Source organism: Danio rerio, chromosome 4, assembly GCF_052040795.2.
Source record: "Danio rerio strain M-AB ecotype USA chromosome 4, GRCz13ab, whole genome shotgun sequence".
NCBI lineage: Eukaryota > Metazoa > Chordata > Actinopteri > Cypriniformes > Danionidae > Danio > Danio rerio.
In genome coordinates, this window is record NC_141024.2 from 475,454 (window position 1) to 530,000 (window position 54,547).

Genomic DNA, 54,547 nt, shown 5'->3' on the forward strand with positions numbered 1-54,547 from the left:
ATATTATATTACATTATATTATATTTAATTATATTATATTATATTATAATATATTATATTATTTAATTATATTATAATATATTATATTTAATTATAATATGTTATATTATATTATATTTTATTTAATTATATTATATTATATTATATTATAATATATTATATTTAATTATATTATAATATATTATATTTAATTATATTATATTATATTTTATTATATATTATATTATAATATATTATATTATATTATATTATAATATATTATATTATTTAATTATATTATAATATATTATATTTAATTATAATATGTTATATTATATTTTATTTAATTATATTATATTATATTATATTATATTATATTTAATTATATTATAATATATTATATTTAATTATATTATATTTTATTATATATTATATTATATTATATTATATTATATTATATTATATTATATTATATTATATTATATTATATTATATTATATTATTTAATTATATTATAATATATTATATTTAATTATATTATATTATATTACATTATATTATATTTGATTATATTATATTATATTATATTTAATTATACTATATTATATTACATTAAATTATATTATATTTATTTATATTATATTATATCATATTATATTATTTTATTATATTATATTATATTTAATTATATTATATTATGTTATATTATATTATATTATATTATATTTAATTATATTATATTATATTATATTATATTATATTATATTATATTATTATATTATATTATATTATATTACATTATATTATATTATATTATATTATATTTAATTATATTATATTATATTATATTATATTATATTATATTATATTATATTATATTATATCATATTATATCATATCATATTATATTATATTATATCATATTATATTATATTATATTTAATTATATTATATTATATCATATTATATTATATTATATTATTATATTATATTATATTATATTATATTATATTATTAAATTATATTATTATATTATATTATATTATATTAAATTATATTATATTTAATTATACTATATTATATTATATTATAATATATTTAATTATACTATATTATCTTATATTTAATTATATTATATTACATTATATTATATTTAATTATATTAAGTTATATTATATTATTTAATTATATTATAATATATTATATTTGATTATATTATATTATATTATATTTAATTATACTATATTATATTACATTAAATTATATTATATTTATTTATATTATATTATATCATATTATATTATTTTATTATATTATATTATATTTAATTATATTATATTATGTTATATTATATTATATTATATTTAATTATATTATATTATATTATATTATATTATATTATATTATTATATTATATTATATTATATTATATTATATTATATTATATTATTATATTATATTATATTATATTATATTACATTATATTATATTATATTTAATTATATTATATTATATTATATTATATTATATTATATTATATTATATTATATTATTATATTATATTATATTATATTATTATATTATATTATATTATATTATATTATATTTAATTATATTATATTATATCATATTATATTATATTATTATATTATATTATATTATTAAATTATATTATTATATTATATTATATTATATTAAATTATATTATATTTAATTATACTATATTATATTATATTATAATATATTTAATTATACTATATTATCTTATATTTAATTATATCATATTAAATTATATTATATTTATTTATATTATATTATATTATATTTAATTATATTATATTACATTATATTATATTTAATTATATTATGTTATATTATATTATATTTAATTATATTATAATATATTATATTTAATTATATTATATTATATTATATTTTATTATATATTATATTATAATATATTATTTAATTATATTATAATATATTATATTTAATTATATTATATTATATTATATTTAATTATACTATATTATATTACATTAAATTATATTATATTTAATTATATTAAGTTATATTATATTATATTATTTAATTATATTATAATATATTATATTTGATTATATTATATTATATTATATTTAATTATACTATATTATATTACATTAAATTATATTATATTATATTATATTATATTATATCATATTATATTATTATATTATATTATATTATATTATATTATATTATATTATATTATATTATATTATATTATTATATTATATTATATTATATTATATTATATTATATTATATTATATTATATTTAATTATATTATATTATTATATTATATTATATTATATTATATTATATCATATTATATTATATTATTATATTATATTATATTATATTATTAAATTATATTATTATATTATATTATATTAAATTATATTATATTTAATTATACTATATTATATTATATTATAATATATTTAATTATACTATATTATCTTATATTTAATTATATTATATTACATTATATTATATTTAATTATATTAAGTTATATTATATTATTTAATTATATTATAATATATTATATTTGATTATATTATATTATATTATATTTAATTATACTATATTATATTACATTAAATTATATTATATTTATTTATATTATATTATATCATATTATATTATTTTATTATATTATATTATATTTAATTATATTATATTATGTTATATTATATTATATTATATTTAATTATATTATATTATATTATATTATATTATATTATATTATATTATTATATTATATTATATTATATTATATTATATTATATTACATTATATTATATTATATTTAATTATATTATATTATATTATATTATATTATATTATATCATATTATATCATATCATATTATATTATATTATATTATATCATATTATATTATTATATTATATTATATTATATTATTATATTATATTATATTATATTATATTTAATTATATTATATTATATTATATTATATTATTATATTATATTATATTATATTATTAAATTATATTATTATATTATATTATATTATATTAAATTATATTATATTTAATTATACTATATTATATTATATTATAATATATTTAATTATACTATATTATCTTATATTTAATTATACTATATTATATCATATTAAATTATATTATATTTATTTATATTATATTATATTATATTTAATTATATTATATTACATTATATTATATTTAATTATATTATATTATATTATAATATATTATATTATTTAATTATAATATGTTATATTATATTTTATTTAATTATATTATATTATATTATATTTAATTATATTATAATATATTATATTTAATTATATTATATTATATTATATTTTATTATATATTATATTATATTATATTATTTAATTATATTATAATATATTATATTTAATTATATTATATTATATTATATTTAATTATACTATATTATATTACATTAAATTATATTATATTTAATTATATTAAGTTATATTATATTATATTATTTAATTATATTATAATATATTATATTTGATTATATTATATTATATTATATTTAATTATACTATATTATATTACATTAAATTATATTATATTTATTTATATTATATTATATCATATTATATTATTATATTATATTATGTTATATTATATTATATTATATTATATTATATTATATTATATTATATTATATTATATCATATTATATTATTATATTATATTATATTATTATATTATATTATATTATATTATATTATATTATATTTAATTATATTATATTATTATATTATATTATATTATATTATATTATATTATATTATATCATATTATATCATATCATATTATATTATATTATATCATATTATATTATATTATATTTAATTATATTATATTATATCATATTATATTATATTATTATATTATATTATATTATATTATTAAATTATATTATTATATTATATTATATTATAATAAATTATATTATATTTAATTATACTATATTATATTATATTATAATATATTTAATTATACTATATTATCTTATATTTAATTATATTATATTACATTATATTATATTTAATTATATTAAGTTATATTATATTATTTAATTATATTATAATATATTATATTTGATTATATTATATTATATTATATTTAATTATACTATATTATATTACATTAAATTATATTATATTTATTTATATTATATTATATCATAATATATTATTTTATTATATTATATTATATTTAATTATATTATATTATGTTATGTTATATTATATTATATTATATTTAATTATATTATATTATATTATATTATATTATATTATATTATATTATTATATTATATTTAATTATATTATATTATATTATATTATATTATATTATATTATATTATATTATATTATATTATATTATATTATATCATATTATATCATATCATATTATATTATATTATATTATATTATATCATATTATATTATTATATTATATTATATTATATTATATTATATTATATTATATTATTATATTATATTATTATATTATATTATATTATATTTAATTATATTATATTATATCATATTATATTATATTATTATATTATATTATATTATTAAATTATATTATTATATTATATTATATTATATTAAATTATATTATATTTAATTATACTATATTATATTATATTATAATATATTTAATTATACTATATTATCTTATATTTAATTATACTATATTATATCATATTATATTATATTATATTTATTTATATTATATTATATTATATTTAATTATATTATATTACATTATATTATATTTAATTATATTATGTTATATTATATTATATTATAATATATTATATTATTTAATTATAATATGTTATATTATATTTTATTTAATTATATTATATTATATTATATTTAATTATATTATAATATATTATATTTAATTATATTATATTATATCATATTATATTATATTATATTTAATTATATTATATTATATCATATTATATTATATTATTATATTATATTATATTATATTATTAAATTATATTATTATATTATATTATATTATAATAAATTATATTATATTTAATTATACTATATTATATTATATTATAATATATTTAATTATACTATATTATCTTATATTTAATTATATTATATTACATTATATTATATTTAATTATATTAAGTTATATTATATTATTTAATTATATTATAATATATTATATTTGATTATATTATATTATATTATATTTAATTATACTATATTATATTACATTAAATTATATTATATTTATTTATATTATATTATATTATTTAATTATATTATAATATATTATATTTGATTGTATTATATTATATTATATTTAATTATACTATATTATATTACATTAAATTATATTATATTTATTTCTATTATATTATATCATATTATATTATTATATTATATTATGTTATATTATATTATATTATATTATATTATATTATATTATATTATATCATATTATATTATTATATTATATTATATTATATTATATTATATTATATTATATTATATTATATTATTATATTATATTATATTATATTATATTATATTATATTTAATTATATTATATTATTATATTATATTATATTATATTATATTATATTATATTATATTATATTATATTATATTATATTATATTATATTATATTGAAATCAATGTTTTTCTAACTTGAAGGCATTGTTGAAGAAATGCTCAGAGATGTAGTTCTTTGTGATTGTGCTGCTCTCCAGCGCTGGATAATCAGTCCACACTAAACGAGGACACTAATTAGTGCACTTGTACTAGTGATCACGTTGTAGGTTGTTGGGTCAGAAACTATTGACTGCTTCTGAATGTAATTATCTTGTTCACTGGAGCAGATTCTTCATCTGCACACACACATCTATACACACATGGATATGAAACACTGTCAAAGTGTGTGTGTGTGTGTGTGTGTGTTTGTGAGCGTGAGAGCAAGAGTGTGTGTGAGACTTTTGTGAGTGAGAGAGCAAGTGTGTGTGTGTGTGTGTGTGTGTGTGTGTGTGTGTGTGTGTGTGTGTGTGTGTGTGTGTGTGTGTGTGTGTGTGTGTGCTGGCCATTACACTTAGAATAGCAGCAGTCAAAGCCAGAGTTCCCAGCATGCGCTGCTCTGATTCTCCTCTGCGCCAGAGCAAACAGCAGCCGAGCGCAGGAATGAGTCTCTGGCTCTGTCCCAAATCACCTACTAGTCCAGTATGAACTACATTTGAATGTGAGTTTACTAAAGGACTGTTAGAAAGGTGTGTTCTATGTAGTGTGAATGTAATTCAGACGTTCTACATCCGCTATTAGTCATGATCAAGTGACCTCCCTGCATCAGTTGTGTCGCTTCACTTAGGTGTCAAAGCCAGTTCCAGGAGGGCCGCTGCTCTGCACAGTTTAGTTCAACCCTGCTCCAACACACTGACCTGTGGGTTTCAAACAAGCAATCTAGTTAATCCCTGCATACTGTTTTTACAATACTTTGAATTTGGACTTGCTACTCTACTTGCATACTGTTTAAACTTACTACATAGTAGGGAAGTGTACGATTTGAGACACAGCCTCCGTTTACATTGAAGAGCAGCTCTCCTGATCTCCAATCTACAACACAATCTGGTATGAGTGTGTGTGTGTGTGTGTGTGTGTGTGTGTGTGTGTCCATGTCAGGAGGGTGAGCAGCTGAAGGTGTGTGTATGTTTGTGATGGTTATGAGTTTGTGTGTGTGATGTGTGGCCGTTTTCCCAACAGTCAAGCACAAGTGCAGCTCTGTGCGTCTGCAGCGGCTCATAGAGAGCGCAGTGTGTGAGCCGCTCGTGCCTCTTATAATTAATGAAGTTACACACTGAATCGTTGAGTTTTCCTGAGCGCCGCCAGCCAGACCACAGCACCCGTCTATCTGTGTGCACCACTGCAGATTTACAGCGCCTTTCTGCAAACACACTCCTTTACACTAACACACACACACACTCTGTCTTTGTTTTCCATGCATTGTGGGGACGTTCCATAGGTTACCATTGTTTTTAATCTGTATATTCTATTAACTGGGATGGCACGGTGGCTTAGTGATTAGCTCTGTCACCTCACAGCAAGAAGGTCGCTGGTTTGAGTCCAATCTGGGTCGGTTGGTGTTTCTGTGTGGAGTTTGCATGTTCTCCCCGTGTTGGCGTGGGTTTCCTCCGGGTGCTCCGGTTTCCCCCACAGTCCAAACACATGCACTATAGGGGAACTGATCAAGTAAATTGGCCGTAGTGTATGTGTGAATGAGTGTGTATGGGTGTTTCCCAATACAGGGTTGCATCTGGAAGAGAATCCGCTGCATAAAACATGCTGGAATAGTTGGCGGTTCATTCCACTGTGGTGACCCCTGATGAATAAAGGGATTAAGCTGAGGAAAAATGAATAAATGAATTGTATTGATTTGTATATTCTATTGATTGGATAAAAATCTATTGTGTATGATTTATACGCCTTTTAAAAAAGGGTTTGGGGGCTTTAATCATGAAATAAGGACAGATAATCTGAGAATTACCAGCATAACCCCAACTGGAAGGAATAAATTTAATTTAATTACATTTGTTTTTATTTATTAATACTCACTGAGGACAAATCAATGGAGTTTGAGCATGTTTTTATTATATAAACATATGATATACACATTAATCAACAAAAACCTGTACAAAAATATGTATTAATAAGAAAAAAGATAACTAATATAGCATTTAAAAACCCCAAAAAATAAACAAAAAATATATAAGTTTTATTAAATATATATATATATATATATATATATATATATATATATATATATATATATATATATATATATATATATATATATATATATATATATATATATATATAATATATATATATATATATATATATATAAATATATAATCTATAAATAAATATATCTATTACATCTAATATTAATATAAATATTATAAATAAATAATCTGATTTTTGAGGTCTTAAAGCCTTTAAATCATCTTCCTCTTCTCTAAAGCTAGCTAAAATATATGTCTTTTTAAAATAAATGCTTATTATTTATATTATTGCATTTGTTAATACACAATAGAGCAGCAGATTGACTGCAGAATTCAATATATCTGACACGCACACATCTGCTAGTGGCCTTAATCATGTTTAGCAATTAAATCAAGTGCAGTTTGCTTAATAAGAATTGATTTCTGTCTGTCTTTGTGATTTATATAGGGCAATCAGATATTCACATTTGAGTCACTGTAACAGTAACGAATGCTCGGCTCAGTCGTGAAGGCCTGGAGTAAAGTTAAATGCATAAATAGTCTGGAAGTTCAGATTCAGACATCTCACTTTTAATAGGTTTAGGAAACAGCCGATGGAGGAGGTGAAGCTCGTTCACACCTCATCATGGACACACACATACTAACACACACTATATATGCTAATGAAAGAGACATCAGTCCTTTGTGTCACAAATGAGGCTTACAAACAGCAGCAAACGCCTGCCTGACTTTGACTTAATGTGTGTATTTGATGTATTAAGCCATCAGTTAATGGTCTTTGCTGGTTTTGCTATTAAGCCATCAATTTATTCAATTAAAGACATCAATTTGCTGTTTAATGTTGCAGTGATATATTTTTGTAATATTGATATTTTCTAAATGTGTTTAATGTGTAGTGAGTGGCCAGATGTGTGTTATTTAGTGTTAAACACTAACAGTGAGCTGTATATTACTGTGAGTGTTGTGAAGTATGAACTGTCCACTTTAAACACAAGCTGCTCAGCCTCTTGTTGATCTAAAACAATGAAGATGTATTATATTTATATCTGTCAGAATAGCACAAGATCATCCTGCTTCAATATATGTGACGTCAAACAAGGGTTAGCACAAAAGTAACTTAAATGTAATCCAGAAGTAGTCTAGTGAGTACACATATTGTTATGTGATTTGTATTTATTAACAATTATTAACATGCCCAGCTCTGGTTAAATCTGCATGTAATATGGTAGTGCACTGTATAACATTCAAATTATTTATTTATTCATGTTTATTATGCATTTATAGCAGTTTGAATATTCGGGACAGCCCAAAAAATCCTTCATGCCTTGGGGGAAAATCCCTTGTGAATGTACAGAGACATTATTTGGCTCTTTGTCTTCCCTTTTTGAAAATTAAAAACATGATTTATTATTTCTAGAATTAATATTGACATGTTGCTGTGTGATGTTTTCCACCTCTGATAAGTTAAAAAAATCTTAATCTTAAGTATTATACTTTCAAATAAACACATAAAGAAGCCGGGAGGTCATTTTGGCTGGGATTTGTCCCACCTTGTCAGATTGTCCTGCCATTCAAACAGTGGGTAGCACATTTTCATGACGCAATAGGCTACCCATCCGATTTTGTGTACATTCTACTGAGGGGTGGTGTGATATGAAGCTGTAATATCTCCATAATCCCTAACCCTAACCTCAGAACCATTCAAATGCAGTGTTATAGCATAATCTGATAAAATTTCAAGACACTGGCACGTTGCATTTTCCAAAAATATCCCGGATTTTCATCAGTTTTTTTTGGTATATATATATAAAGGTTACATTAGCATGCAACTATATTAGCAGTTTATGGAGCCATATCGGTCTCAATAATATTACATTTACAAAATATGTGCTCATCACAATTCACAAATAACAATTTGCTAATTTAAAACACTATTCACAAATGCACAAATCCAATTTGTAACTTCCAATTCATAAATGTGTGATGGATTGTGCAAACATTTTAAATGCATTTGGGGAAATATTTCTGCTTTTTTATTGTGAATTTAGGAATTTTGTTTTTAAATGACATAATGGATTTGTGCATTTATGAATTGTTTCAAATTTACGAATCGAATTTTTGTAAACGTGAATTGTATGATTATTATTTTTATAAATGTATTATTATTGAGAGTGATGTTAATCCATAGCAGCTCGCTGTATATGTAAACTACAGTACCCAGAACCAGCGGTGGGGGCCTTCGGCTATCTTCGTGTGTTTCCGCCCACGGGAGCGCGCGCCGCGGAATGTTGCTCTGATTCCAGCGCGGTGGAAAAACTTTCTGAGAGATGGAGCGGTCGCCGAGGCGCTGAGTTCTGCACTTTTATTCGGGAATTTCGCCACGTAAAGGAGGTTTAGTTGGAAAGAAATTCGCTGTTTTCCACTTTTGTGCGGATTTAAACTTTGGAGGCTCGGTTTTTGTAAACTTTCGAAGAGTTTAGTGTCGGAGAGATGCCGCAGCCCGCTCGCGCTGTGAGCTCCGCGCTGCTCCTGCTCCTCCTCATCGGATTTACAGCCGTTACCGGAGACTCGGGCCGAACGGAACCGGAGCCGTGTCCGTCGGTGTGCTCGTGTACTGGGAATCTGGCGGACTGTAGCAGATTAAAGGCCGGTCGGACGGTGGAGCGGCTGCCCGCGAGGATCACGCGTCTGTGAGTGTCTTTGTGTCTCTCTCGCTGGAACTCCATCAAAACACACACACTCAACACACACAGGAGGAAAACACCGCGGATTTAAAGTTTATTATTTTATTTAAAGTGTTTGTATGGAAAACAACTCAAACAAACAAGGCAGAAAGTTTAAATATAAACTTTCCCCACTCTGTAAAGTGATGTTAACTCAGTTTGATCGACTTTGTTGTGCAGTTTTAATTTAAAGGCCCAGATCATTTAATTTAAGACTTTAAAAAATAAAGACGCTGTAAAAGAATGATTATCCCAAAGTAGATTTTATATTCAGACTTTCTATTTAATAATATAACCTACGAAAAGTATTATTTGCGAATTATAATTGGTGAAATCATATTAACAGTCAATTAATAACAATGTAAACATGTTCATAGTGAATTAAATAGTGCTGGTGTTGTTTTAAAGTCAGTCCTGCATGCGATTTCAGACCCAATATTGAAAGTCTAGTGATAAACAATATATAGGGAGAGTGTTACTTGTTTAAAAAAATGCACGATTGTGTAAATATAAAACCCAACATTTTAAATCAAACTCCACACACACACACACACACACACACTGGAGATTAATATAAGGAAAACATGCAGATTTAATCATTATTTTTGAAGTGTTTATATGAAAAAGCAACTGGAATAAGGCGTGAAGTTAAAATATAAAATGTTCTCCCTCTGTAAAGTGATGTAAACTCACTGATCGACATTGTTGTGTGTTTTCAGTTTAAAGGCCCAATTCATTTAAAGCATAGCACTTTGATTAAAAAATAAAATGGAATCATAGCCATATATTTATTTGAGAAGGCCTGGGTCTTCCAGCCAAAATAAATTAGTTTGTGTATTTTTGGGGGGGATCAACAAGTTTAGTTTTGACTACAAAAAATCCTTCTTATCTAATAATGTTGAAATCAAACTCATCTTTTTTTTGTTCTACAACATCAGAATCCTCCATCAAATGTTAAATAAATAAATTAAAATGTTTTATTTACATAACAGCAAGCTTACATGTCAGATGTGGCACAAAGTGTCTCTAAATGCAGCTCAGAGGTGCATGACTGCATTTACACAGCTGTTATAACCTACATACACTATCACTGCAACTGTAGTGGCTCACTATCAAATTCAGCTCTATGAAGTTAATTAATTAAATATAAAAGGAATCATCCATTACACCATACTTTAAAAATGACATAAGCCATGACAGTCTATGTTTTTACATTACTTTAACTTAATTTAGAAAGTTAATCTGTTTATTTTAGTCAAGTAAACAAAGTTGAACTTGTTTTTAGTCAGCTTAATTGATGCAAGGTAAAATGACCTGGTTAAACGTAATTTAAGTGAGAAGCATATCAGTAAGCTATTATGAGTTGTTGTTCTGTGGGTAGCTGCTTTATTTTGATTTGTTTTATTAATGAAGAACAAACACTGTGATCAATCTGACCTCTGCTTTAGATCGAATTCAGCTGAACTGATTACAAAATGTCTATTAAGCATTTATTAATCTACTTGTTGTTCCTTATTAGCAAGCTTTTAACACACGAGTTCTGTCAATATGTGCTTTATTTTGACGGTTTTATTCATGAGGAACAAACATGCATTCGCTGATCCTGGGTCAGTTGCATGCAAAGCTAGATTTCAGCATGGTTTTTGTTGGGGCTCTTCAGGCTTCCAGGGGTTCAGGAGGGGATGCTAATTTACGAGCAGCTCTGCAGCACATGTTAACGCATTAAACTGGCCCGGCTTTTGTTTTCCCCAGGCCCATTATTTCTGCTGAATTAGCAGCTAAACCCAAGCAGAGATGGAAGCCATTAGGAGCCCATGTGCAGAGAAAAAGAGGGAGGGAGGCCTGGAGCTTTTGGCTGTGAAAGCCTCTCGCTGCCAGAATGGAAAAATAGAAGGAAAAAGCTTTTCATGATTTACATCTGGAAAGAGCTGAGGGTTTTTTTTTCTCTTCGTCTTTTTCCAGAGTTTGAGTTTGAGACGACAGCAGCTGTTTTACTCCACTTTCATAGCTCAGCTCTGAACCCACACCTTTAACTGAGCCAGAGTCACTCTGGAACATTGATCAGTCCCGTTGTACAGTCAAAAATGACCATTGCAATTAGATATCAAGGATATTTCACCCAAAATTAGTATAGTAATGCAACCCCCAATCAGAAAATGTTGGGACGATATGGAAAATAATGGAAATATGGAAATAACAATTGGGACGATATAGAAAATAAACAAATAAACATAAAGATTAGTGATTTCTAAATTTACTTTGGCTTGTATTTGATTGCAGACAGTGCAACATACATTATTAATGTGTTCCTTATGATTTTTATTAGATTTTTTTTTCTAAACACACATGCCAATTTTGGCTCTTGCAACACATTTTAAAAAGTTGTATCAGTAAAGCATTTACTACTTTGTAATGTTGGCGTTCCTTTCACAACACCCAGGCCCTGTTTACACTGTCAGGTCTTGATGCCCAATCCCGATTTGTTGCCTATATCTGATTATTCTGCTAGTCTGTTTACACGTTCTTTTAATTCTGACCCATATCTGATTCATGTGTTTACACTTGGCATACTATTTACAATGTCGCGCATGCGTAAAGGTGTGTTCTAGCATCTGCGCCACACTAGCCACGATGAAAGAAATTGCTTTCAGCTCTGTTAAATATGTGAAGTTCTCCCAACTTTAAAATGAGTTTGAGGTGGAGGAGGAGGGAATCCTCCACCATTCAGAGGAATCTATGGGTACGAGAGAGATCTCAGGTCTGGTGGGAGCAGATTGTGGCGACTGACCACTTTCCTCCTTCATGTTTCGTCTGTTGTTGTTGTTGTTTACCGCTTAGGCGTCTCCACACACGCTCTTCCTTCTACATCATTAAACCGTGGAGAAGCACCACATTGTCGCAAGTTTAATGACATACACAACGAAATGCCTAAATAGTCTCAAATACAATACAAAGTAAATTTTAAACATTTAGAAAATCTCAAATACAAGCCAAAGTAAATTTAAAAATCACTCATTTCTGTTTTTATTTGCGTTTTCCGTATCGTCCCAACATTTTCTGATTTGGGGTTGCATTACTATACTAATTTTGGGTGAAATATCCTTGATATCTAATTGCAATGGTCATTTTTGACTACAACTGGACTGATCAATGTTCCAGAGTGACTCTGGCTCAGTTAAAGGTGTGGGTTCAGAGCTGAGCTATGAAGGAGGCCTGAAACCCATCTCTGAATATCTGAATGTTTGCACTTTTTTCGTGTCTACACGGTCATAGAACAGATCCGATCTGCGTCACATATGAGCAAAAAATCTGAATTGGGTCAAATAGCCAGTGTAAATGTTGTTTAGGGACTGGAGACAGCAAGTGATGAAGTGTATCTGGTGTAATTTTGTTCCATTCTTCCTGCTTAAGGTGGGCGACAGTACGGGGTGTTCATTGTCACATTTTGCACTTCCAGATGCTCCACACATTCTTTATTGGAGACAGGTCGGGACTGCAGGCAGGCCAGTCCTGTACCTGTAGGCAGGACTTTGTAATGTGTGCAGAATGTGGTTTTGCATTGTCTTGTTGACATACTTAATCACACATTTCCCAACACTAATTGTTTACAGCCTGTGATAATTTTATTTCATCTAAAAGCTTCACTGCTTGTGATTTAAAAAAAAGAGAAAGTGTAAACAAAATGACTCTCCTGAACCCAAAAATAAGATTTTTCGAAGAATACTTTAGTTTAAATCCTGATAATAACTCATTACCTGCCTATTATTAAAATATTGTCTGTTTAGTATTATTTAAAATAATATATACTTATATTCTACATTTTTAATCCTGCTCAATACCTAAACCCAGCGACTGCACTGTAAAATATATAAAAATTAAGTTTTCTGTATTTTATGATTTCATGCTTTTATTTTTTCCCTGTTTAAAGCTGCTTTTTATTGCATTATAAGATCTTGATCTTTATTTTAAAAAAACGTTTAACCTCTAGAAAAAAAGTGACATGTGTAATAGTGTGCAGTGCTGTATTGTGTGTGTTGGTGTTGTTTATTACGCTACAGAAACCTTGTAATAAACTGCAGCACATTTACTGTTATTTTACACACTCATTTCTCTAGATATTATTTATTTTTCAGTATATTATGATTTTAAACCACTAAAATGTCAGTAAAAGTCACTTTTTTAAACTGTAGTTGAATTTTCAATATCAAAAGTGGACAGAGCAGAGATCAACATCCCATAATGCAGTTCACTACCGCAAATAAACCCACAATGCTGAAGTTGTTCGCTAACAGAGTGTATGATGTTTTGAGTTTTACCCTGTGGTGTTTTTGAACAGGCTTTATTTATTTAGAAATGGCTCAGGTTTCCAGCATCAACAGGACTTTATTCAGTACCGATTGTGTGAAAGCAACCGTGCAGAAATGATCGAGTTAATCATCATCAATGCCGCAAATATGTTAAATAAACACTCTTGCATCCTTTAAAGGGCCATGAAACCCCCTCGTTTCAGCAGGGTGTTTTCACACCTCTACTTTCGAAAAAGTCAGAAAAGTGGGCGTGTCCAGCTCTGTTTAGGGGGGAGTGTCGGAGGAACTAAAGTGGGATGGTGTGGGAGTGTCTATTTGTGCACGCGCGAGTTTCAGAGTCAAAATACACACCAACACAGACAGGAGAAAGCGATGGTGTTTAACCTACATGGACATCTGTAGTCGAATTATTTGCTGAATTAATAAATGTTGGACTTTAACTGCAGTTTGGCTCTTTCATTCAGGGAATTCATTCATGCCCCTCGCGACAAACGAGGTATTTGATTCGAGGAACTGCTCTAAGCATGTATTTTTCATGCAATGTTTGATACCGCACGGCGAATGAGAGAAAAAAAAAACTCCGCATTTCCCGGAAACTTAGATGCCCACGGCAGGTAGCGTCAGAAAGCCGCGTGTGTTATTCCGGTCACTAAATGCGGTGCTAACATTTCTGCACTCAGTGCTATAGTTAACTTAATTCGATACGAGCAAACTGAATAAACAAAGAGCACTGGTCGCTCACTTACCAAATCTGTAGAGACAGGACAATCACCAGCAACTAGAGCCGCGTCTTTATGGAGAGAATACTACAAGCAAATCCAGATTTCAGCGTTTGCAGATGAGAACAGCTCTCAGGTAAACAATAATCCTCCTTAGACACGTAAGTTATTGTTGTCGAGCGTCGCGTACACTGTTAATCCACACGTGAGACTGAGCTCTCACAGAGAGAAAATGAAAACGAAACTTAACTGTAGCAAACTATAAAAGCAACACTTCACGCTTGTTTTGCCAACACAACGTGGCGTCTTTGTGGCGTAAACACGGTGACACAAATGAATATTAATGAAGTTGCACAATAGAGCGCGCTGATTGGTTTGAACCAAGCCTTACTCATGCATTAATGTATCACACTGTAAGACGTAATAAGACTCACTCAGGCACAGACGCCCAGTCTGCACGCTGGAATACACGCTATTATGTCATGACCGTGACGCAGCTTCAAAAATTTGTTTCAAACAGGAAGTACGAATTTGCTTGAAATAACGCAAAAACAACCAATTTACACTTTTTAGTGAAATATAGGTGTCCTAATAGTGTTTTTAGCAGTGTGGGACACATATACGACTGTCAACAGCTCAAAAAATGTGTTTTGGTGTTTCGTGACCCTTTAAGTGACTCATGAATGTGATAAAGTCGAGTGTTAATGAACTGAACAAGAGTCTGAAGCGTTTATCTTATCTGAACCGAGGGGTGTGTGATTGCTCCCTGTTCACACTTCTGTCGCCTGCAGTCAATCCACGACCACAATTCAGCACAAATCGGCATGCGCTGTAGAAAATATCCATAAATGAGCAGATTTATCTATTTTGTGATTCATGTTTTGTTTATTTTTCCACATTTACTTGCTTTTGAATTGCATGATGGGATCTTGATCTTTATTCCAGCAACTTTTAACCTTAAAACATGTGTGTGAAACCTGATTCTTATGAAAACTTTAAAAGTTTATTGTCAGAAATAGTTTTAGTATTTTTATTATGTTCATGTAATTTAGTATTTTTATTAAGTATTTTGTGTAATTTAGTATTTTATTAGCTGCATGTTTATGCATTTTGTTGTATTGTTTTCCCATTAAAATAACCCAAGATAGCATGGCGCTAAATAAAATCAATACTTTGTATTAGGCCTGTCACAATAAACAATATATTGACTCGTTGTGCAACATTTGTACTTGGCCTTAATAATTATTGGTGTTGCAATATACATTTACAAATTCACAAATAACGTTAAAACCATTTTAAAAGCACATTTACATTCATTATTTATTTTATAACTGGATTAATAGGACGTTTAATAGGATATATAATAGGAAATTTTTACAGAAAGTGAAAAACATTAGCCTTGGAAGTGTTTATGGCCATTATTTGCTTTATTATCCTAAATTTATTATATAATCAAAGGCATGAAATGATCTCAAAATGACAATAATATTGATTATCGCAACTATTTTTCTCACAATATATCGCACAACAAATCATCATACATCGATAACACATTTATTAAATCGTTTAGCATTAAATAGTGAATTTGAACTGATCTCAGCTCAACTTTTATTTATAAAACACTTTCAAACTGTTAAAATGAACCAAAGTGCTGTCCGAAAATCACATTTAAACGTTCACTGCGAACTTAAAATAGTGACAACTTAGGATACCTTGAAAGCTTTCAGAGTTTGATTATAGTGAGATTTGTCTTGATCATAAGATTTGTCATTATTTTATGTCTGTAATGAGGTGATGTAATATAGTTAAGCTATATAAAGCTGTTATAGTCGTGTAGTTAAGATCAATAAGGGTGAAGAAGAGCAGATGAAACAGCCAGAATCTCATGAATTGGTCTTGTTTTGTGGACGATTGTGAAGCTCCACCTCTGAGTGTGAGAGATTCCAGTAAAACACTCGCGCAGAGCCAGAAACACACACACTCACACACACTCGATGTGCTGCTGCGAATCAAAGGCGGCGCTCACTTTCCCTGCATTGCGAATAGATTAGCAGTCGTTAGTTTCCCCGCGGCCGCGAGTGTTTGAGCTGATGGAGTCCAGATGCTGGAGAGACGCTTCACACCGCAGCGCACACGCACACACTCGCAAAACACACACCTCACAGTCCCAGCACTCACACTCACATCTCACAGTCTTCAGCTCACACACACACACACTCACAAAACACACACCTCACAGGTTTCAGCACACACAGCTCATCTGGCATTTTAAAGGGTTGTAATATTGTGTGGAGGCTCATACACTGTACAAATGTCTATTAATGAACCTTATTTTGTGTGTTTTGTGTTTACTTGCGGCGGTGAGTTGAGCATTATGGGATGTTGATCTCTGCTCTGTCCACTTTTGATATTGAAAATTCAACTCTACACTTCATCAAAGTGACTTTTATTGACATTTTAGATGTTCGTAATAATATAAAAATAATATCTAGAGAAATGAGTGTGTAAAATAACAGTAAATGTGCTGCAGTTTATTACAGGGTTTCTGATATACAACACCAACACACACAATACAGCACTACAGACCATTATACATGAGCAGCAAACACACTTTATACAACTTTTCAAGGTAAAAGTTGTTGGAAGAAAGATCAAGATCCCATAGTGCAACTTAAAAGCAGGAATAAACCAGGAAAAATATAAACATGATTTACAAAATATTGTTTACAGTGTACAGCAGGTTTAAATGCATCAGAAATCATTGCAACTTTTTCAGCGTGTGCATTTAATATTTGAATCAATCATTTATTCATTCATTCATTTTCTTGTCGGCTTAGTCCCATTGTTAATCCAGAGTCACCACAGCGGAATGAACCGCCAACTCATCCAGCAAGTTTTTATGCAGCTGATGCCCTTCCAGCCCAACCCATCTCTGAAAAAATATTTGAATAATTTTGCATCGATTTCCAAAATGACGCATTTGAATCAGTTTAATGTCTGTAAACTCCTCCCCCTTCCATAGGCCAACTCTGCTCTGATTGGTCAGCTGTCAAAGTCTGTTTTGATTAGCGATACACTGATATGGAGTTTTTAACCGATAACTTTTCAGATTTGGAGGCCGATATATTAGCTGATGAATAATGATCACCACCAAATTATTTTGTTTTTACATTCAGAACCAATTAAATACTCAATTAGTGGCTCAATAAATTATATTTAATTTATAATTATTATCATTTATAATATTTATTATATTATTAATTTATAATATGTATTTTATAAAATGTAGAATGCTATGCTTTTCTTTGTTGACCTTACCATCATTGTAGATTTACCACTCCCTTCCCCTTTTTATTTTATCTATCTGTCTGACCGTCCGTCCGTCTATGTGTTTGTACGTCTGTTCATCCGTCCGTCCATGTGTCTGTCCATCCGTTTGTCTGTCTATCTGTTCATGCATACATCTATCCGTCTATTTATTCCATACCAGCCTACACTCCCATTTTTCCCAGGAGTCTCCCTTTATTTTTCCTGGGAAACTCTGTTCGTCCATCCGTCCATCCATCCATCTATCCATCCATCCATCCATCCATCCATCCATCCATCCATCCATCCATCCATCCATCCATCCATCCATCCATCCATCCATCCATCCATCCATCCATCCATCCATCCATCCATCCATCCATCCATCCATCCATCTATCTATCTATCTATCTATCTATCTATCTATCTATCTATCCGTCTATACTGTCTATATAAATACAGTCTCAGCTATAGACAATAGGATAAAATGGGAAATAGGGCTCGGCGCTAAAACATACACCATAGAATAGAAAATCAGGAGAAATGATCAGTGTATTGCCAAAAAGGTGTTCTTAGCTGCCAAAAGTCATTGAATTTTTTGATGTTTGTCATAGGCGAGTTACTCTAGAAATAGCGTACATTCTTGAGACAACCACATTTTTAAAGGAGCGTACCTGAGGAGATGACCACAATAAAAGTGTGCATTTCTTCCAGATAAACCAAGATTGAAAACAAATGCTTGGCATAGAAAGTCCAACACATTTCAACTTTATATTAATCAACTATTCCTCTGTGTTTCCCAGTGATGGGTTGCGGCTGGAAGGGCATCCGCTGTGTAAAAACATGCTGCATATGTTGGCGGTTATTCCGCTGTGGCGACCCCGGATTAATAAAGGGACTAAGCCGACAAGAAAATGAATGAATGAATGTAATCTTTTCTATGACCAACTTTCTTTTATATCAATAAAATCTGCTGTCGGACAAAAACAGTAGTGCTTAAGTAAAGCAACCAAATAAAAATAGCAGTAAAACATTAATAAATTGGCAGACAGTGAGCTTGTGAAGTGGTTCAACCAGCGGAAATAATACAGAATTTATCGGCTTAAAGATATCAGATAATGAAAACATTTAAAATAGCATTTAATATCCATACAGCCGCTGATATATCCCTGGTTTTGGTTTAAAAGTCAAATCTCCACTTTGTTTACTAAATTAAATGTCCATGAATGAATAATTGTGGCTCTTTTGAAAGCTGTATTTCTGTAAGTGCACTATTAAGTCGTAATAATAGTGATGTATGTATTATTGAGGTTTGTCTGATTGGTTGTGTTTGTATAAACTCTCTGTGCTAATATCTGAGCGTGTTTCTGCTGTTTAACGCTGTTTTTCCTCTTCGCAGGGATTTGAGCCATAATAAGTTGCGTGTGTTTCCTGAAGCGCTGTTCTCCAGCCTGCCGCAGCTCAGCGAAATGTGAGAGCTCTTTCTGGGTTTTGCCTCTTTTATTTTCCTCTTCAAATGTCTCAGATGATGAAATCTGTATGTTTGCTTTTGCAGAAAGCTGAGCAACAATGAGTTCGAGTCCATCCCGGATTTGGGCCCGAACGCTGGTAACCTGAGCAGTCTGATTCTGTGAGTATAAGCTTTGGATGATGTGTGTCTTTATTATTATTTTCAATTAACTCCTGTTGTGGGAGAATCTGACCAATGGAATGAGTTAGGAGGCGGGGTTGTGTTTCTGGCTGTCCAATGGAATGAGTTTAGGGGCAGGGCTGTGTGTTTGACTGATCATTAGAACGAGTTTGGGAATGGGACTGTGTGTCTGGCCGACCAATGGAACAACTTTGGGGGTGGAGCTTTGTCTGGCTGACTAATAGAATGAGTTTGAGGGTGGAGCTTTATGCCTTGCTGACTAATAAAATGAGTTTGGGGGTGGAGCTTTGTGTCTGGCTGACTAATAGAATGAGTTTGGGGGTGGAGCTTCATGCCTGGCTGACTAATAGAAGGAGTTTGGGGGTGGAGCTTTGTGTCTGGCTGACTAATAAAATGAGTTTGGGGGTGGAGCTTTGTGTCTGGCTGACTAATAGAATGAGTTTGGGGGTGGAGCTTTATGCCTGGCTGACTAATTGAATGACTTTGGGGGTGGAGCTTTATGCCTGGCTGACTAATAGAATGAGTTTGGGGGTGGAGCTTTATGCCTGGCTGACTAATAGAATGAGTTTGGGGGTGGAGCTTTGTGTCTGGCTGACTAATAGAAGGAGTTTGGGGGTGGAGCTTTGTGCCTGGCTGACTAATAGAATGAGTTTGGGGGTGGAGCTTTGTGTCGGGCTGACTAATAGAATGAGTTTGGGGGTGGAGCTTTGTGTCGGGCTCACCAAAAGATTTAAATGTGAGTGATTATAATTCTTTTGCGTGAGTGTGTGAGAGTGTGATTGATCTTGCATGTGTGTGAATGAAGAAAACGTCCTGTGGAGTCTCCCGTTCAGGGATTTTGCAGGCTGGTTTGTGTTGGATGTGCTCGAGCTGAGTTTGGGAATGTTTTTACTGCGCTCAGAACAGTTTGAGTCTGCTTTTAATCTGGATGTGAAATCCTCCTCATTGTCTGTTCATTACTGCTTCATTACTGACTGTTATTTACTGCAGATTCCATCTTTCTGACGCATCAGATCACAACACAATGACATATTCATCTCTGCTGAAGAGTGTGTGAGCGTATATGCTGATGTGTGTTAGGTGTGTGTGACAGTGTGTGTGTTTAAGAATGCATGTGTTTTTGTGTGTGAATGCCAATGTGTGTGTGGTGACTGTGTGTGTTGAGAGAGTGTGTTTGAGTGGATACATGTATTTGGGAATATGTGTGAGTGTATGTGCCAATGTGTGTGTGTGTGTGTGTGTATGGTGTGTATATGTGTGGTTGTGTCTTCTGTGTTTCAGTGTGGGTCTGAATTTGTGTGTTTGAGACTAGGATGAGTCTGTGAGAGTGTGTGCTTGTTGTTGTGTCTGTATGAGGAGTGTGTTTGTGTGTGTGTGTGGTATTTCCTCTTGGACGCAGCAGTGTTGTTGGCCTGTTCTCTTGTGTGTGTGACGGCGCCTGTGTGGAGTGTCATCTGAGTTTGAGCGCTGTGTGTTAAATACAACACCATCTAGAAACATCCGACCCTCAAACACACACGCGTTGATAATCCAGAGCGGCTCCGTTTGCAGGAACACACACTCTGACGGTGGGTTTAAAAAGAGCCGCTGTCATTTTGGGAAGAGATTTGCCGTCTGGACCAAGTTGTGAAAGACTTTATTCTGATATTTTTCTCATATGAAGTTTAATCGTACACTTTGCAAAGCGTTTAGTGTAGTTTGATGTTTCCTCATTCAAGCAGAATGCGAGAACATACCGACGAGAGGGGTTTTAAAGATGGCCGCCGAGTGAAAAGACGTGCCCTAGAGGGACATTGGTCACGCATACATTAGCAAAGTTCAGTCCTTCAGTCTGATGGTCTAATTTTCCAGCTAATTACTGGCGAGCGGCGGCTTCATACGGCTCTTTAATTGCAGAAGGCTGTAAATTCCTGTGAAATGGCTGAATGAGTTGAGGTGATGGCGAGGGAATTACTCCCAGCTGTGGAGCTGATGGCGTTTGTTTTTGGAGGACTGAAGGGTCAGCGCTGAGAGACGCTCAGTCTGAGAGAGTGTTTAAAGAAGAGGCTCCAGCTATTCGATACCCAGACCCGTACAGCTCTCTCTCTCTCTCTCTCTCTCTCTCTCTCTCTCGCTCGCTCTCTCTGTGGATTGTCCTTTGTTCTTAATGACGACTTGAAGCTTGCAAATTAATTGATTTAATTTTGAAAATGAATTGTTATTTTTTAATAAATGTAATTGTAAAATCAAATCTCATACACTAGTCTGAAAGTTCTTAAACTAGTCTTAAATTTCTTAAAGCTGGTTTAAAAGATGATAAGCTAGTTTAAAATAACTTTAACAAGTCTCAAAGATCTTAAACTAGTCTAAGAGGTCTTAAACCTAGTCTAAGAGGTCTTAAACCTAGTCTAAAAGATCTGAAACTAGTTTAAAAGTTCTTAAAGCTAGTCTAAAAGGTCTTAAAGCTAATCTAAAATATCCATAAACTAGTTTAAAATACCTTAAACCTGTCTAAAAGATTTTAAACTGTTCTAAAAGACCTTAAACTAGTCTAAAAATTCCTAAACTGGTTTTAAAGATCACAAACTAGTCTAAAAGATCTTAAACTAGTCTAAAAATCTTAAAGCTAGTCTAAAAGATCATAAACCAGTGTCAAAGATCTTAAACTAGTCTTAAATATCTTAATTTAGTCTAAAAGTTCTTAAACTGGTTAAAAAGATCACAAACTAGTCTAAAAGATCGCAGACAAGTCTAAAAGACCTTAAACTAGACTCAGAGATCTTAATTTAGTCTAAAAGATCTTAAACTAGGTTTAAAAGATCATAAATTAGTTTAAAAGACCTTAAACTAGTCAGAAATATTTTAAACTAGTCTTAAAGATCTTAAACTGGTCTAAAAGACCTTAATTTTGTGTAAAAGTTTGAAACTAGTCAAAAATTTCTTAAAGCTAGTTTAAAAGATCACAAACTAGTCTAAAAGATTTTAAACCACTATAAAAGTCTTAGTTAGTCTGAAAGATCATAAACTAGTTTAAAAGACCTTAAACTAGTGTTAAAGGTCTTAAACTAGTCTGAAAGATCTTAATTTAGTGTAAAAGATCCTAATTTAGTCTAAAAGTTCTTTAACTGGTCTTAAAGACCTTCATTTAGTCTAAAAGTTTTTTTAAACTAGTCTAAAAATTCTTGAACGACTCTAAAAGATCACAGACTACTTGAAAAAATCTTAAACTAGTCTAAAAAACAAACTTGTCTAAAAGATCTAAGATCTAAACTAAGATCTAAACTAAGATCTAAAGTAAACTAGTCTAAAAGATTAGTTTAGATTAGCTTAAGATCTTTTAGATTGGCTTAAGATCTTTTAGACTAGTTTAAGAGCTTTCAGAATATTGTATATATTCTTAGACTGCTGTTGTTTAATGGTGGTTATGGTTTTTTTTTACAGTTCAAGCTTTTTTAACTAGTTTCATCAAGAGGTTTTCAGTTATTTCTATACTGGTTAACCTGGTAATAGTCATGATCTCAAGGTGATCTAAAATCCCAGTGGTTTTTTGATTGTCTGTCCTGCAGTGATGATGTGAAATGATCTGGAGGATGAAGACGCTGCGTTCGCTCATTAACGATCTTTACTGCATGAGGAAAATATGCTGAAAGTGAGCTGCAGTTAATGTGTTTCAGACCGTCTGTGTGTCTGCGTTTGCTCATCTCAGAGCCAAGATCACTCATCTGCCAGAAACACACACACACACACACACACACTCTCTCTCTGGCGGTGTGGAAAGTGTCTGCATTGTGAAATTGTGCGAGTGTCTAATAACTCTCCTCACGCGCTGATGAGCCAAACACCGCTTTCACAATCCTCTTTATGTGGAAACAATCCGAGCGCGAGTGTGTTCTTCACATAATGTGTGGTGTTTTAACTCCTGTAGGTGTTTGTCATCAGGATTTGGCGTTTGGCTTGCGGCGCTATAAATATCTCCAGCGCTGGGGAAGCTAACGGCGTGTAACAGCCTTATTTGCTGAAAATTGCTTGAACAAATTTGAGGTGTGCGGCAGAAACACACAATGAGGCTCTTGTTTGTCTGATGGTGGAGGAGGAGGAGGAGGAGGAGGAGGAGGGGTCATAAAACACACACACACACACACACACACACACACACACACACACACACACACACACCTGAACACATACAGACTAGGGTTGTAACAATATACCGGTATGACGGTTTACCACGATTTGAACGTGCACGATTATCATACCATGAACAATTGCATATCAACGGTTTTAACCCTTAAAGACCGAGACAGCCGCCCGCGGCTAAAAATAAGTATTGCTCTTAAATGTTTAATAACTTTTGATCCGCTGATCTGATTCATACAATTCAAAGATTGGCATAAAGAAGAGAATCTCAGCTTTCCAGTGCTGTATCACATAACATTCGCGGACTTTCAGAGGCTCCGGAATCAGTGCGGTTACGTCATCAACATTTGACAACGCTGATTTGACAAAGAAACGCTCGTCACTGTGTCTCCGGACAAATCAGACACGATACATTGATGCATTGTCCCTCCTCCATGCCCAGATTGGTTCAAACTCGCTATATCACAACCAATAAGCATAGGTTTCGCTTTTGTTTGTGGACCAAGCTTTTTGAACAACACGGAATGAGAGATAGGCATACATTTATGCGCGGCTAAATAAAACGCAAAAAAAAAAAGTTTTTCATTAAATAATTCTCATACTAAGTACTTTTGCATGCACAGCAGCACAGAAACATGACAAAACAGTGACACAGCAAAGACGAACTGCTGCTCTTGCTGTATTCAAAAGACGCAAATGAAGGTGCAGCTGTTTGTCTGCATTGCAGACAACCATATCCAAATCCATATCGATAGACAACCATATCCATGCTGGCACATAAAACCTAAGGATGTTCCATATTGAATCTAGTTTCGTTATGTAACTATTTATAGTATAGTAAATATTTATATCTATTTTTTACTGAGGATTTGCACCATGTTTATTTGGACTTTATTTGGACTTTGACACATTATTTATTATTTTCTTATTTTTATTTGTTCATTGTAAGTGGTGTTGTTTATAGTAACTAAAAATATATTATTTGGAAAAAGTCAAATTTGCTTCACTGTTCTATTATTTTGTAACATTTGTAACATACCGTATACCGCGAAACCGTCAAACCGTGGTATTGTTTTAGACGATTATCATACCGTGAAAAATTCATACCGTTACAACCCTAATACAGACTTATATTCACACTCACACACACACCTGAACCCATACACACACACATTCCTGATCTCATACGCACAAACCTGAACACACACCTTAATACAAACACACATACTCACTCATATTCACACACCTGAACACACACACATTCTCACACGCATACACGCATCTAAACTTATTCACACAAACCTGCGTGCGTACACACACACACATACACACACACACATACACACACACGCATAAACTCTCATACAAAAACCTGAACACACACACACGCATATCTGAACTCATATGTACAAACCTGAACAAACACACACACACACCCACATAGCTGAACTCGTACGCACAAATCTGAACACACACTCACACACCTGAACTCAAATACAAAGACTTGAACACACACATGCATCTTAACGTACACACACACATACACACATCTGAACTAATACGCACAAACCTGAGCACAAACACACACACACCTGACCTCATATGCACAAAACCGAACACACAGCTGAACTTATACGCACAAATCTGAACACACACTCACACACCTGAACTCAAATACAAAAACTTTAACACACACGCATCAGAACGTACACGCGCGCACACACACACAAACACGCGCACACATATCTGAACTAATATGCACAAACCTGAACACACACACACCTGAATTCAAATGCACAAAACCAAACAACACACACACACACACACAGCTGAACTCATAGGCACAAACCTGAACACACACCTGAAATCAAACACAGTTCAAAAATCTGAACACACACACCTGAACACATACACGCACAAACCTGAACTGACACACACCTGAACACATAAAAGCACCAACCGGAGCTGACACACACACCTGAACTCATATAAACACACACACACACACACACACACACACACACACACTGTTAGATGTGTCTGCTTTCTCTATAGCTGTTCAGGAGTAATTATGCACCAATAATAAACAGTATTTAATGCAATATTAATAATAAACACTAGCAAGTGTGTGTGTGTGTGTGTGTGTGTGTGTGTGTGTGTGTGTGTGTGAACATTCCTCTCTTCCTGGTTTTCACACTTAAGTCTGTCTGAAGGATCTGCTCCGGCACGTCCCGCTCTTATCTCTCTCAACACCTCCACTTCACAAGAGCACAGATTTCCCAGCATGCATCTGTCCGCTGGGGCTTTTCGAAAAGAAAAATGTGTTTTTCCATCACGAGCCTCTTCTGAAACGAGAACCCGGAATATTAGATGTTTAATGTTCATAATAATATCAGAAATTGTTGGATAGATCTGAACAGGAGAAGATGAATCAGTGTTGTGTGAGCCGCAGGCTGTATTTATGGTTACTTCAGGTTTGGTTTTACGGCGCATTTTATTTATATTTTGAATATATAAAATGAATAATGGTCCATTTCCACTGAGTGCTACGGTACGGTTCGGTTCGGTACGCTTTTATGGCCGTTTCCACTGTCAATAAGCATACCGAACCAAACCGTACCACTTTTTCAGCACCCTTTCGAAAGGGTACCAAAAACGAGAAAGGGTACCAGAAGGTGGAGCTACACGCGCAGCCGAACGCTGATTGGTTACAGAGACACGTCACGAGCTTGTGGAGCTACACAGAACATAAACAAAGCATCCGCCATGTTCTAATACACAGCCGAGAGATTGCATGGATATACTCTATGCATATAATAACCAGCCATGGATGACCCGGGCTCAAACAAACCGTGTCGTCGTCTTGATGAACAGACACAAAGCCAAGAAGAAAAATCTGCCGTGTGCTGCTGTTGCTTTACGAGCCCGTCTAAAAGTGCGAGCGGTATTCGCTTTCTTCTGGGAGCTCGCGATCGCATCTATATTTGATAAAACGAACTTCTTGAGCTGATGATAATAACATGTGCGTGATAATTAAAGTGTCTCTGTCATCTGATCCATTAATAGCTCGTTTCCACTGACTGGTACAGTACGGTACGGGTCACCTTTATCAGGCTTGCGTTTGCACCACACAGGGTACCCTTTTGGTGGGCGTGGTGTATGACATAAAGTTTAAGTCGACGTCATGCTCGCTCGAATAAATGTCTACAGTAAAGCTGTACGGGTTGAGAAACAGATGCTTTATCCACATAAATACTTGTTTATAAATGTTTATTACTAACTTTTCTATGAACATGAATTGTTTATAACTGCAGATAAATGAAATAGGCGAAATAGGCTACTCTGACGTCTGCAGTTATATTAAATACATAGAAAAATTCCACATATATGAACACATACAGCCCCTTACAGTCTCTGATATATTATTAATTCAACCCGGGCTCATTGTGGAAACGTAGCCCCGGGGACGTTTCTGCGGACCGCGATTTACGTCCCGGGAGGTACGTATTCGAGCGTTTTTTTGTTTTCGCGGATCCGCGAGAGGCCGCTGTGCGCGCTTTTTCGCGTCTCGGGCGGGCGCCTCTTGGGAGCGCGCGGCGTTCACGCCAGCGCCGTTCTTGCGCGAAAAGCCGCCGGATCGAAAAAAAAAAAAAGCAAAAGCCCCCGTCTTCGATTTCGACCGCATTTTCGGATCCCGCCGCTTTCTCGCCCTTATTTTTCGGATTCCGTTTTTCGTCTTACCTGATTTCCATAACCCGCTGTTCCCCGGACTCGATCCCGGTCGTCGTCCACCGCGGCCGGCTCCGGCTCCTCCTCCTCGTCCGGGGCCTCCGCTCCGCCAACGCAACGCTGTGAGCTAGGCGGACAAACTGATTGCGTCGGGAAAGCCCTCCACTCGGAGGCGAGCCGTCGGCCGGCGAGCGCGAAGAGGAGGGGCGGAGCGGCGCCACACTGCCCCGCAGCGTTCGCTCGAAAAAAACCAAACGCAGCCTTTACGTACCTCTGGCCACGTAAATCGCGGTCTCCAGAAACGTCCGCGGGGCTACGTTTCCAGAATGAGCTTGGGTTGTATTAATTACAGAAACACAACACACAGCAGACATTTAGTCCTTATTTGAGTTCAAAAACACACGCAATATAGCCCACAGTCAGCGCAGACCTCTCATCTGTGTCTGTAATCTTCAGCAGCACGTCAGCTCTGTTAGAGTCATTCTGTCATTCCCAGTTCATAATAATCCAAAAGACGAAGATAAACACGGCAGTTTGTTCATGATTCAGGCTGCTAAAACAATTTGGCTCCTGTGTTTCTCTTTTTTTTCGCGTTAATAACCAATTTCTTTTGTCTTTTCTATGATGACAGTGATTACATGTTAGTAATTACCTCTGCTCATATTAGTATTCACATGTAAAATACAGACACATGTAAAAAAGTGCAATGTAAAAATTTTCTTGGGTTAACTAAGTCAGAGGTTCTCAAAGTGGGGGTCGGGACCCCCCGAGGGGTCGCGGGACAATGAAGGGGGGTCGCCTGGTGATTTTCAAAAATCAATTAATTTTTATTAAACCTTAAAACTTACTGTATTTTATCAATAACCTACTAAAGAGAAAAAAATAGTCGTTTATAGTTACTATAAACTATATAGTTACTGTAGTATCTTATAGTTAATAGTTCTATTGGATTGCGACTTCTCTGGTAATTACATTATACTGAAGGCACAGCAATACTTTCAGATGCAGCAGATTGATTTTATAACACCAGGTTAAACTTTCTTGCCCATTTACAGCACTGACATACATAAAAAAACACAAAGAATAGACTTGGGTCTATTGGTGTGTGTGTGTCATTGCATACAAGGTTTCTGTATTCATAACCACCACCGCAGAGAATATTGGGGGTCACGAGTCACTGGCATTGTCATTTTGGGGGTCGCGGGCTGAAAAGTTTGGGAACCCCTGAACTAAGTCACTGTGTGTTTTTTTTTTTTTTTTATAGCTAATCAAAATGTATCATTTCTTAAGGGGGCTAATAATATTGACCACAGTGGTTTTGCAATGTTTTTTGGTAACACTTTAGTTAGCAATAGGCTTATTACCTGCCTATTATTAAAATATATAATGTTTATTAGCACTTATATAAGTATGATCTTATTTAAAATCCCTAATTCTAAGTAAAACCTAAACCTAGCTACTACATTACTATTAATAAGCTGCTAATTAGTAGTTTATTTTGCTAAATGCACATGAATTGCACATTAAAATAGTTTAAATTCCAGATAAAGGGGATACTATAAAGAAAGTCCTTGCTCTGTTGACTCTTTAAGGTGCACTCCGTGAAAAAAATGTTGGTTTTTGATTGAGTTATGCATAGACTGACGTCACTCTACGCTGTTAAAATATGGTATTAATAATAACCTATGCACAAAAGATCAACCAGGAAGGTATTTAAATAAGAGTTTAAATGTCAAAAGTAGTGCATTAGTGCTTAAATGAAGAGTGTTGGGATTGCGTAACTGTAGTTGTGTGTGCTGCTGGACCCCCAGTGCTGTCTGTGGTCTGCGGCTCGCTGTGATTCAGGGAATGTTTTCTGCGTGTTCGACACACAAAGACTGCTCTGTGCCGGCCGCGTCCCAACACAAGCTGCTCCTGCTCTGCAATTTAGGAGGCGTGCAGCTCGGGAAACTGCGGCGCTTTCACTGAGCCAGTGGCCTTCATCAGCCGCGTAATTGCCAGGGTTTCTTTGCGTTTAAATACCTTGTTGGTAATTACCTTATAAACCAAATAACACACTTCTGCTGTGAGGAGGAGCGCTCCACCTGTGCTCAACTCTGGCCTCTGTTCTTCATACCTCCTCGCTTTAACCCTCGTGTGTTATTGGGTCAATTTCATCCACTCCGGGGTGATTCTGATGCTTGTTTTGGCCACAGCTTTCTCAGTGTTTGAGCAGATGGATTGATTTATGCTGTTTTGACACATATTTGGGGAAAACACTGCAAATTGACTGCACTTTGGTGATGATGGTGTTGTTTTTGCTTCATTGGCCTTCATTTAGAGCTGGGTGATATGGCAAAAAAAAAAACACGGTAATTTATTTTACATCAGTCGATATTGATATTTATCACGATAAACATGGAATCTTTATTTCTATCAACTTTACAAGATTTTCAGCGTGCCAATCGTTTTGTGCTGCTGATTTAACACATTTTGTTAAATGTTTTAGCTGTCTGACAATATAAATAATATAATACTAAACAGACTGTTTAGTTAATGAATTAAAATGAAAAGTGTTTGATGGATTGTTTTGGCGCTAAAGCATATCATATAGCGGGCTTGTTTTGAAGCGATTCACCTCAGATGTTATTCGTGCTTCTTGTTTATGCTGTAGATAACTGACCAACAAAACATACATCAAATTTAAGTCACACATTACACAAAACGAAATTCGTTGCAAAAAGATACAGTTTCAACCCAAGCTCATTTTGAAAACGTAGCCCCACGGACTTTTCTGGAGACCGCCGCTCCGCTCCTATTCTTGGCGCTCGCCGGCTGACGGCTGGAGGGCTTTCCCGCTGCAGCTCGCAGCGTTAGGTCGGCGGAGCAGAGGCCCGAAGGAGGAGGAGCCGGCCGCGGGGACGACCGGGATCGGGTCCGGGGAAGAGCGATTCCAGAAATCAGGTAGGATGAAAAACAGAATCCAAAAAATAAGGGCGAGAATGCAGCGGGATGCGAAATCGCGGTCGAAATCAAAGACGAGGGCTTTTGCTTTTTTTTTCTGGATGGCTTTTGCAAACCGTCGCTTGGGTTTAGGGAAGGAGAAGGAGGGCGGCCGGGTCGGTCGATTGGCCGGCCGCCCGGTCTATCGTTCGGTCGTTCAGGCAGCCAGTCCGACGGATGGTCGCTCCACTGCGGCCTCCGGCGGCTTTTCGTGCGAGAACAGCGCGGGCGCGAATGGCGTGCGCTCCCGAGACGCGAAAAAGCGCGCACAGCGGCCTGTCATGGATCATCGAAAACAAAAACTGCTCGAATACGTACCTCCTGGGACGTATTTCACGGTCTGCAGAAACATCCGTGAGGCTACGTTTCCACAATGAGCCCGGGTTGTACATTTTCAAGGAAATGCATGTATATATATATATATATTTAGTTCACCTTAAACAACTGCGGGTGGATGATGCTTCGCTGCGTGGAAATTAGGGATTTAAATAATACTCCACTGCTGTTGTAAAGTCTGTCATATATTTGCAGCATTTTTAAAATGTCATTAAATTAAAGATTATGTCTTGAGCATCTGATTATGTGATTATGTCCTATTTTAGATGCATATATATATATATATATATATATATATATATATATATATATATATATATATATAAAGGGTTCTTTTACCGTCGCTGAGGGACAAAAGTGGTTTTACAGATTTCAAAACAAATATCTTAATATTAAAAAGGAAACACAAGCCTGACAAAAGATCCTATTAATGTCGTAACAAATGCCCTTAAATAATGCAGCCTGTAAAAAGCGCACAGTGGCCTCTCGCGGGTTCTCGAAAACAAAAACTGCAAAAATACGTACGTCCCGGGACGTATTTCACGGTCTCCAGAAACGTTCACTATGTTTTAAGAATGAGCCTGGGTTGAATTAAAAACATGGTCAGTCAGCTGATGCGTCAGCAGATCAATCGCTCATCTGCAAGGTTCAAGTGGATGGATGTGGCTTTAACACTAGAACTGCAGAGGCAGGCAGAGAGGTTTAAACGTTTGGAATTTAATAACTCTTTGAAATAAAACCCTATCTATTACATCCTGACGTTTCCTAAATATCTGTGCATTTCTTTCTAACATTGTTCTTTCTTTTTAATTACAAAACAGTAATTACCATGACTTTAAATACCATAATGGTCAACATGACTGCATGCATGTCTGCTGCTTTTCGTTGTGACTTTAAATATGCGTGCCTTTTCTGCCTTGCGAACATAAACATGACTTTCTAATAACAAAGATTAAATAAAAACTAAATTACCTGTAGATATATCTTTCAAAACAGCCTATTCAGTGCAGCGAAATAGCTCCTGTTTGAAAGTGAAAATGAAAGCCCAGACCTTTGCACAGTGTAATGCTGTCATAAAATATGATGACAGGCATTCAAGACAGCTTACTTTAATACCTCAATAGAAGCTTTAAATGTAAATATGACGTCTCATGTGGGAACGGTCAGGATGAGCAGTGTGGTAATCTAATAGTTCTACTGTTAATATAGCCCACTCTCGTGTCTGTTAATGCAGAATGAAGCGAGCGCATCGATGCCCGTTCTGGCCAATCACAGACGTTTCTGTTGAGCTCCTGAGCACCATGGCCAGTCAGCACATGCTGATCTGCTCTCTCATTGGCTGCGGCTCGTCACTACATCTGACCATGCGTGGGGTGGAGTCGGCCGACTGTTCTGGAATATTCAGCATGCTAGATTATTAAATTTACATCTGTGAGGTGTCGGTGACGCTTCAGCGAGCCTCTTTGATGCATTGTTCAGTAGTTCACACATAAACACTGCCGAGCGCTGAGCACCTGTAGATTTTTTCGGCAAGCTTAACTTCCAAATCGGGCTTAAAATCCTGTAGTGTAAACTAGGCTTTACACACACACACCTGTTTTATCATTTAAAACACTACCACCCTTATGAAGATGCTAGAAACTACAGACCCAAACTAGTCTTTCATTGGCTGTGGTTTGGTAGCTGAACTGAGATGTTGGGGAACGAGTTGTCCGATCATGTCGTCTGTGACCCCCCTCTTGTGGATCCTTCACGTAGTGTAGTGTTAACACCTCAGCGATTAAAAGACACAAAATCAAGTCATGTAGTGTGAACGGCACCACGATCTGCCATGTAGCGTGAACTAGGCTTAAGAGAGAGACCATTGCACTCTTGATATGTCTGAGAAAATCAAAATAAGCACCTCAGCTCTCAAAACATTAAAAGAAGCTGAGTTGGCACCTTTTAAAAGTGTTTGTTTGTGTCTAAAAGGTCCATATTGGTATCTTAAAATGAGCTTATAGTCCTATAGTCACTAATAAGTGTTCTCTTTGGTCACCCCTGATAGATTTTGTTTCTTTATTCCAGTGTTTACATCACAAAACACTGTTATTTTATTTATTTCTGATTTTTTAAACTATATTTTTACTCTTTTGCTATTGTCCCCAAGCAAATACAGTATATATGACCTGTAGATCACTACTGTAAGGCAATATCAGCAGTTGCGTCATGCTTTCAGTGTCACCCTTGCTAGAAATGACTCCATCTAATCCAGTTTTATCTGAAATAAGTCTGAGGTTTGAGCTCCAGACCTGTTGCTTTGACGGCAGCTCTCTGATGAGTTTCGAAGATCGAAACTATCTTGAATCAAATCATCGATAGCTAAATCCAGCTAATGCAGTTATCTACATATGAAGAGCTAACGCCTCTGTTTGTGTTTCAGAGCCAGTAACCGGATCGGGAGGGTTTCTTCAGAGCGCCTCAGTCCGCTGCTCACGCTGGAGACGCTGGATCTCAGCAACAACAACATCGTGGACGTCTACGCTGGAGCTTTTCCTCCCATTCCCCTCAAAAACCTGTGAGTTCTCCTCCTCTGCATCGAGCTGCCCTCAGAAACTCACATCACATCACACTCTTTACACTCTCTAACCGGTTTGAAGGTTTAAGAGAGTACTGTCAAAATAAATGTTCATATTTAGGAAGACACAAGTTTAATCTTCTGCAGGCTGTTTAAACCCTTTTAATTTAGTTTAATGTCTGTGAGATTTATTTTTAAGCTCTTCTAGTCTAGATTAAGTATGTATTAGACAATGTGTGACTCTGCTGCACTAGTTTAATGTCATTTTACACTAGTTTATGACTTTGTTTAGCTGCATTTAAGCTTTTCTTAGGCTTGAGCACTAACTGTGAGCTGACAGAATCGGCTTGTTTTAGAAGAGGCTCTTTTAATCAAGTTTAAGCTCTGTTCAGACGGTGTAGTTTGGGTGTTTTACTGTAGTTTAAGCTCTTTAAGATGGTTTAACATGCAATTTTGCAAATTCAGCATATTATAAACCAGTGTTTAAATGTTATAGCTATGTGTGTGTGCAGGTTTATGAATAATAACCGTATCTCCACGCTGGAGCACGGCTGCTTCAGTAACCTGTCCAGTTCACTGCTGGTGCTGAAGCTCAACAAAAACCGTCTGAACTCCATCCCGGCCAAGATCTTCTCACTGCCCCACCTGCAGCACCTGTAAGACACATGCACACACACATACATGCATACGCTCAAACACACCCACATACATGCATGCATACACTCAACACACATTCATGCATACACTCAAAGACACCCACATACATGCATGCATACACTCACACACATGCATGCATACACTCAAACACACCCACATACATGCATGCATACACACACACATTCATGCATACACTCAAAGACACCCACATACATGCATGCATACACTCACACACATTCATGCATACGCTCAAACACATGCACTCACTCAATCACTCACGTACACATACAGGCATGCACGCATACACTCACATTCACTCACTCACTCGTTGGTGTTGTGCAGAGAGCTGAGCAGGAACCGTCTGCGGCGCGTGGAGGGTCTGACGTTTCAGGGTCTGCACAGCCTGCGCTCGCTAAAGATGCAGAGGAATGGCATCAGCAGACTGATGGACGGAGCCTTCTGGGGACTCAACAACATGGAAGTGCTGTGAGTGAAGCATGAGCACATACATCTGACACGCGTGTGTGTGTTTGTGTGCATATTCGTGTTTGTGCGCATATGTATTTGTGTGCATACTGTATGTTGTGCATTTGTGTCTGCATGTGTGTGTGTGTGTGTGTGGTGGATATGTGTTTGTGCATGTGTATTGTGTGGTATAATATACCTCTGTGTGTGTGAGCAGGCAGCTGGAGTTTAATAACCTGACGGAGGTGAGTAAAGGCTGGCTGTACGGCCTCCTGACGCTGCAGCAGCTCCATCTATCACACAACTCCATCAGCCGCATCAAACCCGATGCTTGGGAGTTCTGCCAGAAACTGGCCGAGCTGTGAGTCCACGCTACATTATTATTATCATTATAGAAATTCATCATCCACATGAACAGCATACATGTCGATTCAAACTTTTATTTTTGATGCTATTACTGGTGATTTAATTATTGGGAAGGTTGTCACATTGAGTGCTTTTCTACTGTTCATCAGTGATCTGAGCTGGAATCAGTTGAGTCGTCTGGAGGAAGGCAGTTTTGTTGGTCTCAGTGTTTTGGAGCAGCTCCACATCGGGAACAACCGCATCAGTTTCATCGCAGACGGAGCGTTTCGAGGCCTGACAAACCTGCAGACACTGTGAGTTCAGCTGCAGCACTGCACACAGAGATACTGGAGTATATGCAAAATGGAGTCTTAATCGGAGTCCAAAAATCTAGAAATATTTGACACCACAATGATATTGCTGTGAATTTACACTATTGTCAATTTGTAATGTTGCTTTTTTCTCAATGTGGTTAATCTGAAGTGAATGTTTTAAACTCATTATACAAAAGTAATCTAAATGTAATCCAAAAGTACTCTATCATAAAGGCAATACAATACTGCATCATACATGTGTGATATCAGATAAGCGCTAGCACAAAAGTAATCTAAATGTAATCCAAAAGTACTCTATCATAAAGGCAATACAATACTGCATCATACATGTGTGATATCAGATAAGCGCTAGCACAAAAGTAATCTAAATGTAATCCAAAAATGCTACATTACTTAACTACACCATACATGTGCGACATCAAATCAGGGCTAGCATAAAAGTAATCTAAATGTAATCCAAAAGTACACTACCATAAAGGCCTACAATACTGTACTACATCATACATGTGTGATATCAGATAAGGGCTAGCACAAAAGTAATCTAAATGTAATCCAAAAGTACTCGGAGTACACTGCAATAAATGCCTACAATACATGTGAGACATCAAATAATGGCGAGCATAAAAGTAATCTAAATGTAATCCAAAAATGCTACATTACTTAACTACACCATACATGTGAGACATCAAATAATGGCGAGCATAAAAGTAATCTAAATGTAATCCAAAAGTACACAGAGTACACTGCCAAAAATGCCTACAATACATGTGAGACATCAAATAATGGCGAGCATAAAAGTAATCTAAATGTAATCCAAAAATGCTACATTACTTAACTACACCATACATGTGTGACATTAAATATGGCATAAATGTAATCTAAATGTAATCCAAAAATGCTACATTACTTAACTACACCATACATGTGAGACATCAAATAATGGCGAGCATAAAAGTAATCTAAATGTAATCCAAAAGTACTTGGAGTACACTGCAATAAATGCCTACAATACCTTACTGCACCATACATGCGTGGTATCAGGTAAGGCTAGTACAAAAGTAATCTAAATGTAATCCAAAAATGCTACATTACTTAACTACACCATACATGTGTGATATCAGATAAGGGCTAGCACAAAAGTAATCTAAATGTAATCCAAAAGTACTCAGAGTACACTGCCAAAAATGCCTACAATACATTTGAGACATCAAATACGGACTAGCATAAAAGTAATCTAAATGTAATCCAAAAATGCTACATTACTTAACTACACCATACATGTGCGACATCAAATCAGGGCTAGCATAAAAGTAATCTAAATGTAATCCAAAAGTACACTACCATAAAGGCCTACAATACTGTACTACATCATACATGTGTGATATCAGATAAGGGCTAGCACAAAAGTAATCTAAATGTAATCCAAAAGTACTCGGAGTACACTGCAATAAATGCCTACAATACCGTACTGCACCATACATGTGAGACATCAAATAAGGGCAGGCATAAAAGTAATCTAAATGTAATCCAAAAGTACTCAGAGTACACTGCAATAAATGCCTACAATACCTTACTGCACCATACATGTGTGGTATCAGGTAAGGCTAGTACAAAAGTAATCTAAATGTAATCCAAAAATGCTACATTACTTAACTACACCATACATGTGAGACATCAAATAAGGGCGAGCATAAAAGTAATCTAAATGTAATCCAAAAGTACTCAGAGTACACTGCAATAAATGCCTACAATACATGTGAGACATCAAATACGGACTAGCATAAAAGTAATCTAAATGTAATCCAAATGTACACTACCATAAAGGCCTACAATACTTTACTACATCATACATGTGTGATATCAAATAAGGGCGAACATAAAAGTAATCTAAATGTAATCCAAAAATGCTACATTACTTAACTACACCATACATGTGCGACATCAAATCAGGGCGAGCATAAAAGTAATCTAAATGTAATCCAAAAGTACACTACCATGAAGGCCTACAATACTTTACTACATCATACATGTGTGATATCAGATAAGGGCTAGCACAAAGTAATCTAAATGTAATCCAAAAGTACTCAGAGTACACTGCCAAAAATACTTACAATACATGTGGGACATCAAATACTGACTAGCATAAAAGTAATCTAAATGTAATCCAAAAGTACTCAGAGTACACTAACATGAATATAAAATCTAAGAGATTATATTACTGTCTACATTAGATTATTTTTTGTAATTTGTAATCAGTAGCTGATGATAATTCATAAGTAATCTTGCCAGCACAGCATTATTATGACATAAACAAGCTGTTATTGTAGTTTATATTCAGTAAACAGGCCTGTTTGATTGAGAGGCTGTGTGTGTTTGCTTGTTTTAAAGTGTCAGTATCAGGGTTGTGTTGTCTGTTTTTCAGCTCATTTTTAGCAGTACACATGAACACACTGCAGCTTTACGACTGCCGCTCTCTGGGTGTGGATTTTAACAGTGTGGTTTTTCTCTCTCTCTCTCAGAGATCTGAAGTTTAATGAGATTTCGTGGACCATCGAGGACATGAACGGCCCCTTCTCTGCTCTGGACAACCTGCGCAAACTGTACGCTTCCACAAACTCCATTAGTTTTTAATCTGAATTGTTGTAAATGTGTCAGAAAATACTGTTTATTTTTTAAACACATTTTATTTTGATAGTTTTTTTTATTAAATAACACAAAACAAACAATCATCATTCTCAAATATCTGGGGGAAAAGAAAAATAAGTAAATAAAATCAAGCAAATATATATATATATATATAATAAATACATTTCAGTTGTAGATCCAAAACACACAGCAAAAGTTGTGAAGAAATGATTAGCAGACAAAAATATTAACGTTTTGCAGTGGCCCAGCCAGAGTCCTGACTTAAACCTAATTGAGAATCTGTGGAGGCAGCTGAAGTGTTTCTGTTATTTAATGTATAAGTGATTTCATATTTTCAGCATTATCATTAATTCAGATGTTCTGCATAGCTTTGCTAACCATTTCTCATTGTCTCCCTTTATTTTAAGGTTTCTCCAAGGGAATCGCATCCGATCGGTCACCAGAAAGTCCTTCACTGGTCTGGAGATGCTGGAGCAGCTGTGAGCATCTCTTTAACTCTATGATGATGAAGGGGATTTATGTTTATTGTGTTTCTAATCATCTCCTCTGTGCTCCTATGACAGAGATCTGAGCAACAACGCCATCATGTCTCTCCAGGCCAATGCTTTCTCTCAGATGAAGAAGCTGAGCGAGCTGTACGTATACTGTGTGTGTGAGAGTGTGAGAGAGACCTTTGCACACTTACCTTGATACATCATATCCGAGATTGGATCCTGAACAGCACACAAACATTGTTCACAAATGTAATTGCAGTAATACGCAGCAGCAGGATGGCATGTTTTGTCTGTATTGTGTTGTGAACCTGTGTATGTGTGTGTGTCCGTCAGGCACCTGAACACCTCCAGCCTGCTGTGTGACTGCCAGCTGAAGTGGTTTTCTCTCTGGGTGGCAGAACAGGCTTTCCTGGCTCTGCTGAACGCCAGCTGTGCCCATCCACATCTGCTGAAGGGCAGGAGCGTCTTCAGCATCGCCCAGGATGAGTTCGTGTGCGGTGAGCTGAACACACACACACACATTACACTGGACAATGTACACCTTGAGTCAGCTTCTTCTTGCATTAACACTGGAACTACACTACTTCTTTAACCACTAGAAATACCAGTTATTCTGATAGCTCTTATTAAAGACGTCGTGTTGTCACGTCATGTTTACATTCAAAGCTTCTATTGAGATATTAAAATTAAGCTTTGGATGTCTGTCGTCATATTTCATTAAGTTACCACCATAAAAATAGGATTTGGTAATACAATCTATAAATGTGTTCTAGTCTGCGCCTCACTTTCATTTTTAGTTGTAGATAGGCTAGTTTTTAACAGTAGAGGGCGCTCTAGACAAGTTTTCAACAGCAGATGGCGCTCTAGGCTAGTTTTCAACAGCAGATGGCGCTCTAGGCTAGTTTTCAACAGCACATGGCGCTCTAGGCTAGTTTTTAACAGCAGATGGCGCTCTAGGCTAGTTTTAAACAACAAAAGGCACTCTAGGCTAGTTTTTAACAGCAGATGGCGCTCTAGGCTCGTTTTTAACAGCAGATAGCGCTCTAGGCTAGTTTTAAACAACAAAAGGCACTCTAGGCTAGTTTTTAACAGCAGATGGCGCTCTAGGCTAGTTTTCAACAGCACATGGCACTCTAGGCTAGTTTTTAACAGCAGATGGCGCTCTAGGCTAGTTTTAAACAACAAAAGGCACTCTAGGCTAGTTTTTAACAGCAGATGGCGCTCTAGGCTCGTTTTTAACAGCAGATGGCGCTCTAGGCTAGTTTTAAACAACAAAAGGCACTCTAGGCTAGTTTTTAACAGCAGATGGCGCTCTAGGCTCGTTTTTAACAGCAGATGGCGCTCTAGGCTAGTTTTAAACAACAAAAGGCACTCTAGGCTAGTTTTTAACAGCAGATGGCGCTCTAGGCTAGTTTTCAACAACAAAAGGCACTCTAGGCTAGTTTTTAACAGCAGATGGCGCTCTAAGCTAGTTTTAAACAACAAAAGGCACTCTAGGCTAGTTTTTAACAGCAGATGGTGCTCTAGGCTAGTTTTTAACAGCAGATGGCGCTCTAGGCTAGTTTTCAACAGCAGATGGCGCTCTAGACAAATTTTTAACATCAGATGGCGCTCTAGGCTAGTTTTAACAGCAGATGGTGCTCTAGACAAATTTTTAACAGCAGATGGCGCTCTAGGCTAGTTTTAACAGCAGATGGCGCTCTAGGCTAGTTTTAACAGCAGATGGCGCTCTAGGCTAGTTTTAACAGCAGATGGCGCTCTAGACAAATTTTTAACAGCAGATGGCGCTCTAGGCTAGTTTTAACAGCAGATGGCGCTCTAGGCTAGTTTTAACAGCAGATGGCGCTCTAGACAAATTTTTAACAGCAGATGGCGCTCTAGGCTAGTTTTAACAGCAGATGGCGCTCTAGGCTAGTTTTAACAGCAGATGGCGCTCTAGACAAATTTTTAACAGCAGATGGCGCTCTAGGCTAGTTTTAACAGCAGATGGCGCTCTAGGCTAGTTTTAACAGCAGATGGTGCTCTAGGCTTGTTTTAACAGGAGATGGCGCTCTAGGCACGTTTTCAACAGCAGACAAGCCTCGGCTCGTTTTTAACAGCAGTTACCACCATAAAAATCTGATTGTTTTTGGTAATACAGCTTATAAGTGTGCACTAGTCTGCGCCTCACTTTCATTTTCACTTGTATTTTCGCTCTTTTGCAGCACTGATGTGCTGTTTTGAAAGACATTTCTGAAGTAAAGTTGTGGTTTAGCTAACAGAAAGTTATCGTTTTGTTAGCAGATTAACGCATATTCATAGTCACAGAGAAAATGTTGATTATTTCTGAAAATGTTGATGTTTTCTGTGTAATATAGTGTAATATAAGTGTAATATGATTTTTTTAAATCACCAACCGTAAACTTTGAAACAGCTGTAAAATGAAATCAAAACTGAAGCATTGACTGTGTGATCTTTACTTTCTGCTCAGATGATTTCCCCAAACCGCAGATCACGGTTCAGCCAGAGACCCAGTCGGCCATTAAAGGCAACAACGTGACGTTCGTGTGTTCGGCCGCAAGCTCCAGCGACTCCCCGATGACCTTTGCCTGGAAGAAAGACAACGAGCTGCTGAGTGAGCCAGAGATCCAGAACCAGGCCCACGTGCGCGCCGCGGCCGGAGAGACGGGCGAACTGACCGAGTACACCACCACACTACAGCTGCGGCAGGTGGAGTTCACCAGCGAGGGACGTTACCAGTGCGTCATCTCCAACCACTTCGGCTCCTCATACTCCAACAAAGCCAAACTCACCGTCAACAGTAAGTGCCGCCAAACTCCATATCAGTGCATTTGTGAATCATTTTAAAGATTTCTGAATGTATCACGATTCTCTCTGGGTGGATACTGAGCCTACTTTTTAAAAGCAGATGGCGCTCTAGGCTAGTTTTTAACAGCAGATGGCGCTCTAGGCTAGTTTTTAACTTGTTTGTAATAGTATATAGGCTAGTTTTTAACAACAGATGGCGCTCTAGGCTAATTTTTAACTAGTTTGTAATAGTATATAGGCTAGTTTTTAACAACAGATGGCGCTCTAGGCTAATTTTTAACTAGTTTGTAATAGTATATAGGCTAGTTTTTAACAACAGATGGCGCTCTAGGCTAATTTTTAACTAGTTTGTAATAGTAGATAGGCTAGTTTTTAACAACAGATGGCGCTCTAGGCTAGTTTTTAACTTGTTTGTAATAGCATATAAGCTAGTTTTTAACAACAGATGGCGCTCTAGGCTAATTTTTAACTAGTTGGTAATAGTAGATAGGCTAGTTTTTAACAACAGATGGCGCTCTAGACTAGTTTGTAATAGGAGATAGGCTAGTTTTTAACAACAGATGGCGCTCTAGGCTAGTTTTTAACTTGTTTGTAATAGTATATAGGCTAGTTTTTAAGAGCAGATGGCGCTCTAGGCTAGTTTTTAACTTGTTTGTAATAGTATATAAGCTAGTTTTTAACAACAAATGGCGCTCTAGGCTAATTTTTAACTAGTTTGTAATAGTAGATAGGCTAGTTTTTAACAACAGATGGCGCTCTAGACTAGTTTGTAATAGGAAATAGGCTAGTTTTTAACAGCAGATGGCGCTCTAGGCTAGTTTTTAACTTGTTTGTAATAGTATATAGGCTAGTTTTTACAAAAGATGGCGCTCTAGGCTAGTTTTTAACTTGTTTGTAATAGTATATAGGCTAGTTTTTAACAACAGATGGCGCTCTAGACTAGTTTGTAATAGGAGATAGGCTTGTTTTTAACAGCAGAGGGCCCTCTAGACTAGTTTTCAACAGCAGATGGCACTCTAGAATAGTTTGTAGGAGTTGATAGACTAGTTTTTAACAGCAGATGGCGCTCTAGACTAGCTTTCAACAGCAGATGCCGCTCTAGACTAGTTTGTAGTAGTTGATAGACTAGTTTTTAACAACAGATGGCGCACTAGGCTTGTTTTTAATGGTACATAGGCTTGTTTTTAACAGCAGATGGCGCTCTAGACTAGTTTTCAACAGCAGATGCCGCTCTAGACTAGTTTGTAGTAGTTGATAGACTAGTTTTTAACAGCAGATGGCGCTCTAGGCTATTTCTTACCAGCAAATGATGCTCTAGAATAGTTTTTAACAGCAGAGGGCGCTTTAGACCAGTTTTTAATAGTAGATGTCGCTCTAAACTAGTTTGTAATAGTAGATAGGCTTGTTTTTAACAACAGATGTTGCTCTACGCTAGTTCTGAACAGTAAATAGGTTTTGACCAGTAGATGGTGCTCTAGGCTAGTTTTTGACATTAGATAGGCTTACTTTTCGACAGCACCCTAGACTAGTTTTTAATTGTAGTTTGGCTAGTTTTTACCAGCAAATGGCGCTCTAGGCTAATCGTTAACAGCAAATGGCGCTCTAGGCTAGTTTTTTAAAGCAGATGTGTTTTCTCCGCAGTGCTGCCGTTCTTCACCAAGACGCCGATGGACCTGACGATCCGCGCTGGGGCTACTGCTCGTCTGGAGTGTGCAGCTAGTGGACACCCCTCTCCGCAGATCGCCTGGCAGAAAGACGGAGGCACTGATTTCCCAGCGGCGCGCGAGCGGAGGATGCACGTCATGCCCAGAGACGACGTGTTCTTCATTGTGGACGTGAAAACAGAAGACATCGGTGTCTACAGCTGCACTGCGCAGAACACAGCTGGAGCTATCTCTGCTAATGCTACGCTAACGGTGCTTGGTGAGTATGTGCATGTCGGTTTTAATAATGATGGTTAGAGAAGTGTGTAGAGTGTGTGTGCTCTGTTTCTGATCGCTGTGAATTTGGTGTTGTTTATCCTCCAGAAACGCCTTCATTCCTGCGTCCGCTGCTGGACCGTGCGGTGGCGAAGGGCGAGACGGCGGTGCTGCAGTGTATTGCGGGCGGCAGTCCTCCACCGCGCCTCAACTGGACCAAAGACGACAGCCCCCTACAGGCCACTGAACGCCACTTCTTCGCCGCAGGGAACCAGCTGTTGATCATCGTGGACGCAGCAGAGGGCGACGCTGGCACCTACACCTGTGAGATGTCTAACCCGCTGGGCACAGAGCGTGGAAACCTGCGGCTCTCCGTCCTGCCCAATCCTAACTGTGACCAAGGGCCGGCAGGGGGAGGGGCTGTGGGGGCCGCGGGAAGCGGACGGGGCCCTGAGGATGACGGCTGGACCACAGTAGGCATCGTCATCATCGCAGTGGTGTGCTGTGTGGTGGGGACATCTCTAGTGTGGGTCGTGATTATTTACCACACACGCCGGCGCAACGAGGACTGCAGCGTCACCAACACTGGTCAGTTCACACACACACACACACACACACACACACACACACACACACACACACACACCAATTCCAATCTATTTTTTACCCCTAGCCCTTTCTCTTGGCTCTTGAAACAGAGTGTGACAGGGAAGGGCTTTAGATTCACCCAAGAGAAATGGGACAGCACCACAACACACACACGTCATCATATGTCATGGCGAGCTCTTACTTCATATGAGATTGATCATATGAGACCTGTTGCATAATTATTATCTTCAGGAAATCACCGATATCCTGTTATCATAACGATATAATGTGGTAATCAGCTTGTAAGTTGCCTGTGTATTTACACCATGGCCAAATTCATCTGTAATTAACATTAACGTTACACCAGACACTGTAAAAAGCTCATTCCCAGCCACTGGACCAGGGCCAAACCCGGCCCCCGAGGCAATTTGTTCCTGCCCCCCAAAAAGTGACCAAGACATCAAAAATGAATTTAGTTCAGTCGAATAACGGCTGCTATAGTAATGAAGTGGCGTGCGTCTCTGTTCAATACAGCACGAGCTGCAGTTGACGGCTGCGCAGAGCGCGAGTCACCTGACATTAAGCGAGTGGTGCGGGCAGCCGAAAACATTTGGATATGTTTGTAGAAAAGGCCTTTTGTACAATGCACTGATATCATTAATAGGGATGCAATGATTAGCCGATTCCTCTATTAACCCCATAAATTTATTACGGTTAATTAATCGTAAAGGCTTCTCAACGCAGCGTTTCTTTTGCACAGAACAAAGCTGCTGCAACTAAACAAAATAATTGCAATTGTGTGCTAATTTAAAGTTCTGAGTTTATACCGAGGATAATACACATGCAGGCCGTTCACATATTGCGTCTTTTCCACAGTAAAGTTCATTATTTCCAATGGAGACGTGTGCATGTTGGGAGCGGTGCGTGCATGGCTCGGCAGTGGACCGATGCTCTTGCGCCCTCCAAGTGCACACAGTAGAAAACATCTCACGCTGTAGTGGTGAGAGTTGTGCTTGACTTTCAGTGCAGTGTAAACAAAAGATACGTCAGGCGAATTATTATAAATTATTAAAATGATCATGTATGTATAAACGCAGATAATAACAGTTTATTTAAATTCTCAGCTAATATATGGCTTAAATTAACATTAGACACTGTTTTCTATTTAATTTATTTGTTCATTCAGTCGTTTATTTTCATTGTAAAATCATGTTCAAATCAAAAATAACTTATTTTTAAGTCACAAGAGTGAAATAGACGACTGTTTGTTTTTAATTAATATTTTGTGCTGTATTTTGTCAAAGTCTCTTTAAGCCAAGTCATTTCACTCGGCGACCATCTTTGAAACGCCTCTCGTGCAGTATGCTCAGGCATTCTGTTTAAATGAGGAAACATCAAATACTCCAAAACTACTTGCCAAAGCTTACGATTACATTTCATATTAGGAATAACCAATAAAATTAAACAACAAACTGTGTCTTTAGTTTCATTTCTGAATGTTCGTATCACACAAAATCTGCAGAAACTCTCATCTGGTCCGAGCCCCTCCCTCTGAGAATTGTCATTCTATATCGATCGCTGATTGGCTCCTATGCCAGAAGGCGGGCTTTATTTGCCATATAACGATCACTGATTGGCTCCTATGCCAGAAGGTGGGCTTTATTTGCCATATAGCGATCACTGATTGGCTCCTATGCCAGAAGGCGGGCTTTATTTGCCATATAGCGATCACTGATTGGCTCCTATGCCAGAAGGCGGGCTTTATTTGCCATATATCGATCGCTGATTAGCTCCTATGCCAGAAGGCGGGCTTTATTTGCCATATAGCGATCACTGATTGGCTCCTATGCCAGAAGGCGGGCACCCCAGTAGCTTTATCTGTGTGTGTGTGTGTGTGTGTGTGTGTGTGTGTGTGTTGTGCAGATGAGACGAATCTCCCAGCAGATATCCCCAGTTACCTGTCGTCTCAGGGCACGCTGGCGGAGCGGCAGGACGGGTATATGCTGCCGTCTGAGAGCGGCAGCAGCCATCAGTTCATCAGCTCCTCCATCGGGGGTTTTTACATGCCGCCCAAAGACATGAACAGTAAGACACGACCTCTGACCTCTGATCACTTCATATGCAGAAGGACATCATTTAGTTTATACTTCTAAAATTTACTAATTAAAAAAAATGTGTGTGTGTGTGTCTCCGTGTGTGTGTGTGTGTGTGTGTGTGTTCCCGCAGGCCTCTGTCAGCTGGACACCGGCAGTGAAGCGGATCTGGAGGCTGCGATCGACCCTCTGCTCTGCCATTATCAGGGGCCCGTCGGCTCACTGCTGACACCGGGAGCACACTACAGCGCAGAGCTGCCCGACACATACACTGGTGAGACACACACACACAAACACACACACAGACAAGAGATACACACACGCACACTATATCAGATACACACAGACTATCCATATATACATACACTACAGCGCAGAGCTGCCCGACACATACACTGGTGAGACACACACACACAGAATAATGAGAGATACACACATGGCACACAAACACCTACTCCGACCCGTGAGAGATACACATATAACACACACACACACACACACTGATAAGAGATACACACACAAACACACAATATCAGATACACACAAACTATACATACATACACACACACACACACACACAAACACACACACTGATAAGAGATACACACACGCACACAATATCAGATACACACAAACTATCCATATATACATATACACACACACACATACACACACACACACACACACACACTGATAAGAGACACACACACACGCACACAATATCAGATACACACAAACTATCCATCCATACATACACACACAAACACACACACACACACAACACACACACACTGCTTAGACATATACAAACACACTGGTGAGAGAAAAACACTATACACATACACTGGTGAGAGATACACACACTATATACACACACACACACACTATACACACAACATATACATATACCAGACACACACACTGGTAAAAGATACACACATTATACACACTCTGGTATGAGTTAAACAGATGCTTCACACACACACACACACTCACACACAGGCACACACACACACTGGTTAGAGATACACAAACACACTGGTGAGAGAAAAACACAAACTTTACACTGGTGAGAGATACACACACAAACACTATACACACAATATAAACACATACTAGAGACACACACACTGGTTAGAGATACTCACACACTATACACACACTGGTAGGAGATTAACACACACTATACACACACACACACACACACACACACACACACTCTCTGTCTCTCTGGTGAAAGTAAAACACAAACTATACACACACAAACTATATACACACACTATTCACACTATATATGCCCACACACACACACACACACACACACTGATAAGCAATAAACACACTATTCACACACTTTTTAGAGATACACACACACACACACACACACACACACACACACACGTACATTATAAACCCAGAGCTCTGATGTGTGTGTTGATGGTTCCTCCTCTGCAGTGTGTGTGTCGGAGCCGCGTCTCCTCTCAGACTCCTACAGCAGGAAGAGGGATTTCTACACCTGCAGCTCCTCATTGGATCCCTGCGATCACATGATGCTGCCGCACGACATCCCTTCCTGTGTGGACGACTGCGAGACGGACCAGTGTGTTCTGCCCCGCTCTGGGTCATACATGGGTGAGTTCACAAACACGTGTGTGTGTGTGTGTGTGTGTGTGTGTGTGTGTGAGATGCAGGCTATTGTTGTCATGTTGTTGTAAGTGTGTGTGGTGTGATATGTTATTGTGTGTGTGTGTGTGTGTGTGATGTAACAGTAGTCCTATATGAGTTACTCTTTTGTTACTTGTAATGCGCTACAGCTAACACTGATAATGCTAGCATGAATGAAAGTGGCTTTATTGTGTGTACAGCTATACACATGATGCATTAATTACGCTTCTTACATCATATTATATTATTATTATATTAATTGTATTTATTATATACTCACCGGCCACTTTATTAGGTACACCATGCCGCGCTCGAAGTCACTTAAATAAGTTCCGATGCTCAGTCTGACCTGCAGCAGATGGTCTTGACCATGTCTACATGCCTAAATGCAGTGAGCTGCTGCTGCCGTGTGATTGGCTGATTAGACATTTGTGTTAACGAGCAGTTGGTGTACCTAATAAAGTGGCCGGGGAGTGTATACTGCAGAATGTTTGATTCTGATTGTCTGTGGAGCACTCTAGCTGTGTGATTGTATGAAAACAATGGCACTATAAAGTAGTTCCGGCAGGTTTGGAGTGCAGTGCATCTCCTTATCACTCTATGAATGAATGACTAGAGTTATTTCACAGCTACAACAGTCAAAAATCACATCAGAACACAACAGAATCAGGACACTAATGCTATACACAGGTTTGTGGACAACAAAACCTGACTGACACTCTGTCAAATGCAACATCTCAACAGCGGAGATCAGCACAATAATACACTCTGATCTGTTCAGTTATTAGACAATAATGCTACATCATAACCTCGCCTATACATTATTGTCAAACAACTCACCGTGACTAACTCCTCACTGAATGCATTGATGGCTAAGCATGTGTGTGCTGGTGTTGCTAACGCTGCGCTCCTGTGGCCTCAGGTACGTTTGGGAAAGCGGCGTGGCGTCCAACACAGGATCACAGCGCCGTCATCCTCCACGAGAACCCGTACGCAGCTCTACACGCAGAGGAGGAGCTCACACACACACCCTCACACACACACAGCAGTGTTTACGAGCAGCCCTTCGACAGCCGGACGATAGACAGCAATCCCACAACACCCCTGGGCTCCTAGCACTCGCTCGCTCCGCCAGAACCCCCTCTACCTCACAGAGAGCTGAATGTAAATGAGCAACGCTTGTACAGAGAAACCCCGTGTATGGCTTTTTATACAGATCTATATTTTGTAAATGAATAGTGTAAATATGACTGCAGAGCGTCAGCGCTGTAGAGAAGCCGCTGGGCTGGGCAGGAGGTTTATTCAGCTTTGGCTTTTGCTTGGAGCTCAAGTAAAGCACCGTTTGCACAAACTATAGTACGCAATAAACACTCCATGAGCTGCTACACACTCGCGTCGTCTTCATTCTGTGTTCGTGCTTTTATTAATCATCATCATGTAGTATAGGTTGCAGGTTATTATTGCAAGCATTATTTTATGAAGCGGTCTGAACCTTATGCGCTTGATTGAATCCCTTATGTGATCAGCGACATCATCTAATGGGTAAATGTGATTTCAGCTTGTCTTTGTTTTCAGTAAGGCTTGAAAAAGGCTTTGAAGTAGAGATCTGCACGGGACTAAATGTTGAATCCCGCTCCCGCCCGCACCCGCCAGGTTTTAGCCCGAATCCGACCGCTCCTGCTTATATAAAGAATTTATTGTCCCGCTGCCCGACCCGCCCTGTTTTCTGCCCGCCGCGCCCGATCCCGCTAAAGAGCGGGGGAGAACAAAACCGAAAATCCCCCAGCTGTACAGTCCAGTCTGTATAAACACACACACACAGCACCAAGCACACACACACAGACAAATCTCTCTCTCATACGCGCGCGCGCACTAACACACACACAAGCACCAAGCAGACACACAGGCGTTTGCTGTTATATCAACTCAAAGGCTTGTAATACCATGTATCAAGTACCAATGTAATACCAAAAGGCTTTATATAAAGGTAAATAAATACTGAGTCGCGCCAGCTCCGGGCCGCAGCGCACATTACTCTCGGGCCGATACCTGCGTGGATGCGGCAGCGTCGGCTCACTTACGGCCGCCGCATCTGGCCCGATTGATTCGGGCCGGAATCGGGCAGTGAGTCCACAAGCATCCGGAGTCCGGCAGTCGGAGCCGGGCCGAGTGGTAAGTCTCCGGCAGGCGAGAATCTAGCCGGAACTGGTCCGAGTGTATTTTGCTATCTGGGAAAGCTCTCTCTCTCTCTCATTCGCGCGCGCGCACTAACATACACACACACAAGCACCAAGCTCTCTCTCTCTCTCTCTCTCTCTCTCTCATTCGCATAGAGATATCCGTGATATTGCTAGACAGCCCGCTCCCGTCCCAAATTAAACCCGTTACCGACCGCTCCCGCGATTTATTCGGAAATTTATTAATGCAGACCTCTACTTTGAAGAACCCTCAAAGTACATGATGTCTTCAGATTTTATACTATTTAAGTGATATTAAGTGATTCTAAGTGACATTTGAAAAGGTTTCATTTGCTTGGGTTATATTCGGAGGACTGCTGAGAAACCTTACGCTCCATTCACACGGGGCTTCAGCGTCAACGCTTGACTGAAGGCGTGTCTGAAGTTGGGGCTGAAGCGATCGTCATAGCAGCGTCAGCCAATGAAATTCAGTCAGCAATAGGCCACTGTCTAGCTGGTGTATTTGCATACAGCGATCTGATTGGCTGATGCTTCCGTCTGCACTTGAAAAGTTGAGCTAGTCCCAACTTCTGCAGCGAGCAACACCTCTGAAGCGGCGCAGACGGATCCACTATGTAGTTCGGCAACGTCTGACGTCACCCATTTAAAGTGAATGGGAAGCGCTGACTCTGACACCCCGTGTGAATGGAGCGTTAGTGATTAAAAACAAATGTTGTGCTTTATAATCAATTCAGTTCATCTTTATTTCTCCAGCGCTTCTACAGTGTAGACTGTGTCTCAGCAGCTGAGCGCTGAAGTTCTAGTGAACTGAAGCTGTGTCAGTCCAGTGTTGAGAGTTTAGTTCAGCTCAGCGTGGTTTAATCTTCACTGCTGAGAGTCCAAACACTGAAGAGCAAATCCATCCATGTGCAGCTCCACAAGCCAAACTGAGCAAGCCAGTGGCGACAGTGGAGGAGCAAACTTCACCAACTGACCAAAGTGAAGTAAAGAAACAGGCTCAGTTGGACACGACCATTTCTCCTCTGGCCAAACTTCCTGTGCAGAGCTGCAGTCTAGGCGCTGGAGACTGGAGAATGCTGGACGTCCATCGTGGAGAAGCTGCAGGTGTGAGTAGGTCACCAGCGGGTGTTCAGGCTGGTGGACTCGTCTATCACTGGGGTCCTTCAGGAATCATGCTCTCATGACCACCACAGCATCTGCTCAGGATGCGACCTGGTCCAGGATTATGGAGACCTCTAGAAGTCCTCTATGGTGGCCCTCATATCCTTACAGGTCTTGGATCACATCATTGGTGCTGCACATATAATAGTTTTGGTATTTTTTATATTTGCATGATATTTTCTTCTGCTTTATGGTGCCTTTTTGATGATATTATTTTAGTTGTGATCATTTGTAATACTTTTAGAGGAGTTAGGGTCAGGGGACACAATCGCTTTACATGCTGCACTTTCAGCTTTAAAACACTACAAGTTGTTTTAATTGACTTAGAGCTGTGTTACACACTGAGAAAAACGACAGAAATCTCTAATATAGGCTCTTTAAATTACACCAATCTGTCTTGAAGAAAAAAATATGACTAACCGTCAAATTCTGCCAGCAGTTCAACAAATCTACTAGAGTCGCTGATGCCTCCTCAATTGTAAGTCTCTGTATAAAAGCGTCTGCTAAATGTAAAAAATGAAAAACCAACATTAATCATTCATTCATTCATTTTCCTTCGCCTTAGTTCCTTATTTATCAGGAGTCACCACTGCGGAATGAACCACCAACTATTCCAGCATATGTTTTACACCGCATGGCACTTTCTTGTATGTTGACAGCTGCAGTTCACTGAATGACCACTGATGTCGCTAAATACATTCAATCATCCATTCATTCTCCTTTGTTTTACCCTTATTTATAAGGGGTTGCCACAATGGAATAAACTGACAACTATTCCAGCATGTTTTAGTTTTAATCAGATGCCCTTCCAGCTGCAACCCAGCACTAGTGAACACCCATACACACTCATTCATGCACTGCGGCCAGTGTAGTTGATCAGTTCCCCTATAGCGCATGTGTTTGTACTGTGGGGGAAACCCACACCAACACAGGGAGAGCTTTAATATGTATTAATTAGATTAAAAGCCTTCAGCATTTCTCTGGGAGTGCAGTGGCTGGTGTTTAAATGTTTCTGTCTTGTTGTGTTTGGTGCAGACAGATAAAGTATGTCGCTGGAATCTTCGCTTGTCGTTAAGACATGCTGTAATGTAGTCAGACTAGCCTGAGCTGCTGATTCAGCCGGCTGCTGTCGTGCACATATGAAGTCAATATTATTCGCCCCCCCTGTAAATTTAATCTTTCAAATATTTCCCAAATGATGTCGAACAGATTCATGAACTTCTCACAGTATTTGCTTCAATATTTATTTTTCTGGAGAAAGTCTTATTTGTGTTATTTGAGCTAGAATAAAATCAGTTTTTAATTGTTTTAAAACTAATTATAAACATATTATAAAGGAGTTCACATTGAACAGGAGGTCTAACAGATCTGAACGGTGTGTCTGTGCAGCAGCAGGTACAGTGTGAGACAGCTTTTACAGTGTGTGTGATGTGAACACAACAGCAGTGTGTTGATCAAAGCGTCTGCAGACGAGAAGCGCTTCGTTTCAAGCGCAGCCAACAAAGGGTTTCCTGGCAACAACAGAACAACTGGAATTCCGGAATAATTCCCCCACTTTGATTTCGGCTCCAGTGGAACTAGACAGGAAATCAACTATTTATTAGACCACCGGCGGGTTTTCCCTGATCACTGACCCCGCATCAGCTCGGACCAGGCAGAGCCCGTGCGTTTCTCATGGCTGTGTCTTATCTCACCGCCAGACACGGAGGATTTCAGAGGCCATTTGTGCTCATTGTTGCCAGATGTGGCAGATGTTGATCATCGCTGAGCTCACCGCACTCCTCAATCTGGACGAACTAATTCAGCTTCAGGATGGAAATCAATCAGGGCGTCCTGTAGACCAGGGGTAACCCTAACTTTTTAGCATGTGACCCCCAAAATAAGACTTTTGACCCTCACTATTCTCAGGGGTGGATATGAATATATAAACATTACAACAGTGCGCACACACACATGCCAGTAGGCCTAAAGCAGGTCACACTTAACAAGGTTTCATCAGTTACTGTAGTCACAAACATGAACTAATTAAGATCAGTACTTGATAATAGCGTGCATTTAAAGGTTATTAATGCATTCGTAAATATTAATCATAGTTCAACATTTACTAATGCATTATAACATCCAAATGCATGCTTGCTAACATTAACAATTAATGACTTTATTTTCATGAACTAACATGAATAAATACTGTAATAATTGTTTTGTTTATTGATGTTAGTCAATGCTTTAACTCAGGGGTGTCCAAACTTGGTCCTGGAGGGCCGGTGTCCTGCATAGTTCTGCTCCAACTTTCCTCAACACACCTCCCTGGAAGTTTCTAGTATACCTAGAAAGAGCTTGATGAGCTGCTTCAGGTGTGTTTTATTGGGGATGGAAATAAAATATGCAGGACACCGGCCCTCCAGGACCAGGTTTGGACATCCCTGCTTTAACTAATATAATCACATTATAAAGTGTTACTCATGAACATATTGATAAGACAACCGTCTAACAACTTTATTATCATTTATTCAATTGTTTTATTGAATAATAATCTAATGAGACTGCTGGGCACAATGTTTACATGCTGAAAACAGATGATCAATAGTACAAACTACACATTTTCCCTCTTAATCCCAACATGGAAAACCAGCAGCAATCAAGAACACATGATTATCTGCTGTCAGGACTTTTGCAATCAAATAATGCAGGGGTGTCAAACTCAATTCCTGGAGGGCCGCAGCCCTGCACAGTTCAGTTCCAACCCTGCTCCAACACACTTACCTGTAGGTTTCAAACAAGCCTGAAGGACTCAATGAGTTTGATCAGGTGTGTTTAATTAGGGTTGGAACTAAACTGTGCAGAGCTGCGGCCCTCCAGGAACTGAGTTTGACATCCCTGAAATAATGTGATTATAATG

General features: G+C 36.5%; 1 protein-coding gene and 1 long non-coding RNA gene across 3 annotated transcripts; one reads left to right on the forward strand and one right to left on the reverse strand.

Moving 5' to 3' along the window:
• The first annotated feature begins 10,133 nt into the window (after window positions 1-10,133).
• On the forward strand, window positions 10,134-52,035 carry lrig3 (leucine-rich repeats and immunoglobulin-like domains 3). Of its 2 annotated transcripts, none has more exons than XM_087247209.2 (19): window positions 10,134-10,538; window positions 20,303-20,374; window positions 20,459-20,533; window positions 34,140-34,274; window positions 34,787-34,930; window positions 35,274-35,417; window positions 35,614-35,757; window positions 35,912-36,055; window positions 38,596-38,676; window positions 39,130-39,201; window positions 39,286-39,357; window positions 39,550-39,713; window positions 41,687-42,016; window positions 43,666-43,947; window positions 44,052-44,531; window positions 46,455-46,616; window positions 46,758-46,898; window positions 48,080-48,256; window positions 51,241-52,035. In XM_087247209.2, exons 1-19 carry the CDS (start codon window positions 10,339-10,341, stop codon window positions 51,273-51,275), a joined length of 3,054 nt encoding a protein of 1,017 aa, XP_087103335.2. In that variant the 5' UTR covers window positions 10,134-10,338; the 3' UTR covers window positions 51,276-52,035.
• Window positions 35,562-38,175, reverse strand: LOC148679881 (uncharacterized). The gene is made up of 3 exons (XR_015942150.1): window positions 36,979-38,175; window positions 36,370-36,911; window positions 35,562-36,278 (listed from the first exon to the last, which is right to left on the reverse strand). It is a non-coding gene; the product is annotated as an uncharacterized LOC148679881 (long non-coding RNA).
• Window positions 52,036-54,547: the final 2,512 nt, after the last annotated feature.

Coding starts and splice junctions, on each gene's coding strand:
- lrig3 (XM_087247209.2), top strand. CDS start 10,339: ATGCCGCAGCCCGCTCGCGCTGTGAGCTCCGCGCTGCTCCTGCTCCTC. Junction 34,275..34,786: donor CCCATTCCCCTCAAAAACCT/GTGAGTTCTCCT, acceptor GTGTGTGTGCAG/GTTTATGAATAATAACCGTA. Junction 39,202..39,285: donor CTGGAGATGCTGGAGCAGCT/GTGAGCATCTCT, acceptor CTCCTATGACAG/AGATCTGAGCAACAACGCCA.